General features: G+C 38.8%; 3 protein-coding genes across 5 annotated transcripts; all 3 read right to left on the minus strand.

The window, feature by feature from the left end:
• Window positions 1–7043: 7043 nt before the first annotated feature.
• Window positions 7044–11746, minus strand: LOC105052409 (pentatricopeptide repeat-containing protein At2g40720). Of its 2 annotated transcripts, XM_073244385.1 has the most exons (3): window positions 11626–11746; window positions 7685–10736; window positions 7044–7216 (listed from the first exon to the last, which is right to left on the minus strand). In XM_073244385.1, the coding sequence occupies exon 2, from the start codon at window positions 10492–10494 to the stop codon at window positions 8254–8256; it is 2241 nt and encodes a 746-aa protein (XP_073100486.1). In that variant the 5' UTR covers window positions 10495–10736; window positions 11626–11746; the 3' UTR covers window positions 7044–7216; window positions 7685–8253. The 2 variants fall into 2 exon arrangements, with proteins under 2 accessions (XP_073100486.1, XP_010931509.1); XM_010933207.4 differs by lacking the exon at window positions 11626–11746 and having other exon boundaries at window positions 7685–11102.
• Window positions 11747–11822: 76 nt separating this feature from the next.
• On the minus strand, window positions 11823–18398 carry LOC105052307 (glycerol-3-phosphate dehydrogenase [NAD(+)], chloroplastic). Of its 2 annotated transcripts, none has more exons than XM_010933077.4 (10): window positions 17953–18398; window positions 17665–17801; window positions 15673–15778; window positions 15248–15449; window positions 14899–14986; window positions 14163–14310; window positions 13499–13648; window positions 13267–13416; window positions 12345–12430; window positions 11823–12243 (listed from the first exon to the last, which is right to left on the minus strand). In XM_010933077.4, the coding sequence occupies exons 1-9, from the start codon at window positions 18298–18300 to the stop codon at window positions 12416–12418; spliced, it is 1344 nt and encodes a 447-aa protein (XP_010931379.1). In that variant the 5' UTR covers window positions 18301–18398; the 3' UTR covers window positions 11823–12243; window positions 12345–12415. The 2 variants fall into 2 exon arrangements, with proteins under 2 accessions (XP_010931379.1, XP_019708721.1); XM_019853162.3 differs by having other exon boundaries at window positions 17665–17804; window positions 17953–18218.
• Window positions 18399–26778: 8380 nt separating this feature from the next.
• LOC105052306 (uncharacterized) lies at window positions 26779–45948 on the minus strand. The gene is made up of 19 exons (XM_010933076.4): window positions 45785–45948; window positions 45625–45685; window positions 44616–44652; window positions 42981–43111; window positions 42766–42858; window positions 42585–42663; window positions 41143–41276; window positions 35945–36084; window positions 35202–35252; window positions 35029–35111; window positions 34893–34947; window positions 34705–34816; window positions 31678–32221; window positions 31308–31521; window positions 31149–31219; window positions 30304–30472; window positions 30102–30231; window positions 27648–28120; window positions 26779–27560 (listed from the first exon to the last, which is right to left on the minus strand). The coding sequence occupies exons 1-19, from the start codon at window positions 45896–45898 to the stop codon at window positions 27303–27305; spliced, it is 2949 nt and encodes a 982-aa protein (XP_010931378.1). The 5' UTR covers window positions 45899–45948; the 3' UTR covers window positions 26779–27302.
• Between the last annotated feature and the right edge of the window lie 26141 nt (window positions 45949–72089).

Raw genomic sequence — 72089 nt, forward strand, 5'->3', positions numbered from 1 at the left:
CTTCCCCGATGGTCACGCTATCTTCCATCCCTCGTGAAAAGTATGTTGTGAAGGCAAGCGCATCCTAATGGGCCATGAGGCCGACATCATTGAGTCCCATAATTTCCATGATTTCAACTTGATGGAGGGCCTCGACGGCGGCAGAGCTCATGCTTCTTTTTCTTTCATTGTAACGGACTCCATTCGGTCGAAGCCATCTTGTAATGATATTCTTTCTTCTTAATAAAATGCTTATTTCATTATTTATACCTTGTGTGTTTGTTCCTATGTCATCATGAAGGTCTATTCCAAGGCATCATCCAAATGTGTCCGAAGCCATCTTCGACCTCCACCCCATCTACTAGTGGTGGGTGGTCACATGCAGCTCACGATCTTCAGCGTTACTCCGATGACCATGTGGTTTGGCTAGATCTATGGTCGAGTTTCCTACTAGAAGGAACAATCTCATCGATGATGAGTGTACAAGGGTTCGTATTGCCCACTGATGGCATATCCGAGGTCGTTCGATGTGCCGGGCCTATGGGAACCAGATGTCACCGAGGATTGCTGACATACAGGCTCTAGGTCTATCCATTTCTATCAGTTGACTTGGTATCCCTTGGCTTGGGCTTGCCCATTGTGTTTAACGGACTTTAGTACTCTGGTTCATGCGAGCGCAAGACTTTCAGGCCAAGAGACGTCAAGGACATCGGCCTCTGCGTGAGCTCTATAGTGATCAATTATCTGTAGCTGGTGTGATGCCATTTTGTCCCAAGCTCTCACCTTAACGATCTATGGCAGGAGCTGGGTTCCAGTTCATTCGACGATGTAGCTGACGGCCATAGTTCGGAGTGCCCTTTGTCCCACTGTTATTGGGGATATCTGCGCTCAGTGAACGAAGCTTTCCACACTTTTTCGTACCAAGCAAAAGATAGCTTTGGAACCTCGCCGCTCGACCTTCCACTCCTCCGATTTTAATTTCCACTGATAGGTCTCGAGGTCATGCTCATGGCATCCAAATGCGCGGGCCAAAGACAAAGATGCGGCGATGGAAGCATTGAGGGAGATTCTTCATCCCTCGCTTCTTTCGTAGTTATTTGGGGCAATTCTCTCCTTATCTTGAAGCTCTGCGGTCATCACCGTAGGGCTTTCTTTTGTCACCATTCATCCTCCCTTCTTCTTTCTAAAGTCAGACTTCATCATCCTCGACCCGAGTGTCTCTTTACACTCAGATTATGAGGTCGGCATTGTCTCGTAGAAAGTTCTTATTGAGAGAGAAAACTAGACACTCACCTCTGAGTCCTTGCTTCATTGCCCGCATGGTGGTAGGTTCACTAAGGGCATAGACTTTTGGGGTGGCAGCATCAAAGCGTGTCGGATATTGTTCTTAGTGACATTCTTCCTCTCTTAATGGTAGGGGATGTACTGTTGCTGTCCTTTGTCAGCAGCCTCGAGCTGGCGAGGAACATCACTGGCTGACTTTTTGATCATGTGAGGGAGCGGGTCGACCCCTACGGGAGGCTAAGAGATCGGATTCTTATGTTCTCCTTCAGGGTCATCGACGAGGATCCGTGGAAGAGGATGTCAGGCACCTTCGCAGAGTCACAGAAATCTCATGGCCCTTCATGAAAGAACCAGTGGGTCTTCCCTGCCGCTGTCGATGAGTCCGGCCTACTTGGCACTCGAGTGGTCACTTCTGCAGAGGACATCATGCATTCGATGTGGTTGGCTCCGAGTAATGATGGTGTTGTTGGGGTAGGCGGCCTGGGTCTCTGACCGCCAATTTGGGTAATTTTCGAGACCACTCATTTGGCGACACATATTACCTAATCAGTAGGAGCAATTAGGAGAGTCCAGCCTTGGCCTTCCTTATAAAGGACTCCTCTTCGCCCTTAGGACAAGGTTCGTAGGTTGCCCTCCATGTTGCAGTGATGCTATGCCGCCATCATTGGGAGACAGTGGGTGTCTCCTTTATGGTCGAGGAAGTCTATGTCTCCAATTGGATAGCCATTGGGTGCTCGGATGAGAATCATTATAGAAAAAGCTCTGGCTGAGCATGGGAGGTATTGAAAATCTTTCGCTGCTCCGACAAGGGAGTCGGCATAGCAATCATTGGGGGTTCCTTTCGAGTAGTGCCCAATTAAGAGGTCTTCAACCTCTCCATGGGGCTATTCCTCCCTCCTTGTTGAGATGGCTTCTTCCACAGTCTCTAGTAGGGCATTCGGGAGGTGGACATATCTCTAAGAAAGGCACCTGCCATACTACCAAAGTGCCTTCTAAGGAGGCTGTGACCTTCGCTGATGCAGTGCCTTGCACAAACATCTCTAACGACCCTAGAGGAAGCCTGATCCCATAGCAGGCGGCCAATGATGCCAATGTAACTCTTATTTTGTAGTTCTCCTTTGTTGTTGTTGCCTTTGTAACAATGATGTAGCTTCCAGGAAATGAAAATTCTCTTTTTCATTCTCTTTAGCACTCTGGATGATTGTCATTGAACATTTTGCGTGGCATTGGGGGGACTTTGCCTCGCCTCCTTACAGGCGCATAATGTTCACACGGTGCAGGGATGAGGATTCTCCATGTTATTTTTCATGAGTGGAGGTCGACAATGCGCTCACTATTCTTATTCGTGAACAAGGAGGGGCATTAGACCAAAGCTGGCGATGATCTTTCTGATCCTTCCCATAGATGGAGGTCGACGATGTGCTCACTATCCTTGCTTACAGGTAAGGAGGGGCATCGAACCAAAGCCAGCGATGATCTCTCCAATCCTTCATGTAGGTAGAAGTTGACGATGAGCTCACTATCCTTGCTCATGGGCAAGGAGGGGAATCGGACCAAAGCTAATGGTGATCTTTTCAATTCTTTCCGTAGGTGGAGGTCGAAGATGCACTCACCATCCTTGCTCATGGATAAGGAGGGGCATTGGACCGAAGCTGACGGTGATCTTTTCGATCCTTTCTATAGGTGGAGGTCGATGATATGCTCACTATCCTTACTCGTGGGCAAGAAGAGGCATCGGACCGAAGCTGACAGTAATCTTCCCAATCCTTCCCGCAGACTAAAGTTGGTGGTGATCTTTTCGATCTTTCCCGCAAATGGAGGTCAACGATGTGCTCACTATCCTTACTTATGGGCAATTGGAGGGGCATCGGCCTTGGAATATCGCCGCCGCAATGAAGTCGTTGGGGTGCCGATGCGGGCTTTGGGTCTTAAATGCCTCCATGGTTGAGAGTATTTCGTTCCAGCAGGGGCCATGCGTGTATGTCCCCATGCACTCCCCTGCCTATCAATGAGCCCCATCTCTTTCCTATCAGCATGCCATTCTGCTTGCTCCGATCCTCCTGGTCGTCTAAAAGGTCGATATAGGTGTGCCATGCAGCTTATCCAATGAGATCCTGAATCAACATGGAGTTTACTCACTCTAAATCTCTCTGGAGGGCAGTGGTAGAGTTCTGAGCCTAGGGCCATCATCCTGCTGATGGCTAGCCCCATTCAGAGTCCATCGATTCAACATTCCAGTTCTCGAACTATGCCTTCGAGTCCTCCATTCATCGGAAGTGGCGTTGTTCGGTGTGAGCCTGTGGCGGAGCCAACAGTTGTTGCAGTCGACTGTCTCTTCCCGGGCTTCAAGGGAGGCTGGGATGGACTATGCAGAGCTCTTTCCACCAATTGTGACTATAGGTGGAAGGCTTGAGTCACATTCGGGCATCAATACCTCCGCTTCATCCCATCTGCACAAACCCGACAATCACATCAAGGAAAGCCACCGATGGAGTTTGGGCCTTCATTGCACCTCACTGTTGCTACTGTATGACGGATGTGGGTGTTTGGACCCACTCCATCAAGACGTCAACTGACTATTCCCTCAGGAAAGGCCAGTCCTTATCGCCTCATGCGTCAAGTGCGCTACACCGAAGGGGCCACCAGCATGATGTGACAAGATGGTTCTGCTAGTGTGACGTGGCGGGATGCCGGGCTCTCATTATTTTGTCCCAGAAAATAGGGCATACCCTTTCTTTAGTGCCAATCTGTTGCTACTCCTCAAGGTCAACCGATGTAGCGGGATAACTCTGACTCTCCATGCAATGCTGGAGCGATTGGGTGCTAGCCAAGGCCTCCGAGACCTGCAAAAAAAGTTCTCACATGTCGAAGAAGAAGGTGAGGAGTTCTCTAACAGAGGACCCTTCGATGGCTAAGTCAGTAGAATCTTGAAGAGGAAAGAACAGAAGAGGAAGAGGATAGTGAGAGTTCGAATTGAAATCAAGATAATTCAGAGGCCCTCCTATAGTGTCGATTTGGGCCCCCTTTATGAGAAGAGGCCCGTCAGCTGATTGGTCACCGCCCGTCGGAGAGGTGGCCGTCAGAGGGGTCAGAGTAGTGGGTATCGATCGATTCTAACGGGACCAACCTTCCATAAGTGGCAGAAAGCTGTCAATGCCATCAGCAGTCAGATCAAAACATCCCGTGCCTCAGAGGTCTTTCGGAGCCTCGATGCAGCCCACGGAGGACTGGAGCAAAGGCCAAGTGAGATCGATGGTTTCCTGACGATGTGGAGCTTGCCGAGCTGCCGACCTCCCTTGAGTGGTCGGATGAGAGCTGAGATCCATAGAGATTTTGAGGTTCTGCATAACGTCATTTAGATCACATGATTTAGATTGTCAGATCACGATGTCACGTGCTCACCCCATCTCCGTATGTCGGACATGTCATCAGACAGATAAAAGACAGTCCAACAATTTGTATGAATGTACATTTTGACACATCAACAGATTTAAACTGATTATTAGATTATAAAAAGGTATACATAATATAATCATTAGTTTTTAAACCTAATTTAATATTTAGATTGAAAAATGTACGAATTTTTGTTTATAATCTTTTTTAAAAAAATTATTAGAATTTTCGTTTTGGATTGTTTTTCATTAGTTTTGAGTTCTTGAATTTTTTGTCTAGCATTCTAATAAACTAAGAATGCATCACCCCTAAAAAATTCGACATGGTCTAGATTGCACTCACTAGAAAGATGATGATGAAATTGAGGAAGAAAGATGGTCAAAGATTGTGTGCGTCAATTTTCCTTAGGTGGCCCAAAGAGGAATACAATTCATACCGTGGTGCCTTTTATGTGAGCCCCAGCTCTGCCATATAATCAACAAAACAAAAGACTAAACATCCAAGGCGATGTGAGGCACGATATGATGAGCCTAGAATATTGCAGCCAAAGTTCTAAGGCATGTTTTAAGACTAATTAGGTTAACATAGACCTGGTCAAGTCAGCATCATAGCAATAGTTTTCAGTTTCACACCATACTTGAATCTTTTTAATAAAAAAACACAATACTAGAGATTTTATCTGGGAAAGCTTTGTTGCAATACTTTATTTTCCGCTCGATGCATCAATTATGAAAGTAAATGATTGGTCGTACGGTAAATGGAACCTTGGCTGGCACCCACATTTCTTTCGAGTATCGTGTCACTTTTTGACCGTCACTGAGGACCAATACACCGAGCTAGAAATAAAGTGGCAAGGGATACATAACGGTAAATTTTTATCTTACCAAGTTGAACTAGGAGTTTTACCCAAGAAAAAAAGGAAGAAAACTAGGAGCTTCTCTTCACTGTATGAACTGAAGAGAAAGCGGCTTAACACAGCCCTCAGTGTATCATAAAAAAGATGGCATGGCTTAAAATGTTGATAATCTAATCAAATGACTACAATTAAAAAGCATGCTTAGGTTCCATTTTTTTTTTTTCTTTTTAAGAAAAGGAAGCATGCTTAGGTGGTAACTATGTGAATACTCTTTTAACAGCTATTAAATGAGGATGTCCACAGGACTGTTGCTTCCCTGATTCCTGTGTATTCACTTCTTCGGCTTGCACACCAGGCATAACGGTGCTGTTCTGGCGCAAGGTAAAAAGGAAGGAACATACAAACCAGCAAAAAATATAGGAAACAAAGGATGCCAGGGAAAGATTTTTGCCACTCATTTCCAACGGTAAGGTGACCAAGGTGATGTCACAGGCCGGCACATAATAGAACATGTCACGCTGTAAGACCAAAACCAAATCTTTTTTCCAGACAAAGCAAAGGAGGGATCATGGGAGTTGATTTATTAAATCAATCTAGAAAAAAAAATATATCAATAGGCATCAGCAAATAAAAACATATGACATCTTTGTAACATCCATTCACAATATAGATTCTGTGTGATTAACAACATACGATGCCATCCAGTATTTACGGTTCAAACAGATAAATGATAAATAATTCCAAGAAGCGGAGCAGGCTATTTTAACTTTGTTCTTTGCTTTGTTCTCTTTTGCTAGTTTTGACGTGTGCACTGACATAATGGGTTCTTGGCATATGCAACGTTTCTTTGTTGCCTTGTGTTCGTTGTAATATGTGCATTAATATATGAATATTTAGCAAGTTCATTAGTTTGGGTTCTTGGCATATGCAATGATTCTTTGTTGCCTTGCGTTTGTTTTAACATGTGCATCAATATGAGCATATTTAGCAAGTTCATTTGTTTGGATTCTTGGCATATGCAATGCTTCTTTGTTGCCTTGGTTTGTTTTAATATCATTAATATGAGCATGTTTAGCAAGTTCATTAGTTTGGGTTCTTGGCATATGCAATGCTTGACCATGTTTAGAAGTTCATTAGTTTGGGTTCTTGGCATATGCAATGCTTCTTTGCTGCCTTGTGTTTGTCTTAATATGCGCACTAATATGAGCATACTTAACAAGTTCATTAGTTAGCATCGTTCAAATTCATGGCATATGCAATGCTTCTTTGCTGCCTTGTGTTTGTCTTAATATGCGCACTAATACGAGCATACTTAACAAGTTCATTAGTTAGCACTGTTCAAATTTGTTCAAATTCAAATACATAATTTATTATGATTTTCCATTATATATTGACCAGGTCAGGACCATAAAGAACATTTTATTGACTTATGTGATTTAAATAAGTGTTTATATTAAATTATAATTTTTATTAATAAAATAGTTTAAATTTATGAAAATATATAAATTGAAGAATGCTAGACTTAAAGGTGTGTCGAGGCAGAAAAAACCTTGATATGCAATTGGTTTGACACATGGTAGAGAAATATGTTCAATCTCATATGATGTCTTGTTGCCTCTTTCTCATTCCATCCCCTCAAATCCACTTGCCCTAACGTCCTGCCACACTAGTACCACTGTGCTCTACCAGTTGAATGCCCTCAGCCTGAAATAGCAATCAAAACCATCAGACAATTTAACAGTAGTTTTGAGCTCATGCAAAGTAGATGAGCAAGATTTGGATTTGCTGATTGAAATCCAGTTAAGATTTGAGATAAGAGACTTTTGACCTAGCTCACATATGAACTTAACCATTCCAACCCCGGTCCAACTGTTACTGACCAAATATGTAATATCAAACTAATGACTTTCTTTTTGGGATTTCTGACACATTGAAAACTAAAAAATTTATAATTTCTTTTCAGAAGATAATGATTTCATATAGTGTCACCATGATATTGTTAGCAATGCTATATAAGCAGAAGCAGCCAGCAATATCTGATGCTTTCTATTGGGATTTACATGTTGCTTACAACCATACAAATCTCCACTCCAATATCAAACCATTGATGGTATTGCAATCTAAATTTTCTATTCTGAGTTCTTTGATGTACAGCTTTATAATAATTTTTACCTGCTTCTCGCTGGTGTTAGAATGTCGGATTCCTTTTTGTATAATGCTACAGTGACCTTCCAGCCTTCCATGGCATAAGGCTCCACAATGCCCAGACAGTTGGCCTAATCTTAAATTAGCTCCATGACACACCATTGGTATGACCTCCAGTGACACCATAATTCACAAAAAGTCAAACAAGTTTCCCATGGCAGCCTGAGAATTTGCAGCTCTGCTGGAACACTTGAATAATCTCTGATTCACTCTCCCATACACTGGACTGCATTTCATTCCAATGCCAGCCTATGGAAACTTGCTGAATCTTATTTTTTGGATGGGTCATCAAATATGATAACTGTTGTATTATGAATTGTTCTATAGATCACAAACCCACAGTTTTCCTTTTTCTCACCAATTCAACTAGTGAAAAAAATTATGAGAACCTTCTGTTGGATCTACTTCTAGAACCCATTTACATAATCATGTTCTCCATTGCTGGGGATGAGCTCTGCTTGCTGGCATTACCACATAAGCTCTTCTAACAAAGACAATGTATTAATAACGTTTATTGTGTCTTTGACAAAGCATCATCATCTTGATAATTTGTCCTCCTCTCTCATTGATCTTCTAAGATTTCTTAATGTATCATGGATCTCTATTATCAATGGAGATGAATCACCTGAGAAACATACTTGGACCCTATCTTTGACCTCAATCCAACTGCAACCAGGATTTTTTTTCAAACCCAACTCCTTCATTTGTAACTTTACTTTTGCTGCTTTGTCGTACAACCCCACTTCCCCATAGAAATTTAACAGCTGAGTGAAACTCCCACTCCCTTCAGGCTTTAGCTTTAAAAGGTGATCGGCAGCAATTTCTCCAAATTCCATATGCCTATAAGCTCTGCAAGCACTTAAAAAACACAACCAAACACTCTCATCAGCCTCCATTGGCATAGCTTTGATGAAACAGTAGGCTTCATCCAGTTGCCCTGCACGACCCAAGAGGTCTACCACGTTCAAGTAATGCTCCATCCTAGGGCCGATGCCATAGTCCCTGCTCATGGATTGGAGGAATGCCATGCCTTCTTCAACCAAACCTGAATGACTGCAAGATGATATTAAAGAGAGAAAAGTGGCATCATCTGGTAACACTCTCAGTCTCTTCATCTCTTCAAACAATCCAATTGCTTTCAGACAGTATCCATGATGTCCATATCCTGTGATCATTGTATTCCAGGCCACTATATTCCTTAAATGCATCCTATCAAAAATGGATTGCCCATATTTTAAGCAGCCACACTTCAAGTACATGTCAAGAAGTGCATTTTCTACATGACCATCACAAATCACTTCTTTTCTTATCTGGTAGCCATGGATCATCTTTCCTTTCTCCAATGCAGCTAAAGAGGAGATTGAAGCAAGAAGACTGGTTATGGAGATTGAGTCAGGAACCAAACCATGCTGAGATATTTGGGCAAAAGTACTGATGGATTCATCAAGTAGGCCATTCCTACCATAACCTGAGATCATAGAGTTCCATACCACAATATTCTTATATGGCAATCCAGAAAAGATAATTCCTGCCAACTGTGGCAATCCACACTTTGCATACATATCTATCAGAGCACTAGCCACAAACACATCAAAACTTGTGCCACTCTTGATTGCAAACCCATGAATCTGATACCCAAGTACTAGGAATCCCAATTCAGCACAGGCAGAGGCAACACTTGCAATGACAGCAGAGTCAGGTTTCAAATCTTTCACCCTCAGTTTATTGAATAGATTTAATGCACAATCATATTTCATATTCTGGCAGTACCCTGCAATCATAGAACCCCAAACAATGACATCCCAATCTTTAGTCAAATTAAAGAGCAGCCTGGCATCCTCGGTGCTTCCACACTTCATATACATATTGATTAAGGAACTCTGCACCATCATGTTATTCAGTTCTGGTTGTTTTATCAGCTCTCCATGAACTCCCTTGCCGAAATCCAAGAGATTAATAATGCTACAAGCAGACAGCACATTAGAAATAGTAATGCAGTCTGACCTCATATTACTCAACCTCATTTGCTTATAAACATTAAGAGCATCTAATGCATAACTACTACCAACATATGCTGAGATCATCGAATTCCAAAGTTCAATTCCTTTGCTCGTTGCACTCTCAAGAACTCTACGAGCCTCATCGAGCAATCCACATTTACTGTACATTCCCAGAAGAGAAGTGCAGATATAAGGATCGGGCTCGAATCCCAACTTTATCAAGCAACAATGAACCCCTTCCCCAAAAGTCACCGCCTCGCCAGCTGAGCATGCTACCAGAATGCTCGAGAAGGTGGTGGACTGCAGCTCCAAGCCCCAATTCTTCATGAGCACGAAAAGTTCTAAACTTTCCTCCCACAACCCATTACGGCAAAAGCCCCCGATCATTGCATTCCACAAGGAAGCATTCTTCTTATCGACCATCCCGTGGAACACCCGGTATGCCTCCGTTAGTTGGCGACACTTTGCGTACATGTCGATCAATGCAGTCCCTAAGAATGAATCGCTGTCCAAAGCATTCCTGACAAGAAAAGCGTGCACCTGTCTGCCATGCCAAATAACCAAATTACTACTACAACTGCCGAGGATAATGCTGAGAGAGTGCCCATCGGGTCTCACGCCCGACAACTGCAAGCGGTAGAACAAAGAGAGGGCTTCATGTCGGCAGCCGTGATGGAAGCAGCCGGCAATCATGGCGTTCCACACGGTAGCATCTCTTTGAGGGAGTTGAACAAACACATGATTGGCATCGGTCAGGGAACCACATTTCGCGTACATGTTGATGAGAGAGCTGGCGATGAAGGGATCGAATTGGAGGCCGGTTTGGATGATGGAAGCGTGGAGTTGCTTGCCATGGTGGACGTTCAGCTGGGCTGCGCAGTTCTTGAGGAGGGAAGGGAAGGCGAACCTGCTGAGACCTTGAGCACCTGTGTGGAGTCCTTTCTGGTGGGTAGCTCCTATGAATCTGTTCTTGGCGGAGGGGAGCGTGCGAAACAAGATGTCGAGGACTTTTGGGGTTCCTTTGGCATTAGAAGGCATGTTAGAGCTGGAAGTAGAACCTATACAAGCGCTACCTGAACTGAATCGCACCCGACCCCAGGGACGGTTGAGACACACCAGGTGGGTACACGAAAGCGGATCTGGATCCTGTAGACTAGGATCCGACCCAACTGAAGCTGACAGGATCCAAAAATTTTAGTTCAAAAATCTTGCTCCGGACTATGAACCTAGACAATTCTAATATGTGGGTTCATGGGGCAAAAGTGGATAGGTGACATAACAAGTTGAGATTAAAGATAAATGCCAGTGGGAGACTGAAGAAAAGAGGTATTACTATATTTATAGTAATATATCGGACACACAAGGAAAAGAGGATCTAATCCTAATCTGATAAGACGATCAATTTATTGTGTTTTATACTTGTACCTACAGGATAGCAGCATCAATTTCTTAAATTTTATTTACATATCAATAATACAAAGAGAGAGTTAAAAAAAGAAATGGATAACAATCCAAAATTTCATCTCAAGAAAGCTAGCCGAAAGATTGTTAATTAATATCGTTAAAAGGTTCTTGCCTCCCATTCTTAAATTTTACTTATATATCAATAATACAAAGAGAGAGTTAAAAAAGAAATGGTAACACGCGAGACAAAACATATCTTATAACAATCCAAATTCTCATCCCAAGAAAGCTCGCCGGAAGATTGTTGGTCGACACCGTTAAAAGGTTCTTGCCTCCCTAACACAACATGATATGGAACCAAGCACAGGTCCTTGCACGAACTATTAAGACAACACGTATGTTGTTTTATGCTGGGATGGCACTATCAATTTCTTAAATATTTTTATCTATAAATAAAAAACATAAAAGAAATGGTCATAACTATTAGCGACAAGATATACTCACCTCATCCACAAAAACGAGCAAGAACGTTACTAATTGAGGTCCATAGACCTATTTAAGTACTCAACATGTCTCCAATACCGCATGATGTGGGACTAGACATATATCCATACGGGTCAACTTATCCACCAAAAAAAAAAAAAAAAACAAGCAGCTTTTACGGGCACCTAATCTGCAGAACTGCAAAAAGAATCCGAGAATAAGCTTAAAAGATGAATCATGTTCATTTCAGCAACACCGTGATAAAGTAATTCACCAGTGAGCTTCTCAGGAGAGTTTAATCACCTGATGTGGTATATATTTTAGACAATTTATGCTAGTCATTCAGCTGTAATAGTCAACCAATCACAATCATATAATGGTTTGGCATCAAAAATCACCAAGCTAGTAGCTGAGGCCAAGCAGCACATACAAAAGGTTCAGGCAAAACATCTGATTTCTTGATTTGAATTATGCAATCCACTTTCTCTGCAGTCAATTCAGTCTGTGATTCAGATGTCAACAAATTCCATGCTTGAATATTTCCTTGAAGGAGAGAACAAAATTCCTGCTGACCAAAGAATTATGACTCTGGCTGCAAAGGTTCATGGTGGTGTTGTAAACCACAGGCATTGTAATTAACTGTAGAGGATGTAAAACATCAAGATTACGTAAGTTATCATTTAAAATTTCATATTATATTTCACCATTAAAATATGATCGCAAAGAATGCTGCCTTTCACCTTCAACAGAAAAGTTATCCAGGTTCACCCTCAGAATACTGGGCCCTTGATGCCTAACTTTTTCATACTTTTTATACCTCTTCAACCTACAGATGAAAAATCAAAAGTAAAGTGATTAATAAGGTCAACAAGAATGCCTTGCACAGTATTATATGAACGAGTAAGAACTTTTCATAAACATAAGAAGAAATCACCACCACAATCAGTGCTCATATTTGATGTACATATTCTATGTTACTTTTGAGTTAATAATTAACCAGAGAGATCAAATAGCTGGTGCTCTCTCATCTGTCTTAAAACTTTTTTTTTAAAATGCCACATCTGTCTTAAAATTCAAAGATTAAAATTAACATAACGGTTCCAGTATCTTTTTCCAGTCTAATCTTATAAAAAGTTCCAACTAAACCAACACTACTGAGTCACGAACCGACCATTCTCTATCTTCAAGAAGACTGTCAATAAAAAAAACTTCAATTTCCTCCCTTAATCTTTATCTTTCTTCACTAATCAAGCATTAGACCTGTTGTTTTCCTTTCTTCTAAAGACTCTCCAGTTGTTTCTTTTCTCAAGTTTTTTTTTTTTTTATTCATAAGAGGGAGAAAAGGTACAAATGAAAAGGAAGAACATTTGTTGGTGCCCATTTAGTATCGATCATTTCATCTGCTTCCACTCTTTACACGAAAGAGCCTTTATATTAATTCACAAAACTTCCTTTTGCTGATCCAAAAGGGAAAAAAAGAACAAAGAAAGACACACCCAACAAGTTTCCAAAATAGAATGCGTACAAGGTCATAACAAAACTGGCTTCTATGGTTGACTTAAAGGTGTGAATAATAATCCGCATACTTAAATGATTCTTTTGCAATATCAATTTCATTCCACCATCATGATGCATGCAAAAAATTTAAATGTCAACAATAACCTGTGGAAGGCTCATCAACTCCAAAACAGCCTTTTTTGGAGTCAATTCGTTGTCAATGATGCGGGCAACTGCTGTCAAGACTGGCATTTTTACATGGTATTTCTGAGCCAATGCAATAACAGCCCCAGCTGTTGATACACCTTCAGCTACCTGAAAAAGACATCCCAATCAGATGATACAATGTCATTTTAGTTTTGAAATCAATACAAGTATCAAATAAATTCTCAAGAACCTGATCCATTGAATTCAATATATCATCAAGTTTCTCTCCTGATCCAAGACGCAATCCGACAGTTCTATTTCGTGAAAGATTCACAAAACATGTAAGCATAATGTCACCAGATCCTGATAGGCCAGTAAGCGTCGTTGGCTTTGCTCCCATCTTCACATCCAAAGTGCAATTTTGTAAGATAACAAAAAACAATGGTCCCTAGCCTTTCTTCTTTTCATTTTGAGTGAGAGAGAGAGAGAGAGAGAGAGAGAGAGAGAGAGAGAGATTTCTTTTGGTAAACCTAGCGTGTTAGTTTGATGTGAAAGCTAACACTGACTTTAGGAGCAACTTGACAGAAACAATTTCTTGCCTTCAAATTCCAGAAAAGATAAACATAGATGACTGATAAATAAGAGGCCATGATGCAGCGAAAGATTAGAATTAAAACAAGACAAAAATATAATATATTCTTCAATGTTGAACGGACTATATATTTCCTATTCAAGTCACAACTAAAATAAATAAAGGTGATGTACTGATGTGCAAGAAAAAATTGGAATTCAAAGAACTCATTCTGTGCTATTTAAATTAATGAGTTCGTCATTTTCTCAATTCTAAGCAGAATGAATGGCATTATTGCAGAATAGATGATGTTATCAAGGAAGCAGTAGTTTAAGTTACATACCTTCGTCGCCAACCATCGTATCTCAGAACAACCCTGTGCAACAAGAGCTGCCATACAATTATTTCCAAGATTCATCCCCTCTACAATACCTGCTGCTATGGCAAGTACATTTTTGAGTGCACCAGAAATTTCAACCCCTGTAACATCACTGGAGCATCACCGTTCACAAATTGAAGATCCATCATTAAAATATAGTTACCAGTTGTCTGATCAAATCAGCCACTAATGGAGGTAATGGAAAATTCTGTGGATTTTGTGTGGGAGAAAGACAATCATGTAAATCTTTCCAAGTAGATTATATGATGAACATGGAAAAAGCTAGATTAATATCCATTTATTTCCTTGAATAAAAAATTATTAAAAATTTAGATAGAAAATGCATACCATCTAGCTTGCGAGAATCCACACATTTCGAATAAAAATGAGTCTAATTCATTTTTTCTCACAGTTTATTTATTATGCAGTAAAAACATCAACTATTCTTATGTTAATATAAAGTTGCAATATTAGGTAAGTCACATCAGAGATAATTATGTCCAAAAGTTCTTTTGTCCCAAACAGTGAAATGCTTAGCACAAAAAATAAGTGAACAAACAGTAATTCAGAAAAATAAATAAGAAGAAAAACAAAACATGTTTATCACAACATATGAGTCAATAATTCATATTTAGTGCAAATAAAGCTAATTCCACAATATCAAAAAATGGGGATAAGTGAAATATGAAAACTTAGCTACCTGGATGAGCTTATCCTCAGATGGGGTGAAGCTAATAACTGCTGGATGGCACTTGCCAGCTTCTTATCTTTTGATGCCACAACCATTGCTGCAGGTTTGCAAATTATGCATGAGAACAGCCAATAGAGCTTCCAGAAAAGGAACAAAGTTTTAGCCATTGCTGGCTGGAATATTGAACTCATATCTTATTAGCACATAATAAACATATGTACTTGGCATACTGCGCAATTTGTAGGACAAAAGACCTAAGCTCCACGCCTAGCTGCTTAAGACCCATCATTGCAAATTTAACACACAACTATAACAATAATACATGCACATATACTATTATAATTCAGCTGAAATAAACCTGTTGGCAATTTCTTCATCAACTCCACTGCAAACGAAGGCCCCGATAGCACAGTAAAAGGTTGGCGAGAGTTTCCTAATGCATGTGGAATAATTTGAGACATCGTCCTTAAAGTATTCAGTTCCAAACCTTTGCTAAGAGATATGAATGGCAAGTTCCGGTCAACATGTTGTGAAATTCCTTCAAGAAAGGATGAGCTGAACTGTCACAAAGTCAAGGGAGTTAGCTCACTTGCTTGAGGCTTGTATAAAAAAAATGCACTGGGTTTTCATAAGTTGTTATTCTGTAATGCATCAATAAAATATGATTCAATGAGTATAAAAGAGTATAAATGATAAGGTCATCAAATTAATGGTTGGTGAGAATATCATATATTATCCTGCTAAGACAGAATGATAATCATCAAGAATGAGAATTTGGATTACCTGCACAGGAACAGCATGTAAGCAGAAGTCAGCTCCAAGTAAAGCATCCTTCGCATTTGTTGTTGCAATAATATTTTCTGGCAGTTTGTGTTCTGGGAAGTATTTGCTACAGTAACACATATAGATGATATTAGTTAGAATTGCCTGAAGATTGATGTGGATTATGTTGGGTCATTGCTGATTTTCCTGATATAAGTACATAACAAAGTTCAGACACATCAAAAACAACTAAATAGGGGGAAATCCTTGCAACAGCTGAATAAGCACAATTTCTTTTTTCTTCAAACAATTAGGTGAATGGGGATTCATTTATTCAACGATGTAGTTGGGAAAAGGCTTGATTGTTATGATTATAATTATGATCTTTTTTCAAACACATTAATATTATATATTAAAAAAAACTACAAAGTACCTTCTAGTGACTTTCTTTGCACAATTTCACTTTGATTACAGTGGCCATGCATTTTTGTGCCAAAAGTCCTTTTACTGGTCATATGCTGCTAGCAAGATACTGATCAACAGAATCCAACTAGCAGCTCTGATGGATTGCAAGGATATTTGCAACTTTACCAATCTACTTTTAAGAGAGACTTAGAGAGCATATCATCCTACTAGGTCCCTTCATGCCATGTGCAACAATGATGAGCAGATGCAAACCATCATCTGTGCATTGAAAATCAATTTGGAAATGTTAATAGGAATAGACTGTTTTCTCCTATTAGGTTTTTGGGCAAAATCAATGAGTAGTATAAGAATTTTGGCACAAACTTAAAATGGTATAATGTATAACCAATCAAAGTAGGAGGTCCTTTGATGCTTGAACAAATTTCAGTGAAAGATTGTGGAGAAGAACAAAAGCAATACTTTGCTTAAAAGAAGGATAAAATAAATATCATTTTGTAGTGGCATTCCTCCAACAAAGCAGCGTTAATTTACCATGTACTTGCAGATTGACAGAAGGTCCATGTTCCAGTCCTAAATCTGTAATACTAACTCCTATGGGAACTTGAAGTCCTAATAATTTGTATGTGAAATCTACTGGTAATTAAATCAGAATAATTGCCGATTTTATAGTACCAAACAGTTCTGCCAGATATATGTGGTCCCATCAGCCATTGCAATGGTAAGCTCTAAAAAAGAGAAGGTGAGAATGCTTAAAGAGAAAATCTAAAATATTTAGTTTTCTAATGATGAATTAGGAAAGTTTATTTGAAGATATCATTATCAGGAAACTGACAAAGAACCCCAGCATATCCTTAACCATGACAAAAAGCAACCAGAAAAACATCCGAAACAATGGTTTACTCTCTTTAGAAACCAATGAATCCTTAGCCATCCATCAAGTCCTTATCCCCTAGATCAATCCGAGCATTCCCTATAAACTTCTTCTTAAGTTCTAATTGTAAGTTCCAGCACACCACACTTCTAACTTTTATCATCTTAAAACCCCATCAGTTTCAAGGATTCAAACTCTTGTGCCTTCCAACATCAAAGTTGGAATTAGAACTTATCACCAAGGTAATCAAGAACTAAATTCTTTAGAATAGATTTTTTTTTTCCTAATGAAATCATAAGAAAACTTATGATAATGCCAATCACAGTCATCTTTTTGAAAGAAGCTGATCACATTCCTGTCATACTCGTAAATCTAAAATAATTGGACCATCGGTGTGGTCCTAGGCACGTGCATGTAGATACATTCTTTTATCTCGACTATGATTAATAGAGAAAGCATTGCATAAATTTCTAATGGCAACCCACGTAGAATTTATAAAAAGATTAGTTTTTGACGGGATAAGATTATAAATATCAACAAAGAGATCAACTTTTTACTGACAGCATGTCTAGTTACACGTTGCATTCCTTTTTTTTCTTTATTCACATATAAAAGCACAAGAATTTGATGCAGTGGCATGATCTATCAATAGAATGACACCTAAATCAAATTTAAAAAAAAAAAATTGATACTGTAGGATGATTCTAACGTCTTACCTATTAAAGTGGGTCTCGTTAATATCTCGACAAACATCAACATCCCTAACAAGCATTGCAACTTCCATTTCAGCCTTCTTGCTCGCAACATGAGCTGCCATTGCCGTCCCAAATGATCCACCCCCAAGAACCACAACCTACTAACTCAACATTTTATCACGAAAAAGGAATCCTTCATCAAAATTCTTATCATATATACTTGACAATATATATAAATTCGCCGGTTAAAAGTCCATAATAAAAGAGTGGGAATAGTAATTATAAAACCAAGATTTCAAGATGTCGCACCTTCTTGGTTCGTTCGAGGACGTCGCTCTTGGCCTTGGATCGCCAGGACCGGGACCAGCGGACCAGCTTCTCCCACGCGATCCTCACCGCCCTCCGCCGATCTCTGCCCCCCTCTCTGCCTCCCACCTTAGTGCTAGAGTTCAGAGTAGGGTTCTCCTTTGCCGGCTCGGGGTCTAGGGTACCGGCGGAGCAGGGGCAGGGGTGAGGGACGGGTGGGGAGACAATGGAGAGACGGAAGGGCTTGAGGCGGAACCCTAGGTTTCCCTCCGACGGAGAGAGGTTCCGGCGAGGAGCGGCAGAAGGGAAGAGAGGAGCGACGAGAGAGGGCTCCGCGTGGAGAGCGGCCATGGCTGGCGCTCGGCGTGGTTTCACGGGCGGTGAGTTTATCCGTTCCCGCGCGCGCGCCCCTGGAGGCTTATGATCCGTTGGCGGGTGATTTTGGACCGTGAGATCGGAATCAATATGGAGTACGGTTTGACGGCGAGGCGAAGCAGGGCCAGGTGGCCCAATTCATACGAGACGAGATCGGATTGTGTCCCACGTTTATTAGATTGGTTGGCTGGGACGTCTCTTTATTATTATTATTATTATTATTATTATTATTATTATTATTATTATTATTATTATTATTATAAAATGATGCATTTACACAATCTTAACATAAATATCATAAAAAAGATCGAGATATTTCAGAAAAACATAACATCATTCTCAAAAATCTCTTTTTTTTCGGGTATAAATGGATGGTCACACCAATCTAATGCGAGGACAACCCAAAAGATCAAGATACAAAAAATTTTGCAAGACCAGCAGGCAATCTCCATCCGATTTTCAGATCCAGTCGTCAGAATAGTCAGCGTCAAAAGCCACTACCCAGTCTGCTGCAATATTAGCCTCTCGATAAACATACTAAACTTTTATTGCAGCAGCATGGTAAAGAGAAGTCCAGATATCCCAGATAAGAGGATGATCTCCGACCTGCCTAGCCCCCCCCTGAAGCCAAGTAACGACAATGGTAGAATCACCCTTAAGGAAGATCCTCTCCGCATGAAGCTGCTGCCTTGCAAAAGTGACACCTGCCCAGGCAACATGAAGCTCCACGCCAGAGACAGAAGGCTCAAAAAGATGGAAGCCACCAGCTGCCAAAAATCTACCATTAGAGCTGCGGATAACAAAGCTAGCTCGCCTCTCCTATCCTTGACGCTACTATCAAAGTTTATCTTGACAAACCCCAAGGGTGTAGGCTCCCAAGAGATTGATAGAACACTATGGGTTGTTGCCGGGGCAGCCAGGGAGTTTCAGGGATCGGGAATGTCAGGAGACAAAGTAGCAGTATCAAACTGACAATACTCCTAAGCAAGATAGACAGCTATATCCAAAATCCGACGAGTCGGAATCACATCACCGTCGAAGATGAGGCTGTTCCTAAACAGCCAGATCTAGTAAGTAATGTAAGCCATTCGTCCAACAACAGTGGTCAACCCATCGGTCACCCTCTGACGAATCAAGCCAAGGAAGAAAACCAACTAGGGATCAGTGCTCGTCTCTCAAGAGTAACCGCCCGCCTGTCTTCAAATGATCCTCGCCCTTGTGTAGCGTAGAATAGCATACTCCCAGACTCATCCTCCATCCTACAGATCAGATAGGAGGTCGGAACCTCCATACCCCTATCCCTAAGAAGAGCTCGAGTAGGAAGCCGGTTCCAGACCAGTTTCCAAAAAAAATCCTCACCCTAGGATGGGCGGCAACTTTCCAAATCCATGCAGCATTGAGCCTCCTAGTAAGCGTTGGTCCATACAGCTGGGATAGGTCTCTCAAGGAGACCCTGAGGCAGCAGAAATGCTCCCAAACCTTCGCATCCTGAGTGGGGTGCACTGAAACCAGGATGGCAAGGATCCGCTCCGTCAGTGGGCCCCCAAAGAGTCGAGTGATCTCCTCTCATCTCTAGCTGGAGCCATGAGCAGTAATAAGGTCAGAGATCCTCATGTGGTTGTCCACCTCATTGCTGATAAGGGTCGGCCAGTGGGAGAGAGGAATGCTCGAAATTCAGACATCTTGGGTCACCTCCATCGATTACCCATCTCCAATCAAGCATCTAATTTGGTGCATAACGTCAGGTCCCCGAGCACAAATCTTTCTCCATATGAAAGAGCATCCTCGACGAGCATGGATGGGGGTCCCAAGGCTCTAGCTGCCATAGAGGGTCCTCATCACCTTACTTCACAAACAGTCTGATTGGATCAGAAATCTCGCTGCATGCCTCATGATCAAAACCTTCCTTCCATCAACAAGGGGTGGATCCCTAGACCAACATCCTGCACAGACTGGCATACCACCTCCCAAGAAAGTAGATGAACTCGATGACGATCATAACTAAAATCTCACAAAAAGTTATGAAACTACTGCTCCAGCCCACTAATGCAAGCAACCGATACAATCGTATTGGCCAAGAGGTATACTGGAATAGAGCTCAGCACCGATCTCACCATAGTCATCCTACCCATGAAGGATAGGGCATTAGCCTGTCAACCCAGAAGATGCTCCTGGACCTGCTGCTCCAGAGGTTTGCACTTAGCCCGCAAAGACGACGACCCGTGATCGGAACTCCAAGGTAGGATAATATCCCAGTCTGCTCCCGGATCCCCAGGATCTTCCTGATTGCTGATCTAACCTAGGCCTTCATTCTTGGGCTGAAGATGACCGCAGACTTCTGATTATTGACCAACTGGCCCAACGACCGATAATAGGCCCTCATGATGGAGGCAAAGCGCTCTGCATTTCGGGTCGAGGTGCGATTGATAAGAAGACAGTCATTTGAAAAGAGAAGGTGCGAGAGAGGCTGAGCACCAAGGGCAAGCCAATACAGCTCTAAGGCCTAGCCCTGAATCGTCGCTCTCAAAGTCCTGGATAATGCATCAGCACATAAAATGAACAGGCAGGGAGAAAGAGGATAACCTTGACAAAGACCAATAGAGGAAAGAAAGAACTCCATTAGGGTGTCGTTGATAAGGATGACGAAGCTGGAGCTCTCGATGCAGTCCATAATCCAGTCAATCCACCTATCCCCAAAACCCAGCTTCTAAAGCATCTATCGGAGGAAAAGCCAACACATCCGATTATACGTCTGCTTCATATCCAGCTTGATCGTCATAAAGCTGCGACGACATAGCACTTTCTGGAGGTCGTGCATAAACTCCTGGGCTAGCATAACGTTGTCGATGATAGACCAACTAGCAAGAAAAGTATCCTATTCTGGGCTAATCAGACGAGACATCAATGGCTTCAGCCGCCCCACCAAAATCCTCGCACATACCTTGTAGAGGATGGTATAGAGACTGATAGGTCTGAAGTGCTCTGAGAGAGAAGCATCAGGCTGCTTAGGAATGAGGGTGATCAAGGTCCGCTTCCACGTCGTTGGTACGCCCCTGGACTCAAAGGTCACCTCCACTACCTCCTTTCGAATGATCGACCAGTACCGATGGAAGAACAATGGAGAAAAATTATGAGGCCTCGGGGTCTTATCTTGTCCAAGAGACTAGAGGGCCTCACGCACCTCCTCAAGAGACACTGAACGGGTCAAGATATCATTCTCCTGTATAGAGATACAAGCCACCTGCTGGGCATCCGAGATGGGGTGGTCATCGCCAAACATATCATCTATCGATCCCTAAAGAAGTAGAGGATCTCCGCTCGAATCCCTCCACCATCATCTACAACACTACCATCACTCCTTCGTAGCTGTCTGATACGGTTGGAGGACCTCTGGATCAAGGTGGAGTGATGAAAGAATATAGTATTTCGATCTCCCTCCCGAATCCACTGGACTCAGACTTCTACCTCCATAAGGTCTCATGTTGCCTCAGTAAAGCGTGATGCTCAGAGAGCTTACTGTAGAGCTCCCCCATCTCTTGCTCATGTAAGCCACCGTCATGATCCTCCCATAGCTGCAGCTCCATAATATCCGCCTCAACTTACTCAATCCGATGAAAAATATCGCCCACCTCCAAGCAGTTCCATCTGAGGAACCTGCTACTCAATCTGATGAAAAATATCGCCCACCTCCAAGCGGTTCCATCTGAGGAACCTGCGTCTGACCAGCTCTAGCCTCCCTATACCTCGCATTCCTGCAGATCAGCAACCTCCACAACTCCCGAACCAAGTCCCAAGATCTCGAACAAAAGATCCAAAACTTCTCAAAACTAAAAGGGACCCTAGGCCAGTCCAGGCCATCCGTCGAAACAAGAATTGGGCAATGATCTGAGGCTATCCTCGACAGGTGCTGAATACAATATCCCAGATAACGTTGGATCCAGTCAGCAAAAGCAAATACCTGATCAATCCTCTCCCAAATGCGAGTTGACCCATATCGGTTGTTGCACCAGATGAACCTAAGACCAGTGAATCCGAGATCAATCAACCCAGTGCTACTGATGAACTTCCTAAACTCTCGAGACTCCACACTATCCCCCTACTGCCGTCGCCATGCTTTTCGTAGGAACCCATGATACAATTGAAGTCTCCAGCCACCAAAGAAGGCACACCCTACGTCAGGAGTCTAAAATTTTTTGCCTAGAGCACCCTCCGATCCCTATGCTCGGTGCTCGCATAGACATCGAAAAGAAGCCAGGGCCCCTCGGACTGATCCGTGATGACAAGAACCACCTGCTGCTCACATCTATAAAAAGCATCCACTCTAACCAATCCATGATGCCACATCACCAAAATAGCTCCTGACAGTCTTCGAGACTCCATAGTATAAGAACTCCAGGCTATAAGGATCCTCCATCTGACCCGGGCCAGTCCAACCCCGGAAAGATGAGTCTCGCTCAATACACAGACATCAGAACTATGCTGCTAGATCAATCGATCGAAGGTCGATCAAAAGGAGGACTCCCCCCCTGATAGTTCCAAAGTAAGATCCTCATGGAGAAGACTTATCAGGAAAGGGGCCAGTACTCGTACCCCCCTCAATCTAAGAGTCCACCTCAGCCACATCATCCATCGAGCCCTCCCTCTCGGAGGGCATCCCCTCATCGTGGATGGCCTGCCTGAGTCTAGCCACTGCAATCTCATGAGAGGGGGCCTTCATCTCAATCTCGAGCCTCTGCTCCGACACCCCTGCGACCACCGGGGCACCAAGCTCTCGACTCCCTCCTCCTGGTTCCAGCGGGCCCTTCTCCACCTCCATGGGGGCCCTGGCAGCAAATATGAAGACTCTAGGGCTACGGGTGCCGCTGGTGCCTCCAGATCTACGGACGAAGAGACCATGGCCTTGCCTTTTGCCTTGTTTTTCTTGGTCCCACCTTTTTGGAGCCCTCAAGACCCAAAACATGGCTAGTAAGCTTTGTTGGAGCCCGGCCCCTGTCAGGCTTTTCGGGCTGGGCTCGTTTGGCCTAGCCCGCCAGCCATCCCTCCTAGCCCACATTCAGCTGGGCTGGACCCTCTGCAGCAAAGCCCAGTGCATCCACGCACCCATCCACGCCCGCAAGCCCCAGATTGGCCAATGGGCCGAATGGGTTTGGGTTTGGGTCTGAAACCCTCCCCCCATATCTAGCATGCAAGTCCTCGTTCCCTGCCACCAGATGCGATTGGCCAGGCGATCACCGGTGCGTGACCTTGGTCTGTTGGCTCCATCCATCGGTGCCAAGGTCCGAGTTCGCCTGGACCGAGTTAGCCATAGAATGTCCCAGCTTAGGTTGAGTCATCCCCGTCATCCCCGACGTTCCCGACGTCGGTCTCCTCCCATCCACTCCAGCTTCCTTCCTCAACTTCCACCGTCAGATGGCCAGCAACCAAGGCCCAAGGGGGGCCCCGCTATCCCCTAGCCACCTGTCGCCCCCTTCGTGCAGATTAGGTTGTCAGGGCCCAAACCCACCATCACAGCTCCTTTCTCCGACCGGCACCGCTCCTCCAGCAAGTGGAAGCATCCCCAATAGAGACACACTCTGTCGGCACATTCATATACAAACCGCTACAAGGACAGGCCTGCCGGCCCCTTGACCAAAATCCCCGACCTCAGAGGGCGGTCGAGGGTGATTTTGATGCAAACACGAGCAAACCCCAACATCCGCAGGTCCGTCGTGCAATCATCAAGGGTAACCAGCTTGTTGGCAAGCCGAACGACCTTTCGAAGCACTTCCGAATCCCAATACTCCATCGAAAGTAGTGGAAGATGAACGCAAAGTAACATCGTCGATATTGCTCCTTCCATCGAAAAGAACCCTGACCTCCACGGTTCAAGGGCTAAGGCCTGCCCTGCCACCGACCAAGACTGTCGGAGGACTAGATCACACTCCGTTAACTCCCCAAACCGAAAGAGGAGTAGCCCCCTCTCCAAGTCGTACGCCATAACCTCCCCCTTGACCACTCCCCGGAGTCGAAATTCTCCTGCCACTGACTCCGATGAAACCCGCCGCCCCAGGCTTCGTCCCACCACCGTCGTCGCCTCCCATCGCGTCAAGCGCTCCTGGAGGGCTGCCGCTGGGGCCTCCACCACCTTTGAAAACCAACAAGTAAACTCCATCATCTCCTCCAGTGATGGATTTGGCGAAACCTATACCAACCTCCCTTGCAACGCCCCTTTCCAGCTCATCTCCGATCGATCGTTATCCTTTAAGGCACTTGATCGGTCATGCATCTCTTTTGCCATCATCCACCACCTCGACGGTATTGATAGCTAATTAGAACACCAATGATCATATCCAAAAAACAACAGTCTGAATCTTAAAATACTAACACAACGTATAATTCTTAGTTGTATCAGTTCTCTACTTCTACTCTCATTTTTATCAAAAATCTCTTTTTTTTTTTGTTATTACAAAAAGAAAGGGGGCGACCCGTGTAGCAATCTCCTCCGAGCGTGTCCAAAAATCCCTTTTAAGTGCTCGGCAATTAACTAACCATCTAATCCACGATATATATACGATCCAACACTTATCCTTCATTCATGTATGGAAGGATAGAAATTTATATATATTTATATTCATGTACTTCAAAAATGATTACATCTTTCATACATCTTGATGGAGATCAATCAAATGGCTTAGCAAGCATTCAAATCAACTCACTTTTCATAACTCTTTTCATTTGAAAAAAAAATGAAAAATGCATTGATACGTTAAGGTCTTGGTAACACTGCCCATGTGACATAATCTTTGTTTTTTTAAAAGTTTAGAAATTTCTTGCCCTTACCTTTCCCACCCTTTGTTCTATTTGGTTAAACAGAATGTTGAAGAGAAAAAAAATTAATTAGAGATTTTTTTTTCGATTTGAGAAAAAATAAATAGAAAAATAATGAATTTTTTTTCTAAAGGATCTCAATCTTTTTCATTATTAGTAAATTTGAGACGACTTAACAAAAAGATAAATTATTTAAGTCTTTGGAATAGCTTAATTTCATAAAAATATCATTTTGGACTCGTTTGGTTTACGGGAAGAACTTTTCCTCTCGAAAATCAACTTCTTAGAAAGTAACTTCTTGAAAAGTTACTTTTTAAAAATATGATTTCGAAATATTTGATTGATCATGAGAAAGTGATTTATTATAAAATAATTATTATATTTTTAATAAATATAATATCATATTTTTTTACTTACAAATTTTATATAAATAATAATATTATATTATATTAATATAAATATAATAATATTATATTATATTATATTATTAGCTCATAATAATTTATTATATTAATATAATATTAACATATGTGTATTAATATTATATTAATATTTTAATATAATAAATTTATTAATATAGATATAAATATAATATGAAATATAATATTATATTAATATAACGTTAATATATTAATGTAAATACTATGTTAATATTAATAAAAATATTATATTAGTATAAATATCAAAATAATATTAATATATTATAAATAATATAATATATATTAAAATAAATATTATAATATATTAATATAAATATTAGGATAATATTAATATTATATTATATTCATTTTGTAAGGAGAAAATGGAGACCTTGGCATATATCATTTTTCAGTATTTTATCTTAACCATCTATTGATATTTTATAGAATTTCAGTCATAGATCTTAAAAAAATATTTTTTTTTAAAAAAATCATCAATTCTTATTTTATGAGAAGTCTCAAAACTCATCTTTTCTATGAATTTTACTTTCTATTAAACATGAGAAATATCTTCTCACGGAAAGAACTTTTTCCATTCCTTATCCAAAAATTTTCAATGAAAAAACTTCTCCAAAATTTTCTTTGTTTTTCTTTTTTCTTTCATTTTCTTGAGGTGGGGACTTGTCAGAGAATCTAGTGGACTAACAAAGTAGCCAATATACATTGGACATGCAATTCAAGCTTAGAATTATGTGTAAATTTCTAGGAATCTCATGATCTACCATTGCCTACTTGTATCTCCATTTGATTCTACCTCAATCAACCGTAGCCAGAAGCAGAGTCCCGGTCACCTAATTTAAGGTCCACGTTGGTTCGATGATGCTTGCACTCGTTGAAAGTTGCATTAATTTCTAGGTCCTTTGCTTCATTACACCTATCTTCTTTCTAAAAGGTAATTCCATATTTTGAAAAACTCGGGGGTAATTAATCTTAGGGGACAAATGAGTCACCCACCAAAGTCCAACTACAAACCCAGCTAAACCTGTACCCTCTTTAATCCTAGTCAACCAGAATACCAAGCTTCCTGTCCTGATACGTAGCCTGAACATTGAAAATGACCTTATAAGGTAGACTACAATGTCCCGATAAAATCAGAGTTGGAGAGAGGACCAGCAATATCCTCTTCTAGCCAAGTCATTAGTCAGTTATTACTTGCAAACTCATAGACTACTATTTACAAAGTGTACATATAATCCGAATAATCATTCAACCAATCAAACATGAATGCACCAAGGTTTAGTTTATACAGTAGTTTGGGCAATTTTGTCGGTGCACAAACAAACAATCTGGATCATAGTGCTCAATTTGACAGCAAAGTTGGAACTGAAAGAGCATTGCAATTTTGCAGCACCGAGTTTCTGATTGGATAACCTCATCAGCAGGGTTACAACCATTTCACCAGTTACCTAATGAAGCATTATCAGCAAGCAAAACCACTGACCTACATGAGCCAACGTACTGAATGGGCTCTTCTTTTTGCAAGTAGTCATTTTTGACATGAAAATACAATGCTTGCATCATAGATGGCCAATGATTTCAGTCCCACATTGCAGAAGATCCTTCAAAGATGACTCTTGACGACTTGGTTGTGCCAAATCCCCAACAAAAAACTGATCAAAGGAATGCAACATATTTTACCACTGAACAGACTGCCACTAAGATGTACATACAAAATCTGACAAGTGATGCCTATTAAGAATCTGACTCGAACCATCTTCTCACTTCTTTATGGCCAGAATTTGGAGCATCTTTGGCTTTGTTTGAATTGCGCTGAGAAAATTTGGAGCGGTACTGCTCTATTAACTTATCCAGCTTGTCTACTACATCTCCTGATGATTCCTTTATTTTCTTCAGATTTTTATGTGCCTTCTGTTGTTCCGAACCACCAGAAGTTTTGATCTTCCTTTTCTTTGAAACTGTTATTGTTTCCTTTCCAGCAGATATATCCTTCTGCACATGGGGGGGAGAGTAATTTTATCATGTTGGTTCAAACCATAAAAGTGAATAATATTTGGAGTACCAAGATGCAACACTTACCTTTTCTCCTGCATTTGACGGCTTTCCTTTAACTTTTATGCCTCCCTGAAGGGAGTTTGGCTTTGCAGTTGACTTTCCATGTTTCAATTTAGCAGCCAATGTAACTTTCCTACCTCTTACAAGACCTGTCTTTTGTTTTTTATCTTCAAAACTTTCCCTTGCACTCTCATCTGTATTTCTTCCCTTGCCACTTACACCTGGCTCCACTTTGCGCCCTTCAGTAGATTCAGGTATGTTAGATGATCTGTCATCGTCTCTCTCGCTCTTTGCCTTTCTAAATTTCCTTTTGCCCCTTCTGTTCAAGTCAGTGTCCATCATCTCAGGTGAAGAGCTTTGTTGCGGATCTTCTATTCTATCTTCAGAGTTGCCATGATTCTGCTTTATAGTCTCTAATTTAGCTTTCTGCAGCCTTAATTTCTGCATGTTATCAAGAGCAAACTCCACAATAGGGCGATGTTCTGGACCAAAGGTTTCTAAAACAGAAAATGCACAATTAAATAAATGTTGATAAAGCTTTTCTGTTCCATGGTATAGAGATTTAAAAAGAACGTGTCAAAAGGCATTCACAATTGGTAGTTGACCAATGAACAAGCAAAAAGAACATGAATAAGAATAATTTAACAGCAAAAATCACTAAAGGAAAATTAAAAGCAACATGCCAATTTCAATAAGAGCTGTTCAAAAAAAAAATTTAACATTTTTAATCATCAGTCAGTGTTCAGAATCCTATTCAACAGTTTGCCCTACTGAACAGAAAAGCCGAGTGGAATCTTTGCATTGTTAAAGCTTTTTGCCAGTGGGTTCCATTATCACAAAGTTGCCCCAAAATTGGCTTGGTTCGAAGATATAGAATCTATGTTGAATCACCACATACCAGAGTTACTATGACATGGGTCTCTCTCTTAGGGGGGACACCAAATCCATGTATCTTTACCAACTAATTTCTCAATGCTAGAGTTGATCCTAAAGAGACACCACTTCCTCATCAATCTCTTGAATCGAAACCTTTTGGGCACAACTTTATCCCAGTTTTACTAAGGCAGCAACCCCTCTTTCACCTGGGTCAAAATACGTGGAATTCCCGAGTTTTCGTGGAGGATTAGATCCTATAACAGGGGGCTTAAGGCTAGGCAATATTGCATACAATCAACTAGCTGTTGCAATTCTTGTCCTGATTGATGATCATATGTACAGGACCAACTGGGGCATTGGTTGTGGCATTAAAAACATTTTAGAGGCTCATAAAAGTCCATTTACAGGCATGGGTTCCTCTGCATTTCTAATTTATTTCTTAGTAATGTCAGGTTCCTAAATTATGGACATATCCACCTCTTGCATCTCACCTAAATTTCTACTACTGCTAAAGCTTGCTCCCAATGTTGCAAAACCATAGCTATCTCTTCAAATCAGTTACAAGGTTCTTCACAGTAATTTCTCAAGGCAACTCTTCCAAAAGGAAGAACACCTATCAAGGCCCACTACAGTCCAAGTTGCATACTGCCCGCTACAGTTCACTCTTAATAGCTAGAATCTTCTACATAGGATGATGCACACACTTCCAAGCAAGGTTCGCCGTACCGGTAAAATTCTGTTTAATGTCAGTACGCAGTTCGGTATGGTACGGTAATGTCGGTATGCTTTGGTATGGCATACCGGTACGAGATCGGTACGGTACGGTACGGTATGGGGCGGTACTGCATTTCATGCTTCCAAGTCCTCCAGAGATCTCGAACCTGCACCTGCTCTCTAAATGCTTCATTACTAAAAGTGGCGTACACACTTCGAAGTCTTCTTCAAATCTCAAACCTGCACCTGCTTTCTAACCACTTCCTTGCCCCTGCTTCTGCACCAACACTCAATTCTGACAACTAGGGTTCGGCTTGAAAAGATAACATCGAAACAAGTCTATTGTCTCAAGAACATGCTAGTTCAGGGAAAGCAAAACCCACCAGGTGAATATATTGAAAATTAAAAATTTTCACTTGTGTTATATATCACAGGACACTATCTCAGTGATAAAGTCCATCTCCATTTCCTATCACAAATTTCATGAATTCTCCTTTATATGTTGTTATCTTGAGTTTAACATCTGAAATGGATGTCCCAAAAAGTGAATCAATGAGCTGTATGATATAAGATGACATATTCTATGATTCCGATCAGAGAGATTCCAAAATATATACAATCAAGAAGAGAAACAAAGTGAGAGTTTTTAATCAAATGCCATTATAACACCAACCAAGCCAAATCCAGCAGATAAGACATATCTGTAGGTAAAATAAGGTTCCCATGTTCACAACTTGTTGGTAAACATAGGATAAGGAAGAGCTGGCATGCTCCAGAGTCCAGAGCAACTATAACATAGAAAGTTAGAAACCATGCAGTCAACATTCATTATTTCCTCGTTAGGACCACACCTTTCAAGGGCCATATGTAAAAGACATCCTATCGTACCTGGATTGTTATTAAGAACCCTTAGGGCCACAAGTGCATGCTCATGTTCTTCAAAATCAACAAAAGCAACACCACGTGAATGTTTCTGGACAGAAACCTTTCCTTTCTTCACATCCTTCAAGATTTTTACCTGGATATAGGGTAACAAAGTCAGGAGACCAAAACAACATACAAATACATTGAGAATCCAAATGCATCAAACCTGTTTAATATTAGGTTTTTGCTTGCGAGCACGAGAAAGGACAGCATCCCTACAAAGCCTCTTCACTTCCTCAGATGTCATTGTCTTTGGCACATTATAGATAATAAGTTTAGTTCTCGATACATGAAATTTAGGAGAACGAAGCATTTCCATCTTTTTCTTAGATAACCTGTATCAAATTTTGATTTGTAAATAACTTTAAGACAACAAGATTATCTACCGGTTGATCTAACAATTATACTTTCAAAGACAAGTTGCTATATTAGTGTGAGACTACTACTTCTAAACACAACCCACTAGGTCCAAAGGGATCAGCTGGGAAAGGGCAGATAGAGAAGAGTCGGTGCCCGAGAAAGCTATCATGGGCGTCACAGCACCCGATCCCAGCAGAATTGGGGGGAGAAAAAAAAAAAAAACCTCCTGGGCATCAGGCCCCACAATGTTTTTTTTAATCCTACTGGAAATCAAGCCCCACAAGCCCTATGAAGGCTCTCTAGTGAACCGCCTCTTCTTCTCTGGTCCCCTTCCTCAGCCGATCCTGCTAGATCCGGTGGGGTTTCTCCTAGAAGGTCCTAAGCATATCATAAAATGTCATCATCTTAATCGACAAATTATTATTGAAAATCGAAGCCAGCACTGAATTTAAGGCAGAGACTTAGAGTTCAGATGCTAATTTGCACAAGCAACATCTAAAAAAGAAAAAGTCACTGAGCTTGCCAGGATCTCCAGTTATAATTGCATAAGCATCAAGAAAAAGAATTCAACCAATAAATGAAATGTACATAAGTTCCATATTGAATACAAGGTCTTACATGAATTAAAAAAATTAAACATCATTAACTTACATCTCACGCTTTTGCATATCAGCCTCTGAGACCCCTTCGGCAGCTGGTGTTCCAGCAAGAATCTCCCCCTCCTGTTCCAACATAGAAATTAAAAAAATTTCTTCTGCACCACAGAGCATGATATAAGAGCATATCATTAGGTGAAGAGGGTGAAATTACCTTGGCCAGATATAAATTGCGTCGATCATGAACCTCATTCTTCATCTTTTCAAGCTCTTTTCTGTGAGCTGATTCCTTGTCCAGAGCCTTTAAAACTGTCAGTGGTCTCCCCTTCATAATGATGCCTAAACCAGGTGCAGCACTTGCTGCAGTAACTGCTGCATCTGCTGCAGCTGCTGTACTGAATTTCAGGAAAGCAGTACCTCTAGGTCGCCTGCACAAGAAACCAAAGAGAAACTCATAATATTCTGTTACAAAATTCCAGAAGTAGACTCTCACCAATTATTAGTATACAAAAAATGATTTCTTTGAATCTGAAGGCGCTTATAGTTGGGAGAAGAATCAAACTGGAATGTGAAATCTGACGTACTTAGTGAGTTGATGAAGGACAGGTAGAAAAGATTGAACCTCCCCAAAAACAGAGAATCTCTGCTTCACCTCCTCATTATCAATATCAAATGGAAGGTTGCTGATGAAAATGGTTGTATCCAAGTCAGTGTCTCTTTTCTTCAATTCTTGAACACTATGATCTGATCCTTTGGCAACTTTAGACTCAGCTATGCCAGGTTCTTTTACAGGCAAAAGAGATTCCTTACTTTCAGTTTGAAATTTATCTATACTTTCATCTGTCTTGGAATTATCACCATGTGATGGATCAGATACATGTGCCGAGGATTTTATCAAGGCTTCAAGAACCTTTCTAGCAACTTCTGCCTCTCTCTCAAAATCTACTTCCACGGGGAGAATGTCACTCTTGAAAGGACTGGAAACTTCTTGAACTGCATCATTTTCACCATTATGATGCTGGGGTTCTCCAGCAGTCTCAAGTTCAACATCTTCTCCGACCATACTATCTTCACTGATTTCATCTTGCTCATCACCATCTTTGTCATCATCCCCGTCGCTAAGGTTTCCTGCAAAAAGAGACTGTTGACAGAAACAAGGAAACAAACATCTGCATATCATGCTGTCTCTACAAGTATGAAGCAACTATTGGAATGGTGAGGAGAAAACAATGGTGGACTCCCCTAATCAACAAGCACTGTTTTACCACAGAAGACAAACTACCCTATGAGTATGGAACAAAGAAGTTAGCAATAAATGACCCCCATCTAGGATATCTGGATCATGATGCACATATTTAAGCAGAAAAAAGCCAAGAAACCAACAAACATATCTGACTCTACCTAGAAGACAGGTCACTTCCAGATTTTTATTTAAGTAATATATATTGGCAAGTTTTGGTCACGATATCCTAAACCCTTGATGCAACTATAATATGTAGCATGTAACTTGAAGGCATGATACAAAGTTGATAACAGCCTAAACCTACTGCCTGTTTTGAACATCATGGCAACTCAATTTCTGTTTTTGACATCCGACGCTATAGTTCCATTGATAGAGAGCCATGAAATTAAAATCAGGGGCCATTACTTTCTTACAAAGGCCCTATGACAATATGATCGTGAAAAAGATTTATGGGTAAGAAATTGTATCATGGGGAAAGAGCTGGAGAAGTTGGCTTGCATCAGATAAATTTATTACTTACAGTAAATAGATTAAGAAATCTATTAGGGTTGAAAGGTTGGAGAATAGGTCTGATAAGGAGGCCATTGTATTGGCACAGAGAACATTGACACTGGACCCCACAATCATCTCTTGTGTGTCCTTGTCACTCTTTAATTATTCCTCTTCTTAACATCAAGAAGGAATAATAGCATACTGTTGGGCTTTTGACCAATGAGTAGAATAGCCAAAGATGAGGTGGAGAAAACTAAAGTGCTTGGTGTTAGTTAAGAGTGTTAGCAAGTATAACCAACTAATTATGGTGTTTGGCAAGGGATCTCAACTTAACATTACTTTCTTTCAATCTGCAGGGAAGGGCTTTTCATTGAAAAGATTGTACTCTGCCAGTAGTTACATAATGGAGTTTAAGTCATGTAACAAAGTAGATTTGAGAAATTTCATTGATCAAATATGCAGGATACTTTGTCTATAAACCTAAGCAAATTTCTAGCCTCCTTACATAACCTTACAGTCCAACAAAATCATGACTTATCATATAAAAGTGATGATTAAAGTCAGAAAGCGGACCTATTGAATGATTGAAGATCTATATATGGATGAGCTTTTCTTACAAAACTTCATCAGATCAATCACAAATGAATTGCTACTTTAATGGATCCTCAAAGATAAGTGCTTTAATGATGGAATAGCAAGACCTCATTAATGAAGAAGAAATCAAGTGGCCGTGGTCAAAGGTAAAGCAATAAAAGAAGGTGCGTCAAATACTTCTTTTCCTTGTCTGTGCCAAAAGAAAAAATTAAACCTAAATAAAAGCTTTTGCTTGGCATCAAAGATATTAAAATTGAAGCTGTCAATAATTTCTGCTTGCTTTCTACAACATAATTTTTAGTTTGACCAGTGCCAGGTGTTCTAGCTTACCACTACTTAGAGAAAGTCCTTACAAGCCATGGTCAAGAGCATGAAAGAAGAGGTTTCAAAGGTATCAAAAGCTATGGAGACCTGTATAACCTTAAGATTTAATTTGTTGTCTTCTTATCTGTACAACTTTCAATTTGTTTCAAGTAGCGGCAAATGTGGTCTAGGGTAATTCAGTCACTGCAAAAGACAAGTCCCAAGGAACTGATAACCTTGACCTATACCTGGTAGAAGGTTTGCTAGTTAAAGTAATGTTTATTATCAAATGTATGAGAAGTAACATGACTAACACAAACAACACTTAAAAGATGAATAAAAAAGGGATGTTTCAAGCATATGTTCAGTCGTAAGTTGGTGTTATGTGAGTCATGACAATGATGTATGTGTCTGAACATTAATTAATAAGCAGAAAGAAAGCAACATATACATACACATGGATACATATACATGTATGTGTACAAATGCATCTGTATGAGTATGTGTGTGTATAAAACAAAGCAGCAGATGTTAAAGCCTTGAGTGGATGTTTGGCAATGAAATGCATGCAAGGAAGCTTAACATTGCACAACAGAATGATAAAATGATAATAATTTCTCAAGATGGTAAGCAAAGAAGGAATGGTGCACATGTGAGAGGTTCAGATATTTAAAAGAAGGCACAACGAAATGTTTAAGAGACTCAGAACCAAAAAGCAGATACAAGAGAACCTAGACAAAGTTGATGAAGATTTCCAAATAGTTGTAATCAAGATCTAGATCTAAACTTCACAGGCCCCAAAAACGGAACAAACCAACCTGTAATTATTGGTTAATTTCCTTTATTCAGCTATTACTCCATCAGTAATGTTTCAGTTGGCAATAAAAAACATCAAAATTAATGCACTAGCATGTTCACAAAACTAGAAAATAGCACAAAGAATTAACAAACAAAATAAGATGAAGGCTCCAGAAGTTACCATCTTTTGTAGCAGAAGATTTTGTGGCAACGTCATATACTCTCTTTGGAACAGCCCAATCAACAGCAATAGGTCGCTTTGCAATCACTCGTCCATTGACATTTTTTATGGCCTAGAAAGGAAAGCATCATTACAACTTTAATAGTCACAGAATTCTTGTAGTATGACAGAATCATAACTAACCATACATTTTCTGCATCCTGCTTGCATGTAAACGAGACAAAAGCAAAGCCTTTTGAGATTCTGAAAAAATTAGAAAAACCAATATGATATTTCATTGTAAATTTAATAACTGAATAAAGAAATATAACATCAAGCAAATACCCTTCTTCTGATTTTTGTGGAATTGACACATCCCACACAAAACCTTCTGAGCTAAAGATATCTTTTATCTGGCCAATTGTAACCTGCATTCAAATTCTATATCAGCTTGACGAGTGTTCCTTAAACAACAAGCCAGTATAAGTGATTTCAGTATGTTATACTGCATTAAGCACCTTGAATGGCAGATTCCTGACTATCACTCTCCATTTCCTAGTTTTTGAACCCTGAACCAGAATAATATAAGGAGATAATTTTGTAAAAATTTGGACAAAGAAACGAAGAGTATTATAACAGTTGACATCCAACAGGTGATCTATAAAGTAAATTATTGGCAAACGATACATCAACATAGAGCAGAGCTGCACCTTACTATTACAACTACATAGTTAACTTCTTTACTGGAACCAATTGTATCTATCATCAAAACAATGACATTCTGTAATTCACCATGCAGTACAGTGAAATTTGCAGATTGTTTAAGCTAAGCAAAATCAAAATGCTTGTCATATATCGATAATGTGTGGAAACCATTCGTAACTTGCATAACAGCAGTGCACCCCCCCCCCTCCCCACCACACACACACACACACACACGAAAAAAATGGGGCATAACACAATCACTGCATCCAAGAAACATAATCTAAGCTTAACTTATTTTGAACAACGGGTGTTGATCTTACAAAACCTGTCTTCTTACGTAATGTGGTAAAAAACTAAAGTGCAACTTTTATGCTACCATTCAACTAAAGCTATGCTTTCTAAGCCACTCAATAATAACCGAAAATGAGTGATCCTGTCAAAATAAAATTATATACCCCATGCAATTCATAAGCCAAGTTAATAAAAAGGGTGGAACATTCCATAAATCTATTATTTTTAGATTGCACATTGTATATGTAGCATTGGAAAAGCATACCTCCCCACCCAATTGCCGAGCCCAAACACATGCACCCTTTATCTCATTCTGGTGCAACTTTTTAACAGCATCACATGCAGACTTGACACTAGTATAAAGTACTGCTGAAGCTTCTAGTTTGCATCCATCTCGAGCAAGCCCTGGAAAAATATTGCAAATTATTGTTAATGTTCACCATAAACTGCAATGGAATGATATTTCAAATTAGAGTCTCAAACAATATTCATTATTTTGTAAGGAGGGACCGTTGTTTTAACTAAGGCAGGTAATGCAAAAGAAACTTCTCCATAAAATTAAGTGGACTAGCTACAAAAACAATTGCACAGATTAGTTGGGTCAAGTAGTTTATGAACTGGCCCAAGTTGCATCTGAAAGACTGAAATTAACAACAAATTCTGCATTGCTAGTATAATTGTGCCCCTACTTCCATCTATATATTTTACTTTACTAAGTTATGATTTGCAAGATTCATCTAATGTTTGCTACAAGCCTCAGTTGAAGTTCATTTTCTATTATGTTCATCATTTAAACTTTCTGATTCTGAGTACAACATTTGTGATAGACACAATGATAGCATGTCAGTGCAGATTAGGCAACATGAGTCAATGATGTACACTAATGACAAATTGGGACACCGTGTTTCCAACTTGTCTATCACTGATCTGGTAAGTATAGGCAACACATTAAGGGGTTGTTTGATGCTGGAAGATTTTATTGGTGAGGTAATATCTTCTGGCAGGAGTCGTCGTCTTTGAAAAATACATAGGAGATCCCTGGCTCAAGGAGATGGCAGGCACCAGGCAAAAACTAATCCCCATTTTCTAGGGATAACCGATACCTCCTGCAAGGTGTTTTATCCTATCCCTAAAAAGAAAGGATTAGCTGTCACTTGTCTTCCCCAATCTCCTCAAACTACCTGACCTCTGCTGAATTTTTAAAACCGAAACTTCAGAACTGAAAATACGTCATCCAATAAAATACTATGTACCTCTGCTCTCTGAGACACATAAACACATGCACACACATACGCTGCGTGCAAAACTTTTTGCTTTTGAAGAAAGATATATCTTTGACCCCTCAATGACTAATCATCGAGTAAGACATAAATTGTTGGATACTTCTACCAAATCTCGTCTCAATCATCATTTGTCAAGATTTTTTGGAGTAAGTTCCTTGGCTTGGACAAAATATATAGTTCATATTGCTATTCCCGGATCCAAGGGAGAGTACGTCAGATGGAATAATTTCTTAGACAAAAAAAAAGGAAAAAAAAGAAATGAGAGAGAGAAGCTAGACAAGATTTTCTGCTACATACAAGAAGATGGGCAATGCCTGTCTCATAAAACTATGTACCAAGCCTATTAAAAAAATTTAAAAAAAATGGTTGAATGACTTCTAATATCTAAGAGAGAATCTTTCATCACTTGCATCAATTAGATTACCGAGGAAAAATTATCCAATTGCATAAAATAAGCAAAAACAAATTAAATAAAGGGCTCCTATTAGCTCCAAATTGAAATAAATGATGGAAAACTAAACTAGCTCAACAAAGTAAAATGAAAGATAATTCCCACCACATGCATTAATTTACCTCAGGTACAATATAGAGAGGCCTTTTCATGTCTCTTCTAATAAATACTTAGACAATGTATTAATAATCGGTCACAGCAGATCATGCATGATATAGTCAATACTTAGCAACGAACCTGACCATCATAAGCTCCAACTGCACCAACTCTAACCATGCCGAAAAAGGACCATGAAAATCTAATAAGATCTCTCTATAAAGAGACCCAAATAAACTTTCAGACTTCTTATTCAAAGCTTCATTGCTAACTTGCTGTAAAAAAATAAATATAAAAGCTCTCACCGTAGATCCTTCATATTGACCAAATGATAGTTTTCCCTCATCTCTTTTAAGACAATTTCCTTAAAATGCACCCAGCAAATTTCTGGAAAACATTAAAAGGGTTCTCTGGTAGGTGTTTTCCTTCAAGTATGGTAGGTCAATGGATAATGAAACAGTGCTTCAACTTCATTTAACCTCACATCTAATATATATATAAAAACGGAAGCCTCTCAAAGAAGAAGCCTCCATTTGCCACGTGGATGTTGGGAGAGAGAGGAGGAAGCCATGTGGTTAAAAAAAAAAAAAAAAAAAATTCAGGAGGCAAGGCGGGTCTTTCTTTCTTCCATTCCCAATCGCCGATTTCTTCGATTTCATTTGGGCTTCCGATAGATTTCTGGAACAAAGCTTGGATTTTTTTCCAGGTCCTTCTCCTACTCTTCCTCTCCCTCCCGAAGCATGAGCTCTCGAAGCCAATCCCCTCCACCACAGAGAAGAAGGTGAGGTTGTACCCCACGAAATAGTGTCTTGGTACAGTTCGTGAGCAAATAAAGCAGGTTGACTGGTTTTTATCCCATAAAAGTAGGTACTTGATTTAGTTCTCATCATATTTCTACCTAAAAATCTGTATATTTTGTCGGACACAGCATCTCCACACTTGAATCTTGGGTTCTTTCCCTTCTTTATTTACTCCCCATGCATCCTGCATTTCACAACAAAGCAATTCCTTCAATTTCCTTTGCTGTTTTGTTTGAATATACCTTATGGACGCTGCTGCCATTGTAATAGCTCTAACTTGGCAAGAGTAGGAGCATCGTTTTCTACTAATGAAGGGGAACGATCTGAGTTAGGGAGCTGCATTATAGTGAGGTAATTTTCAGATATAAAATAAAGCTCAAAATTGACTGACTCTGGGAAACAATACTCTATGAAATGCCAGTACATGTGCAGTGGACCTCATATTCAACTTATTACAGAGACTTGAGGCAGCTGGGGACTGGTGATTGTTTTTCCCTTTATCACAGTCACTGCATTTTCTATATCTTGAGGGTAAACGTTGGCATAGTCATGGCATAACTCATTTAGATCTGAATTTGTTGCCACGTTCCTGAATTTGTTTCTCATGTCCAACCATTATTGGTTGTCCTTTTCTTCCCACAGTTACTGCATTTTTGATACACCTAATCCACTAATTTTCTCTTAGTACCTGTAGATTTGACCTTTGTAGACAATTATTTTACTGTAACTCCAACTCCAGTGATGCTGACACATAGAATTGAGTTTAAGAGAGTTGAAATTCTGATGTTGTCTAGAGATTTCTTGCCCAACATATTACATAAGAGTCAATTAATTCCTATAAAATTGATTCTTTGTTTAGTGGAAATAAGTGTAGAATCCCCCAAGTATTTGTCTCTTTGCAGTTGTCAATGCATTTTTGAAACTCAACTTTTGCCAAGTAGAGGTATCCTGGTAACAAGGCATGCATAATACAACTGCAAACAACAAATAGATAAACATGTGCTGGCTTGATTATTATCTGTTTGTACAGATGTCCAAGTGTTTTTCACTTTATTTATATTAAAAAGATATATCAGACTGCTCAATACCATAATTGTTATTCACAATAGCTGCTAACATGTCTTTTTGTCATTCCAGACATGAAGGTACTTGATGCTAATTACTATCCTCAGTTGTCTTACAGAAAAAATAGAAACTCTCTAAATACTCTAGAACATTCTCACTATCAAGTAACCATCAATCATACCATCATTCCAGGACATCTTTAAGGTGTCTCTTATATTCTCTTCTACATAGGTGTCACTATCAACATGCATGAATTCATTCACATCTTACTATGGCAAAATCTTAATGTCATTTGTAGGCCACGCAGCAAAGGTAGTGGATTATCTTCTTTATTATCTTTATATATTTTATCTTAATAATCGATAACTAAATTTTTTTTTTGCAGATTAAAGTAGATGAAGATGAAATTCCTGGTATTGATACGACTATGAAGAAAAGAGATGTGCGTGGGATGCGAATAAATGGTCATGCTTTGCTTAATGATGAGAATTTCGAAACAACTAATGCTAAAAATACTAATTCAAGGAATGATTTCTCTATCAGCAAAAGATAAAAATAATTATGTTACTTCTTACTATCAAGTTATTTAAACAATCTGACTTTATATTTTCATTTAGAACATTTGATATCATTTACGATGTCTTTTATATTATGTTTAATTTTTAATTTATAAAAATATTATTTCAAGAAAAAATAAATATATGCCGTGCATCGCACGGGATTCTAAGCTAGTTCATAATTAAAAGTCAAGACCTGAAATCGCTGACATGGTATGTAGGCTTGTTAGAATGTTGCTGCGACCAAGAGAAAGAAGAGATTGATGAAAACTTACAAAAATAGTTTGAGTAACCATCATATCTAACAAACGAGAATCAATATACTACCGTACCATCCGGTATGGGATATACTATACCATACTGGTCTTGCGCTTGTATGTTGTCTCGTACCATATCGACATGTGGCTCATACCATACCGAACCGTGTACTAACACTATAATAGGATAGTACTAATATAGGGTTCAGATACACATCATCCTTCTATTTGTTGCATATGTGCTTTGCAACATCCATATTTGCAGGTGGTGGTTCTAAAATTATAAAACCTATACACAACCAAATATTGAGCAATCCTAAAGACACCCAAAGAGGAGATGTGGTGAAAATATCCAGAATGTAGTCTAGTAGGACTCTGACAAGGGAAGTGGAGTCACAGAAAAGTGTCAGAGTTTATGTAGCTTGGGCCCTCCTGAAGGATTCTTTATTGAGCATTTGGAGCATACTCTAAACTAAGGTAAAAAACTGCTAACAGGAAATGCCTAACCATTATTGTATAAACAGACCATTAATCTGAAATGCATGAGCTTGCTGCTGGAAATATCATAGCCTTTTCAAAGATGCCGAGAGAAGCAAATGTTTGAGATTTGTTTCACCCCCTGTTCAACATAGAGTGGCACCACTAGTAGGTTGGGACCACGTTTCCAATACTCTCCATTAAAAGGGTACTTGAGACCAAGCTAACCTAAATTGGAAGTTTGTGAACCAACACCATATAAAGATGAGATGAAGTCATTGAAGTGTGTTATACAGCATACCTTTGCCTTCATACATGGTATCTTATAACTTGAGAATTGTACTACAATCAATTATGCAAACAATTTTGGCATATCATCTACAAGACACTTCGGATATGTTCAATAAAAAAGAAATATCATAAAAAAATTAACCAAACACAATTGAGCTATGAATGTTCAATTGAATAGATACAAACCATGGAGCTCTAGCTCTTCCTTTGGTAGAGGATAATTTATAGAACATATGGTGCCAATTTTTGCAGCCAGATGGAACACTTCATCTGCCATCTCATTGTTAATAAGACCACCAAATATAACAGTTCTTGCAACCCTACATGATACAAAAGAGAAGACAATTAATTTGAGGACATTCTGTAAAAGATCTGAAAGAAGAAAGGCATTACATGGTCAGGAAGGTTAAAGAGAGCTAATAGTGTTTGGCATAATAGAAGATCTCCTGGGTTCTTGATAAACAATATATTTCATTCTCCCTTGAAAGTTTGCTGATAGCAATTTATATTTGCATGTCACTGAATTTATCTCATTTCCTTCATGAAAACACTACAATACCAAATTAGATTATAACAATGTCATAAAATAGGAAACTAATGCAACCTTCTGCTTTAACACATGTTATATACAAAGTACAAACAGTAGACAACATCCCGAAATGGGGTGCTTGAGGCCTGCCCCACCTAAAGCAGCCACTTAGGAGGAGACCCAGCTGATTCTAAAACTGTGACAATTGTGCAACAATTTAGCCAATATCATTTCACACATATGTATTGACCAAACAGATAGTGAATATCCATCTACATTAACTGAAATGAATTATCAAACCCTTAGATAGCCAGGTCCAAATATATTATTGGGTAAGCACATCAGCAGGCCTATTAAAAAAAAAGACATCTGCTTGTTGTTTGACATTCGAAAATTCTTTATCAGCAGGCCTATTAGAAAAAAAACATTTGCTTGTTGTTTAACATTAGAAAATTCTTTCTACTGTTCCTGAAAATTTCAATACAATCATTAAACATTGAAGCAGTTATTGGATAGGTTATTAATGGCAAAAGAGGTGTATTCTTCGTAAGATCTGCTACAACATCAAAAAAGAAAATTTTTGGGGGAAGAAAACCAGACAAAAGTAGCCAAAAGAAAATAAAAATGTAACAGATTTAGATAAATGAAGAAGAATTAACTGTATTTAAATTGCCAAAAGAAGTATATCATCATGCTGTGAACTTCTAGCATACCTTATTCTTGCTAGATATTTACAATAGCAAGCATGCTTTGATCTAAAGGGTCCGAAACAAAATAGAAACAATTATTTTCTTTTTTTTCTCAGCATTTTATGATATCTCATCACGAATAACTCCATGAGTCATACGAAAAGTTAACAAGGAGCTGAAAGTACATCAATTTAGCTGCTTTGGACAAGAAGTTTAACAAGCAGAGAGAAAAAGGATAACAAAGGCATTTGCAGAATAATAGAATTTCCTCAAAAAGGAAAAATTTCAAAAATTACCCCATGTCAATTGTTATTAATAAAACTGCTTCCAGAGTTTGTTTAGAACTTTAGATTGTAATTTTTGGAAGGCATATATAATGATATAATCAAGATTGATATTCCCATTCATACCTCTGCTTTTCTGAGCCATCCACCTTATCAGGTGGGTGACTGCCTGGTACCATGACATTCCTTGCATCCTTGGTAACTCCTGCAGTTTCCAAATTGTCAACATAATCAATTTTTACAGCCAATGCAACGGGAACATAGTGGAAAGATATATAAGAGAAAAGGTCAAAAATTAGTTAAAAACCTGAGCCTTGTGCTTGTGAAGCTTCTTTATGTTTACTGACACTGCATGCATCAATCGTCTCATTTATTGAACCAGTGTCCCCTGACTGGACTTCTGCAGAATATGAAGACTTATAAAGATGTATTGGTGGTCTTTAGCACAAAAAACTGATGTAAACTGTTGCGCTAAAGATAGCCTGGGCATAATAAACAACAAGCTTGGATGAGGGGTACAACCATTCTTTGCCTTTTTCTTGCGTTGCTCGAGAGAAAGACGATGCATCGCAAGTTTCACTTTGATTTTTCTACCACCTATAGCGGAACCATTTTTAAGTTGAATGGCATGCTCGGCGTCTTCAACAGAGGCACTGAAAAATTGGAAACCCACTTAATCATGCAAATGCACTAAAAGACTACTTGGTGTTCAATAACATTGGTACCTACCAAGATTTTAATTACTAGTATCGAATCCTGTACTATTTTTCTATCAAGACAGCGTGGTACTGATAAAGTACCATGCTGTCCAAGTACATGCTGAAACTGATAGCATCAAAATAATGAAAAACCATCAATACCAACTGGTCCCTGCACACCAGCATGGACCAGTATAGACCAGTATGCTTGCATGTAACTGATTTCAGCATCACAGTACCCATACCAGTGCCAGAGTCACGTCAGAATGGTACAATACCAATGGTACCATCCTATTCTGGCTGGTTTTGAATCCAAAAGTGACAATAACTCTTTTAACTATTTTAGCAAAAAAAATATTGAACAAAAAAGTAGTTGCTTTTCAATAAAGATCCTGAATAAATAGAAACTCATTGGATAATTGAAGAACCATTCACTAACTTATAAGTGTAATGCATAAAAGGTAATCCAATAAGAATGTCATTCAAAAAAAATTTAAGTCAACATGTCATTTTATTTGAATGGCAAAGTCCATAATACATTACCTCTAAAAGACACTAGCTTGTGTCACAAAGGTATTATGCACAAAGAAGGCCTAAAGAAACACAAGAAACTAATTGAGAGGAAGATTTGTTATTAGAAGACAAATTTTTGATGTTCTTCCCTTGCAAAACTGTATTCTAGAAGTTAATATTCTGATTATAGTTGAAAAGGGAGCTGCCAGTATTTTTCATGGTACACAAACATGCAGAAAACCATGACACGCCAATGTTGAGTTCATTCTACATGTTATCAAGAAAAAAGGAAAATTAAAACATTTAAAATGAACGAGAAGATATAAATTTTATTACATAATGTATATATATAAACATCCAGACATCCAATGGCAGTTTTATCAAACCTGAGACCAGATTGAGATTTGATGTATCTAAAAAAAGTGGACTAGATCCAACCTACTGGACTTGAAATATCTACCTAGACCTGCCCAATTATTGAGCCTGTGAGCCAACACCTTCAGGCTTGGCAGGCTATGTGGCCAATGCCTAAATCAGATGAGTGGAAACGTTTGTAATCAATAAAGAACAAGGCAAAAAGAAAGCTTGGCACTTGTAGTGACAACAAAGATGGGCATAATGCCCTAACAAACATCATAATTCCTTGAATTATATTTCATTAGTATCATTTTACTTATTTCAAAAGAAGATTCTCGTAAATCTAGGAAATTTTGGAGTACAAGAAACACGTCCAAGGAATTTTCAGAGCTTATAAGGAACAAATGGGATAAGTCTTGTCACATGGCACGCATTAAACAATAAAGTAATGAACCACCAAATGGACTTCAAAATGATTTAATTCCATCAACCCTAAATGTTTTTTAAAAACCTTCCTATTACAAAGTATTATAGATGATTGCATCAGAAGATACCAACAAAATCCAGGCCATAGAATCATCATACTTACAATTGGACAAACCCAAAACCGCGGCTTACTTCAGAACCTGTTAAAAAGAAAAGGTTAGAATAACTGTTCTATTATGAAATGTATAAAAAATTTGTAGCATGAGAAGCTAAATAACAAATTATTAAACAAGGGAGAATTAGAAAAAATTCTAACAAGCTAATGAAGTGCAAGAAAACAAGACTACTACCACAAAACAGAAATTCAATAATTGTTCCATTCATCTGGGACACACTTGGAACCAACGTTCCAAATAGAACAGAAGTTATTAGCAAAAAAAATTTGACGACCATATACTAAAACAGTTTTTGTAGTATGCTTTGAAACTGAGATAATGAAACTTGTTAAACTTCATTCTTTTCCTCTCTCAAACTCTTTTTCCTAAGCCTAATCAGTGAATCAGTGAACCAGTGAACCAGCATAGCAGCAACATGTCCTTAATCATAAAATCATCCTTCCATAATATTAGAAAAAATAAATAGCTGCACATAAAAATGTTCTCGATCAGAGCTTCAATCATTGATTTATTGAAGAAGTGGAAAATGTGACAGAAAAGAAGACAATGTCATGATTTCTTGCAATAATTGGTTTTTGATGCAATTCTATACTATTATATATAATTAGTTTATTTTTTTATTTAGAACTCAAAAAACTAATTTCCTATGGGTACAAAAATCAGGTCATGCATAGACAGCAACTGACACAGATGTATCAAAAACAGTTTGAATCAAAAAGATACTCAAAAAAAGAAAAAACATAATTTCTTGAGTAATTGGTCTCAGAAAAATCATGGTTTCTTATATCATTTGTTTCAGATGTAACTTTTACGATTATATACACTTAAATTACTTTTTCTTCAGAATTCGAACTATTAATCGCCTATCAGTACGAAAATGATGTTCGGACCATAAACAATAATTGCTACAGATGTATCAAGTTCCCAAGCAAAAAGATTGTGAAAAGCCAGATTTTCCAAGAACTCAAGCTACACTAAGCTTCTTTGGCCTCTTACCCTTTTCAGTGACCATAAAGCAACGTCTCACCGGACCGACATCGCTGAACACTTCTTCCAGCTATAACCAAGGAAAGAAAATAAAAACAGAGGAGAGTCAAGCAGTGCTCCAAAACCTGTCAACGAGAACCAGCCAACAAGTTGGGATGATGGATAGTACCTCAGAGGATTTGAACGAATACGGGAGATTTGAAACGAAGAGGGTCGCAGGGCAGTGCTCCTTCGTGTCCCCCTTCTCGGGGTCGCAGTTCCTGTTCCTCTTCCTCTTCCCCATGGCCGTCCAACGCGAGACAGGTGGCTGTTGGAAGGAAGAGAGGTTTCTAGGGTTTTAACAAGGTCGTCAAGAAGCCGGCGGGCTTGATGCCTTCAACCCGCGGGCTGATGCGATGATGGGCCCATAGCCGTTAGCACCGCGGAGCCTTAGCTAATCAGAGCCCTTAAATTTAGGGCTCAGCCCATCACAAAGATATGACTAAGGTTGGAAATGGGCTCGGACTGACCCGAGATCCATTGGGCCAGACTTCGGTCTCAGCCCAAAACTATTCGGGCCGGACTGCGATCCAAAAAATTAGGCCTAATTTACTTTCGGGCCAGGCTCGAGCAGACCTTTGGCCCTGTCCAAGTCTGGTCTGATCCGAGCCCCAAGTCAGGCCCAACCGTCTAACACCATAGCACCTATCTACAGATCTTATGGCCTCGCTAGCTTGACTCGATGACCCTTCGTTCATTAGTTTCGCGTGCACCCCGAGTTCTAAAGGAGACCTTGATTCATCCCCGTAAGGAGGCGGGGCCAAGCTCCCTTGCCTTTCTTGTCGCACCCTTGCAAATAGCAAATAACCAAGAACGATTTCAAACTCTAACCGATCGGTCCCACGCCCTCCATTATTCCTTCCACCCTCCAGCCCCTCCTCCGCCTTTGCCTGGACTCCAATAAAATCAAGTCGGAGTAGGAAGTCTCCCTCTTGATCGGAGGGAGCCACTGTCGGGAAAAGATGACGCATCGATGCCGGAGGTGGAGGCGACAACGGATTTGGCTGTGGGAGATGGCGACTGCGATTGAGGAGAGTCAAAGACGTTGATGGTGGCGGAGCTCTTCGATTATCAACCCTAGAAGTCCCAATCCTGGAGCGCCTTGCCCGGATCCTCCCAGAAGGGGTTCGAAAAGACGATCAACTTCAGATTACTTGTGATCTGCAACAGATCCCGCCGGACGATGTCCCAGATAGGCTCCGTCAGAGTGTTGGGCGGCAATCCAAAATTGTCGGCCGTGATGCCGCCGCAGGAGCTCTCGATGAAGGAGATGCTCGGCGGTACGACAGTGGGAGCCTTCTAGTAGGCAACGTTTCTCCGATACTCCTCCATTCCCCCCACCAACCTCCCTCTTCCGCTCCTCCCTCCTCTCCCTTGCCTCCAATCGTCCCCTCCCCCGCTTATCCCCTCCCTCCGCAACGCCCAGGCCCGATTGGATTCGGACCTGATACGGATTTGGATGCGGGCCAGCCCGATTGGGTTCAGGTCAGTCTCAGGCCTGGATTTGGGCCTATATTTTTCCAAAAAAATCGAGCCAAAGCCCGATCCGAAGTCCGAAAAATAATTTCGAGCCGAGCTTGGGTAGGAGTAGAACCCAGCCCGGTTCGGCCCAGTTCCAGCCCTAAATATGGCAGTAAATCTTATTATATTGATGTTAACGTACCGTGGTTATAATCTACACATTAAAATCTCAAATCCTATAAAATATCAAAATTAAGTACTCAAAACCTCAAATTGAACCGGAGAAACCAATTTAATCTCTCTCAAGTGCTCTCCTTTCCCACAGATCTCTCAAAAAGATAATGAAATGAAGAGAAAAAGAAGCGGAAAGAAAAAAAAAGATCATCTAAGTGGGGAAAGCTCTTATCCTTAAATTTTTTCCATCTTTCTTTTGTTTTTGTTGATTTTTCTTATGTTTTCCCCCTTTTTCCATCCTCAGGAGTCCCGACTGAGTGGGAGGCCTGCAATGGCCAAATAGGGAAGCTTAGACGACGACTGGGGTTTTGTGTTGGGTATTTCCTTACCTTTTTTCTATACTCGAATGTCTCAACCAGGTAGGATCTGAGAGATAAAATTCTAATCAAGATAAATTTTAATTTTAAATTTCAAATCAATCTTCCATCTTATAGAATATTATTTAATATATTTTATTAAGATTTGAAATATATCAAATATTTCGATAAAACCATCTGACTGCCAAACCAATTATAATATCAGATGTAAGATTGGCCCATTATTATATTTTTAGAACTATGTGTTATATTTTAATATAATTTTTTAAAATAAATTTTAAAAATCTATATGCAAATATGTAAAATATCTTGATTTATTATATGCAAATAAAAAAATTAAAAAAATAAAATGGATTGTATTAATTAGATGATCCTAATTCATCAAAAAATTGATTTTTAAAATTAAATTTAGGATTCTATATTGAAATATGTAGAAATATTTAAATTTATTATATATGATCCGAAAAATATTCGAAGATCAATATAAATAAAGTTGGTCGTTTTGATTGTATAAAATTAAAACATATATACATATTTATTTTAAAAAATAATAATTAAAAAAATAAATTTAAAATTATGAATTACAATTGCTGATTAATTTTAATATTTAACAATAAATAATTTATTTATAGACTTGGATCTAGTCAAGACATGTTGAGCCAAATCAGTTTAGTATTATCCTATAGATTGAGCTTGAAAAATCAATAACCAAAGCTCATTTATTTTTGTCGAATTCAATTTAGATATATTGTTGGTTTAACTAAGGGTCAGTTTAGGACTAGACTTGCATTGAAAAAATTAAAGTACAGTGATTTTGCATATCATGTTCATATGAAAAAAAATTATTGTAAGTATTTCATTTTTTTTTTATCTTTATTGAATACTTTTTTATAGTATTGATATATTTATGTTGTTCCTATATTTGTATTCTATAATTTTTATATATTTTGTGCTTGGTACTTTTATTCTAGCTTCGATTTGAAAAGAATGCTATTAGATTTTATTGTAATATAGATTCAAAATGATAGAATAAGAATAAAAAGATTACACTAGAAGTAATTTAATTTCAAATGTTACCATTTATTTTTTCAATTTTTTTTTGTTAAAGGAACCTTCTAAATTCAGTAATACTCTATAAAAATTTTTTATGTTCGTATTTTTAGTTTAAATGAAGAGGTTATTGAAGATAAAAACTAGTATAGATATAGATTTCATAAGTTCATGACAATACTATATGTTATATTATACAAAAAAATTATATGTTGATAAAATATTTTAGGATTAATTACCTAAAAATCCTATACTTTTTGAAGATTTTTAATTTTAGCATAATCTTTTAATTTTTCAATCAAATATATGTACTATCCAATTTATTATAATATTGGTCTACCATCAACCGGTGTTGAAGTTTGTCATTAAGATATTGACGTGTCACACACGGTATCAACCTGCTAGCTGATGTGTTATGTTATATGGATGATGTGTCATCCATATCATTAAGCACAAGAGAATGGCATGGAAATTTAGGGCAGAAAGAAGATAGAGAGATAGCGGTGGAGAAAGAGGTTTTGAGGAGAAAAGTTGAAAAGGGCAAGAGATGAGGTTAGGATTTCATTGATTCTCTTTTCTCTTTGTGGTCCTCAACCATATATGATAGATTAGGGTAAAGGGCTAATTTTGGATGTAGAATCAAAAAATCACAGGTTCGAAAGTTATAGAAGCTTCGATATAATGGCGTGGGCAACTACCTCAGCAATAGAGCACTGATTTTCTTCTCCCTCAATAATCCTTCGTTGAGCCTCTATCTCGATGGTCTTTTATTGAGCCTCTCCCTCGTGGTCCCTCATTGATCCCTCTATCAGTGGTCCCTCATCAAGCTATTTAAAGAAAAATCTGAAAAACTTTTTGCAACAAAAAAATAAAGATGAGTTTGATATTATATTTTGTTAACCATTTATTTCATTAATTAATTATAGTTTTATACCAGATTTGGATGACAAATGAGTAGAAATTATTAGGTTAATGCTCAATATTATATGCATCACACAGCATATGTCACATATGCTATTTGAAATTCTTAATTATTTTAATGAATGGTATATTATTTTAATGAATGTTATAATATTATATTTACTAACAATAGGTAACAATATAATTTTATCTTATAGAATGGAAGATAGGTTCAATATACAGATGCATCTGAGGGTACTTCGCAAAGATATTCGAAAGTGATATATGTAGGAGAGAAGGTTGATACATAGGATAATTATTATATAGATTTTATTTTATACTTCAAGTTGGTAGACATAGTCAAGGAGTTAAGATATGAAAAGGTATCAAGAATTTGGTATAGAGTTTCAAATATGAATGTAAGTGAGGGTATTAGAGAAATTAAGAGGGACGGTAAAGTAATGAAAATGATATCTATTGCACTTTAACATGGGACCATTGTGATGTATGTAGAAGCTGTGGCTATTTAGGACTTAAAGGATAAAAATATAATTAAAGTTATGGAGTCTGATGCTGAGATTGTGGTTACTAATATTATAAATGCAGCTGATAGAAGCAGTCAAGTTCAGCACTTGTAGATGGTGAGAAGTCTGTAAATGAAGATGATGATCTTGAGTACATGCCAATGGAGCTAAATGAATCTAATGAGATTTTGAGCGATGATGAGCTCATGACAAATGATGAAGAGTATGTACAAGCTAGGAATAGAAAGAATGATGTGAGGCAAAAAGGTAGTACTAGATTTTATGATCTCGAATTTTCTATAGGTGAAATTGGAAGTAGAGCAGATGATGTTAGTTTAGGTGCTATTGGAGTAGATGTACTTCAACCAGATGCTGTTAGCCCAGATGCAAGTATACCAAATGGACAGGGGACCAGATGCACTACAGCTAAATTTTGTAATGGCTAACAGTAATAAAGCTTTTCATTCTGTATAAATTCATGATTACCATAGTGACTATGAAGCTTCGGACGTTAAAGTTGTAACTCCAAATAATAGTGAGAATGATCGGTTTGAATCTAGGGGTGAGAGGAGGGTAAGGCACACTTGCTACAATCCAAAATGTGATAGTGGGCACGTGAAGTTTGAAGTAGGAATGAAGTTTAAGGGTCTTAAGATATTTAAGAATGCTATTCGGAGATATGCTATAGTAAATTAATACAATATTAAATGAAAAAAAATGGTGGAAAAAAAATAGAGGCCAAATATATAGACAAGTATCTTTGGAAGATATATACAAGCTAGATACATATTAAGAAGATATTTATTGTAAAAACTCTTCGTAATGAATATAAATATTGTTGGAGTTTGAGAAATAGACAACCTAATTTTGAATGATTTGCCAAAGAATATGTTAACAAATTTAGGGTTAATCCTAATTGGACTGTAAAAGAAGTGGAAGCAGATGTGAAAGCAAAATATGCCTTGACTGTAACTATGATATAATATTATAGAGTTAAGTGGAGAACATTGACAATGATTACAGATTTTTTAAAAGATCATTACAGTAAGCTATGGTCCTATGTTGCAGAGCTGAGAAGGACAAATAAGAATAGGACTTTTAAGATTGAAGTTGATAGGCCAACTACTGGGGATAAGTCATATTAGCATATTTTCATAGGTTTTATATGGGATTTGATGTACTGAAGAGGGTTTGGCTAGTATGATATAGGCCAATCATAGAATTGGATGGTTATTTCTTAAAGATATTTTTAAGAAGCCAATTTCTTTATGTTATAGGAAGAGATGGGAATAACCAAATATTTCTAATAGCTTGGATAGTTGTTGAGAGTGAGTGTGAGAGTACTTGGACTTGATTCCTAGAACTACTACTTGATGATCTTGAAATTCATGATGGCTATAGCTATACAATATTTAGTGGCCAACAGAAGGTACTTATCTTAGTACTTTTATTTTTTTATTTTTTTTATGTTATATTACTAATCTAACTTGTAATGTTTGTTTGCCATAGGACCTTCTTAATACAGTTAAAAAGTTGATTCCACATGCAGAGCATAGAAAGTATGCCAGGCATATATATGCCAATTGGAAGAATCTAATCTTAGTTATGCACTTAAAAAATGATTTTGGATAGCTGTACGGATCATAAATCAAGTGGATTTTAATGATGCCATCAAGGAGATGCAAGAAATATCAGGGAAAGCCATTGAAGACTTCATGAACCAAGGTCCACCCCACTTTTATAAGGCATTCATTAGTACCTTTCCAAGATATGACATAGTTGATAATAACCTATCAGAGATTTTTAATGATTATATTGTTTAAGTAAAGCATAAATATATAATAGACATGTTGGAAGATGTAAGGGTTGCATTGATGGAGAGAATGTTTGATAAAAATAGATGATGATAAACTCAGATGACAACAAATGTTCAAGAATAAAAAAAATTGAAAGGGGTTTGCACTCTGAGGCATAAAGAAGAGTTAAAATTTGAAGTTAGACTTCTAGATGATAGATATATTGTGGATCTTAATGAGAAGTCTTGCTCATGCAGACAGTGGGACTTAACTGGCATACCATGCATCCATGCAATCTCATGGATGATCAATTGGATGAAAAAGGATATAAATATATATATTGATGACTGCAATAAAAAGAAAGCATACTTGATGGCTTCTCAGTATGCACTGTAGCCATTGAATGGTCAAAGGATGTGGCCCTGAGAGAACATTGAGACTATCTTGCCCCTTCTCATCAAAACAATCCCTGAAAAGCCTAAGAAGAATAGAAGGAAGGATAAGGATAAATCTGCCAACAGTAGTAACAAGAGAACATGCAAGCACAATGATGACTCTAGAGGATCTAAACCTTCAAAGTTTCTAATATATGTAATATATAATCCAATACGACTTATATTCGTACATGAGTTATCATGACTATATCAACTTCTCTGTGCTACTTATAGATTAGAAAAAGAGAGAAACCATGAAAGGATCAAGCTGCAGGAGTCACTTCTCAAACACCAGTGCATGCAAAGAGACTAAGAGTCTTACAAAGACAAGGAGAACAAAATTCAATTGCAACCGATAGACAAAGGATAACATTATTTGAAGTTTAGTCCAAAATAAATGTTGCTTTTTTTTAATTTGAATTCTATACACTACAATGCTAAAATTTGATATTTTCATCATCACAGGTCATGCAAGGTTGTAGTGTCTATCATTCTCTCGAAATTTGATTAAATTATCTTAGGATAATGTCATTCATCATTACTATGTACTAAGTTTATATGTCAATATTAATCCTAATCATTATAAATGTTTATAATGTAAAAATACCTGAAAGTACCACCATTTAAATTCTTGGAGGTTTTGAAGACGGTAGACCTATAGCTAGAGGTGCTTCAATCACATAGAGAGGTTCTGAAGGTTTTAGACCTATAGCTAGAGGTGTTTTAATTATAAAAAGCTTTTAGGGCAGTCAAAGCTCTTCATTAATTCAAACTCAGCCAAGCTAGAAAAAAAAGAATGAAGTTGTACTATTTTAGAATAGTTTGATTTGCCGGTAGTAGGTTGTTCCAGTTGATTTGGATATTTTGTAATCAATTTTTTTTTATTTTGGAATATGTAATTATACTATTTTCTATAGTGTCTTTTCAAACAAGGATGAAATGAAATTTTGTTCGTTACAAATTTGTTTAGGTTTGCAAATTTGATGTTTCTATATTATAGTGGTTCAGTTTCAATATCATTATGTCTTGTCCTATCTTGAACAAGGACTATTATTTGTGCTACTTCCAATTGATCTAGATTTATATGGGTAAATTTCTTAGTTTGCAAATTATTTCAAAATAGTTTCCACCTCACACTTGGTATTAGGAGTTAGAATAACATCTTTATCTTCTCAGTAAAATCTTTAATACTTTGGTCAGAAACATCAAAATGGGAGCCAAGTGGACATCTTTCTTACACCGCGAATTGGTCTCTCAGTTTCATTCTCTAGATAATCTGAAATTGATTTATCACAAATATTTAAAATTGTAATAGGATCAACACCTCCATAATAGAATTGAAAATGAAAACATTACTATGCTAGTCTGAAACAATTAAAGTTGGTGGAATACATGACTATATAAGTTGCTAAAATAGTCTTAAATAACCTAAAATATGATATTGGGATATATATGTATATAAAAAGATAACACAATACAATTCATCATTATTCTCACATTTTTGTCCTCACATAAAACATCAATACAAGCAAGGATTGAAATATAAAATATGTACTTCAATCACTACTTTTACATAAAAAATCACAAACTAAGATAAATAATGTTGAGGTTGTTTCCAATCCATCGTCAGCAACAGCCAGTACAATAATAGCATTGTTATCTATGAGAATATAAGGGCCGTAATATATTTTTTTTTCCTTCCTTTCTACCCTAAAATCTCGAGCTTTAAATATTTGTTCTCCTCCTACAGCTTTGCATGCTCAACTTTTATTTTTTCAAGCTCATCCTCTATTTTTGTCTTCAAAATCTTTAGTTTAACAGTTTTCTCCTCCAGCATTTCATCTTTTCTCTAACTATTTTTTTCATCTTCTCCACCAGTCGAAGCTTCTCTTTAAGCCCCTCTCTTTGGTTATTCAATATGATAGCCACCTCCTTCCCACAATCATAGATTTCGAGGTCAACCCATTGAAAAACATTATATTCATTATCGTATAAAAAGAACAGCTCAATCAACAAATACTAGCTTCCAATTTTAGCTAATCATTTAGAAAATAAATACTTTCTATTGCTCCTAATCTCCCCGTCTGAGGTCGGCTATCGAGGTGGAGATAACCGAGGAAGAGACTGCCGCTGGAGCACTGCTCGAGTACCTGCAAAAGTTCTCACTGGGGTATTCTTTGAAGAAGACTCTTTAATGCTCAAGTTAGGAGATAGAGAATAATGAGAAAGAGAGAGTGAGGAGTGAAGAATTTACTTTGAGGGTCCTGGATGTTGGAGATGTCTGGCCAGGACACTACCACCACTATAGGATCTTTTTGATACCATACATCGCAGCAAGAAAAAAGAAGAAATAAAATAAAAATATAATTAAATACGTAGATCAGTCAAAAGACTCATCTTCATAGAGCATGCAAGCTTTACTATAAGAAAAGAAAAAATTACAAGAAAAGATCACACCCACAATCCTCGTACACTCAATCTTTCTCTCACAAGAAGCTCCCTCTCACAAAAGTTTTCTCTCTAGAAAGACCTTCTAAATCTCTAAAACGATCGCTGTCCACTATCTGACAGTCTGTCTGAAGCACACCTATCTCTGCTCTCTATTAGCACCCCTCTAGGGTCTGTTGCCTGCTGTCGGACTCTGCCCATGGCTACTACTCATCTGGGTTCACTACCGACTGTGCACACACCATGATCTCTGTTCATCCATAGATGTCTTTAAAGGCCTTAGATCGATTCCTACGTGAACTCGGACTCCTAATAGCACACAGCAAGCCATTTTACTATTTGATTGCGATCGCTCGCTCATTGGGCCATTCGATCACACCTCAGCATGTGCTGTACATCTCTGATCAGTATCTAGATTGCTCAATCAAGCCTAGAGTCATGCTCGTGCCATCCGATCGTGCATCCGATCCATGAAACCTTCATAGACTGTGAGAAACGATTGAGAATTGATCCGCAGGTCCACAGAGCACCCCATAGATCGTGGTCCACACTGGACCACAATACACCATGCTCCATGCGCTCACCAATGCGCATCGCACTGGGCCGGCCCACACATGCCTATGCACTGGGCCTGAGCTGCATGCCCGCCAGCCTCCGTTGGCCCGTCGCCAGCCTTTGTCGTCCCATGGGCTGTGCTACCTACTTCGAGCTTCTTTCATGTGTATCTCCTCTATTTGGACTCTGTTAGGGCTGATCTTAGACTCGTTGGACTTTGTTCGTTGTCCTGGACCTCACTGTCAGCTCAATATGGATCGAATCTTAAGGTATCGAATCCTAATAATCTCCATCTCAACTTGATATTCGATCTTCTTCTAACTCTGAGAGCTTTTGGATCTCCTTATCCTCATATCTTGGGACAATGTCTGCTGATCATGGATGGACAAATATGGGAGTCGAACCAGGCCTCTCGATCCCATCTCCATCATATACTATACTTCTCCTGATCTGAGATCTGCTCAGGATATCCTCCTGTGATAATAAAAACTTCACCATGTGATATCGCCTCTCATTCTCTCAAGTCTCACATCTCATGCCCGATCCACCTCCACTTGGAGCTCTATCTCGCTCTAGACTCCCTCTGGCTCCTGAAGCTCTACCTCGCATTGGACTCTCCACTAGATAGTAATGTTCTCTCATCATTTTTTTTTCCTCCAGAATAATCCTATCGCTATGCAAAACTTTCAGGATTCCTCCATCAGCTACCATCCTGTAGCCTTTCGAATCCAGTCTGCTCAGTGAGATAAAATTTTATCTGAAATTAGGTATGTATCGGACATCTCTCAATCTTCTCACTGCATCATCATGTATCCTCCAACTGACCATCTTGATGCCTCTGATGCATAGCTCGATCCATCCGACAGATGAACAGTGTCCTCACTGCTCTCCAAAGAGTCAAACTGCTCCTCTCGACAACATACATGATGGATGCATATAGAATCTAAAATCTACTACTAGGAAGAAAAAGATACCTCATCAAATATTTTCAAGACATCATCCTCTGACTCGCTACTGCCGGTCGCTGCAGTTGTCCTCGTCCGATCTTTGAGTTGAAAATAATTTTTAGCTAGATGCCTCAACTCGTCACACCGGTTATCTGATCTTGCTCAAATCCCTTGTCCTGGACTTGAACTGTCCTCATCGTGATCTCCTATTACTCCGTCTACCACCTCCTACTCCTTCAAAAATCATCAAAGCTAAGTTGCCGTCTGAGCTCGAAGTCGGGTTCTCCCATCTAAGAACTTCATTTTGAAAAATCACTACGGTGATCTCGTTCATCTTGATGGTGCTCTTTTCCACTAGAAAAGCAGTCATCAAGGACTCATACGAAGGGAGAAGCTATGCTAGCAAGACCAGCATCCTGATCTTCTCCTCAACATTCTCGTTAATATTGAGGAGGTCGGTGAGGATCTTCTAAAAGTAGCTGAGATGCTCCTACACGCTGTCTTTTGTCCATCCATAGTTGGTAAAACTATCTTCAAAGGAAGAGAGTATTGATGAGAGACTTCGTCATGTACAACTCTTCGAGATTTGACCATAGCACCATTGGAGAAGTCTCGCCAAGTACATGGATCACCATCTCATCTGCTAGGTACAAGCAGATGATACTTACCGCCTGTATCTATAGTCGCCTCCAATCCTGCACCTCCATAGTAGTCGGTTTTTCCTCATATAAGAGAGCATTGATCAATCTTTGTCTGCCTGAAGCACCTCTATCTCTGCTCTCTGTCGATGCCCCTCCAGGGTCTGCTACTTGTTGTCAGACTCTGCTCACAACTGTTGCTTGTCTGGGTTTACTGCCGACTGCGCACACACCATGGTCTTTGTTCATCCACAGGTGTCTTTAAATGCCTCAGATCGATTTCTATGTAAATCCAGACTCCTAATAGCACACAGCAAACTATTTCACCATTGGATTGCGACCGCTCGCTCACTGGACTGTTCGATCATGCCTCAGCACGTGCTATACGCCCCTGATCAGCATCTAGATCACTCAATCAAGCCCAGAATCATGCCTGTGCCATTCGATCATGCGTCCGATCCACAAAAACCCCCATAGACCATGAGAAACAGCTGATAATTGATCAGTCGATCCATGGAGTGCCCCATAAACTATGGTACACTGTGTGCATCATGCTTGGCCGGCACGCACGCCCGCGTGCGCTTGCGCGCTGGGCCTGGGCCGCATGCCCGCTGGCCTCCATCACCCCATGGGCCATGCCACATGCTTCAGGCTTCTCTCTCATGTATCTCCTCCGTCTGGATTCTATTTGGGTTGATCTTGAGCTCGTTCGACTACGTTCGTTGTTCTGGATCTTACTATGGATTCAATATAGATCAAATCTCGAGGAGTCAAATTCTAATACTAGAGCCCCTTTATTTATATGGGAGGAGTTAGAGTCGTATCCGTTTTAAAGTCTCGATGATCTTTCAGATTTGTCACATAAATTGATTCGGATAAGATATATATATATTTTTTTACAGAAGATTCAATCATGGAGGAATTTCACTTTATCTAGACTTTTTCAATTTAGAAGAAGAGGCAGATATATCAATAAAAAATATAACTCGATCATGGATGAGCTACTATAGGTCATCCAAAGCTGAGGTCATGGAGACTGTAAAATGCATGTTGATCTTAGGTGATTTGAAATAGATCGGCTGAGGACAATCTAAAATAAATCGTCCAATGTCAAGGGGTAGCAAACCTATGCTGTTGGAGTATATTCGATGACCTTCACCCTTATCATCTATGCATATATACAGGGGACACTTATGTTCTATAACTTGATTGGAGCCGAGAATGTTGGGTTCCGATGGCGCAGCAGAAGAACTGGTGTTTAAAATATTTCATTCAAAACACCTAACACACCGAAACCCTAATACCCAGGACACCTTGATAATAGCAATCAAAGCATAATCCTATAAGAAGTAATAGGAAGCATACCTATTAAATTTTGATTTGGTGAAGAATTATTTTTACTAAGTGCCCAAGTGTTCACCCTCCAACAATGATTCATATAGAAATCGATCCAAGGACAGCGCTCCTCCTTCACCTTGCTTCAAGAGTTAGAACCCTTAGAACTTAACCAGCCACCAATCGATTAGACCATCCTCCAAAATTGAGTCTGGATCTTTCAGAACTTCCTATTAGACTTGATCACCTTCTTCTGGATCTCTTAAACTCTTAAAGCTATTAGGAATAGGCTTATCTTAAAAGAACAAATCTTGTCCTAAATCCTAGAGTTGTAAGAGAAGAAGAGAGGGAGTGGATAGGATGTAGGAATTGAATGATCAACCCAATCTGCCGCCTCCTATTTATAGAACCAGAGGGGGCACTAAATGGGAAGACACGCCTCAATTCAAATGCCATATCAAGTTTCTGTATCAGTTATCAAAGAGCTTTCAAGCAGAAGGACTCATCAGAAAATTATACGTCGATTGACTCCTTCTCATGCACGCACGCCCAGTGAAGAGATACATCAGTGTCAATTTTTCTTTTAGAATAGCCTGAAACATGCTAGTATATCTCCATTTGAATTTGAATTCAAATGACAAAGATATTTGCAAGGGATGCCCCATTAGAGTTGGAATTCAAATGACAGAAAGACTCTCCAACGTGAAGAGTCGCGTGAGTCCTTTCTCTGTCGCGCACGCGCATGCCCAATAAAGGGTGTCATAATTTTTCAAACTTATCACATGAATCAGCAATTAAATCTGATCCAAATGAGGAAAGAAATCAAATAAACATGGCGCCTATAACTCCTTAAAATAGGAGTCTTTGCATCTCTTTGCACGATAAAAAACATCATGCGCGCGCACCTCTCTTCCAGATGAGTTTCCATGTCAATTTAAAAATCTTTTTTATACTTTAAAAGATGTGCCAAGGAGATCAAGGATCTGATCATGCTGCCATATGGGTCAGAGACCCAAAGCAGGAGGACTCTTGGTCCTTTTGCATGCCAAAAGGAGAAAGCACATGCGCTCCTCTTATTTTTGCACTAAGTCCTTAACTAAATGGCTCTTGGTTTTTGGCGTTAACAAGACTTGAAGCACCCCTCTTTGGGCTACCTCCAAGCGGCTCAATCTAACCCAAATACTTAATAAATTGGGCTAGCCAATTAGCAAGGATTGAGATCAAATTTGATCTCCCAAGGAGCTAGGGTTAGCCACACGTGCTATCATGTTTACCGACTATCTGATTGGATCCAAAATTTTAATCAATCTTATCAAAAGAGTTCTTGGCTAATTTTTTTATGTGTATAATCCATTAGGTTCCACATTTAGCTAGTAGTAGATCTGAATGTAAGTTGATCTAATTTGATTAGATTTTTTCTAATCGATTAAGGTTCAAAACAAGCTAACCCAAGTTCAGCAATTAGAATCCTTCCTAATTGGTGATCAAATTAAACTCTTTAATTCGATCAAATCTATAAATCAAGATTGATATCTAGTAACATATCATGACTATCTAGAAGATATAAAATTTGATAAAAATATCAAATATATCTTTTAGTGATAAGTTATCGTGCAATTCAATCTTTCAATCATCCCTGTATTTCGAATATGTTCATGAGTATAGAACTATGTCAAACTTAAACACATATTTATATCGATTCTCCATCAACCAATGATAACTCTAATGATGAAGCATTAGAACCTCTTTCTAATTTTTATCTTGCTTTTGGTCAAAAGATTTTTCTGAGTCATCTAGAGATGAGAATTCATAGGATGCCATCTTCTCTTACTAGAAGTGATTGATTCCTTGTTGACCGACTCATAACCTTCATATACACTATACCATATCCAGAACATCATGTACATATCTTAATACCATGCTTGAGTATGAACTAAAATATGAATTTATATGCATAAAATTTCATGGTGATCTCAGGTCTGAGGATCATTTGTACAACTCTCACTTAAAAAATTATCTTTTGATATACAAATAAGGTTCCATAAGATGTTCTCTGTCAGCGAGTCAATTTAGTTAACTTATTTTCTAATGAGCACCCACATCCTTGTATTAATATCTTATACAGGTGGCCTGTGAAATCAGCCATCCTCTCCATCGAGCATACATAGAATATGTCAGTCTATCCGGAATATTGATCTCTGACTCAATATTCCTATGATTAAAAATATTTAAGATTAGAATTTTAAGATTTTAAGTTTCACAGGCATGACCCATTCATGTCTTCTAAAATTATTATCCTAATCTTTAGAGTTCATCATAATCTTAATCATAGTAAGATGTAGCTAAAATGATAAATCAATACCTCATTTTATTATCAAATAAAAAGATGTCATTACATGAGTTAGAAGTTTACAAAGAAAAATCATATCGTATTACTTTTGCAATTGACTTATAGGACACTCTTCTTTCAGAGGATGTTGTAGCCGAGGTCAAGGTGTAGATCCACAATAGTTGCCCCCTACTCTCGAGATATAGATCCACAATAGTTGCCTCCCACTCTCGAGGTCGAACTTTAGATAGATCGGCCGAAGAAAGTACCAATCGAGGTTGAGGCTGATCTCATTGAGCTATCCTCTATTGACACATATCGAAGATCGATATCCTAAGGCAAATAATCACCAAATCTAGATCGTTGGTTTGTCGGATCCGTGGGAGCCACATCCTGACCAATCACGGATGACCATTTATCAAGCATCGATCGGGGGAGGTAAATTGATAATAGATCAGAGCTGTCCAGGCCTTCTATAAATAGAATTGTGGTAACTTCATTTTCATTGCTTCCACTATTTACAGGGGAAACTCTGGCACTTGGAGACTTCACTTGGTTACTCAGTTAAAGTTGAGCTATAGTCGATTTCTTCTCTGTCCCTTGCTTGGTCGACTGCATCATTTTATAGGTCAGCTTCTTGTCCCTCCATTATGAGTGTGTCTAGTTCATCTCCATCCACCTGGAGCTCGAGTGATGATGCTAGAGGTGCGGACTCTGAGTCTGATGTCGTTTGTTCTTCGAGTAGGCCTGAAGTTTCGAATTTTGGCCTGTTTAGAGTGAACTCTGTCCTCACCCCTAAGGATTTAGAGATTTTTAAGCTGAAGTACCAAATCCCAGCTGAGTTTAGGCTGGAGGCCGTCGTTCCTGGAGATTGGATAGCTCTTCCTCATGAAGATCGAGTAGGTCTTTACGAGGAAGCTCTGAAGGCTGATCTTCGACTGTGTTTTCACTTTTCAATCATAGAATTTTTGAACTTATATAGAATAAGCCCTTGTAGCGTAGCACCGAACTCATGGCATCAAATGTTGGCCTTTTCCATCCACTGCCTTCTCCTCGGGGTCGAAATGACCTCCTACCTCTTTCGAGCTTGCTCATAATAAAGGAGCATCTTACAGAGATTGGGTGGTGGTATGCCTCTCCTCGAAAGAGATATCGTCTCTTTCGAGGTGCTCCTTCCTCGATGCATAACTGGAAGGAGCATTTTCTCTTTATCTCGACTGAGCAATCCTGAGATTTCAATACGTTGTAGGGTTGATCTAATAGGTCGACGGTCAGAGCTCCCATATTATCAGATACTGAGGAGGAGGTATTGACGCAGATCTTCGATCTTACTCCTCCTTCATTGTCCAAGCTCCTTATCGAGGAGATGTTATTCAAAGTTGGGTTGAGTCCAGCCGACCCTAAGTGTAAGTATTTATTATTACTTCTTTAGTTCGGCACTTCTTTCTCTTTAGCTAACCTTGTCTTTTGTGTAGAGATGAATCCCGAAGACATTGAAGCTCTTCGTCAAGCCATGAAGAGGAAGAAAGCAAGCATGGCCCATGCTCCCAAACACAGCCAAACTGAGATCATCCTTGCCCAGCCCGTAGCTGGTGCTTCCTTAGGGCCAAGCAGTGCTCCGAGGAACAAATCTTTGATGCCAGCAAAGGCGGTGGCATAGCTCCAATCTATCGTGCCATGAGGGGCTGCCCCCCAGCCTTCTATATCCTTGTCACAATGAAGTTTGGATGCCCCCCAAATTTCGGTGCGCATATCTTCTCGTCTGGCCAACCTACCGACTGAGGTATCTCCTCTGGTGGAAGTTCTATCGGATGCCGAAGCCCAAGATACTAGGAAGGGCATCGGCGATTATCGAGTCACTTGGCCTTTAGTTCGATCAATTTTTCTGTCGACCGACATTAAGACCTGCAATGTCGAAGGTGGCGCATTTCGAGTCCATGACTCGTATGATTCTGTACTCTGGGTAAGTGACAACCTCCCACCATTCCTCGACTTTTCTTGATCTTAACATTTAGTAATGACCTTTCTCTTTTCTCTTTTTTTTTTGTAGCTCGCCCACGACATAGATCATTTTGCGGAGGGGATGCAGGAAGCTCGGCAAATCTCCAGAGAAGCCAAGGATAAGGCCGCTCAGGCCACTCGAAGGGCGAATGACGTCCAACTATTGAAGCTGAAGGCCAAGGATGAGGCCAGGTCGCTGAAAAGAGAAGTGAAGTGACTGGAGTCCTAGCTCTCCAAAGCCCGGGCTGACTCTGAAGCTCGACTATCGATCGAGAAGAAGAAGTATGAGAAAAAGCTGAAGGCCGCTAAGGTCACCGAAGTTGAAGCTTTCCGATCTTCGATCGAGTTTTGAGACCTCAAGATAGAGTATGGCTCGGCCTAGTACTTACAGGGGATCCAGGACTGTAAGGAGAAGGTCAGGAATCACTTTTCTGATCTCAACCTCAAACCCTTAGAATTGGACGGTAAGGTTGGTGATGAAGGACTGTAGGTTGAGGGGCTCTTCAGCCTGGTTCATGAAGATCGGGCAGCCAAAGACACTGCATCGGCTCCGCCTCCAGCTATCATCATCCTCTCTGACCATGTTGAGGTCGGCGAGTCCGGTGCTCCTAAAGGAGCTTAAGTTTATACCTTAGCTCGGGCATGTCCAAGCTTAGTCACAGGTCAGTCCTGTTTTTGTGAATCTCGACATTTGCTGAGGTATTTTTGTATCGAACCGATCGATCTTTTAAATTTTTTTTTTTAATGAAATCACCTTTTTCTTTATTATTGTATTGACAAGTTGATAAACACTTAAATTAAATCACTAGAGGTACTAAATATTGTAATAATTGATGTTATTTTATTGAAATTTGATACTTTCTAGTTTATTTTATAGGTAATCAGGAGTTTGGACTCATGCAACTCAAAATGGACTCAATTTGGCTCAGATTTGAGTAAACTAGATAGTCAGCTCCCATTGAAGTATGAACACGACTAACTCATGAAAGGATCAGATGCGAACTCTCAAGATCAAAGATCAAGAAACAACTTTTCTAATCAAGAGCTCAGATTAGAAGATAACTTTTCATTTAGATCCAAGTGTGAACATAAATAATCAATCAATAGAGGATGAGCAGAGCACTCCATTCAATGGCTCACATTGAAGACATCACTCCAAAAATCCTAGAAGCAACTTGGCACCACATCCAAAGTCCTCATATGCTGCCCCAACTTAATTTCAGCATGGATTTCATCATGTGAAAGAAAGAAAGAAGGATGCGCCACAAATCCTTTCTCATGCGCCTTCCATTTAATGCCACCCCAACCAAAACTTCATGCAAATCCTTCTCTCAATCAAACTCCTCCACACCTCCATGCTATCAAAGACTCTTCACGCCACTTCAAAGACTCCCTCTCTTAATCAAACACTTCCTCATGCATGCCCTCCTTCATGCTAATCCACTCCCACGTGCACAAAATCTTCATGCTCCCTCACGCAATAAAACCTCCTCTCTTTTATTTCGTATGCCAATTCAATTCCTCACGCCACCCTTTCTTTTCTTAACTCACATCTCCAAACCCTAGAGCCTCACTTTCGACTCTATAAATATGCCTCAAAGCCTCCATAGACATATGCACCCCTTTTGGGTGATCATCTCCTAAGCCTCCATAAGTAGCCATCTAAGCCTCCCTTTCCACGCCTATAGCAGCCCTTTTCTCCACAAAATCTCTTCCTCCAACTTCGAAGTTCTTCTCTAAGCCCATGGAAAGAAGTCTACAGAGTTCCACGATGAAGATTTCGGCGAGAAGCTTCTCAATGGCCGGCTAGTCATCACATTCTTAAGAGATTTCTGTAATCTCCAGATCTTTTGTATTTCTTCTTTAATATGCAATAAAGACTGATTTTACTTGCTTATATTCTTATATTCTTATATCTTTATTTTTTTTGCATGAGTCTTTAATCTAGAATAGTCATTACTCTTGGGACGAGCCATGATCTATGGGTAGGGTTTGTGCTCTTGAGATAGATTATCTTTAGGTTACAATTCTTCTTTTGTATCTAGATAGTTTAGACTAGCCTATAACTTTCAAGAATAGGCTATGATCTAACAGATATGAACCGTACTCTCTAAAATAAGTTATATCTTTATTGTTTATATATCCAACTAAAGACATGTTAAAGAAGGATACCGGCTATCTAACAAGAAAGCAGTTGAGATCCTAAGAATTCCTTTCATACTTACATTCCACTTTTACTTAAGTTTATTTACTTGCTTTATTCTCAATCTAAGTAGTCTTTTAATCACTATTTATTTTACTTTTTAACCTAAAATAGAACGACTCAATCGGACTAAGATCTCTGTGGATACGATCTCGACTCAACCTATCTACATAATAGTGAGTTGGGTTAATTTTGGTGCATTACGACATGCATCAAATTTTGGCACTATTGTCGGGATCTTTTGAAAAAAAATCAAAAAAAATCTACAAAATATAAGAGAAAAAAATTTATATTTTACTGCTATCTAAGTCTTTATTTCTTACTTTAGATTGCTTTACTATCATTTTAGTAAAATAATTTTCTACCTTTTATATAGATTTGACTTTCTGCCTTTTAATTGACTATCTTAAATAGTAGATTTAATTTTTTACTTTAATTGTAAGATATCTAGTTGCCTTATATTCCAAACTTAATTTAGTTTTTTTTTTTAGATTAGACTTTCTAGATCTTCTCATACCTAATTAACCTAATTTAAAACATACCTTTTATTCCTTCTAGCTTAAAAATAACATAACATAAAAAGAAAATAAAGACATCATATAACACTTAACTAAAATAGAGAAACTAATTAAACTTTAAAAGCTCTTACTTGTATTGGATATCCTTTCTTTTTGTATTGCATATTTTCATAAAATATCTTAAGGGCATAACCCATAAATAATATAAAGTAGGGATTTCATCATCCTCTCTTGGCCCACAAACCACCATCTTGTATTTGTATTAATCCAAACCTCTAAATTAAAATTAACTAAGTATCAGTCCTTAAGGAATTCGAACTCAATAGGACAAGTGACCTCGAAAGTTAAATCGGATCCGGCTTAATTGATCAGTTGGTGTCTAAGAAAGTAGTTCAGAAATTACATCCTGAAGGAAGGTGATTATTTAATTAATTTTGTTCGCTAATCTGACTAACTTAATTGGTATCTAAGAAAAGTAATGGGGGGATCCCTACCAACCTTACACTTGATCAGTTGATTGGTTAGGGTCACACTTGGAGTACTTGATGGTATACTTGAAACAGTTAGAAGCTGTCTAGATCTAAGATAACCTCAGGATAGAAAGTCCACTTTGTGCTAATTGATTGTAATCAACATCTAATCGCAACTAATTCTTCTCTCTCTTCTTCAATCTAGAACTCTCTTAGGGTTCTCATCTTTAGAATTTTTCTCTTTCTTCCTCTTTTTTTTTTCTTCTCTCTCTCTTCCTTTACAAAAAAAATACATAAAAAAAATCAGAAGAAGATTGTTCTGATCTAGTCCCCTTGATTGCATATCAAAATAATTAGAATAATCCGATAAATTAGATTTGTGCTGAGAATATGGATCTCTATAGTAGAATGGATGAGTTGTCCCATAATTAGATCGCCCATTAGCTATCAGATATTTTTTCTCTCCATCTTTTCTTCCTGCACAACAAGTTAAATGCTCAGTCATGCATCAATTTTTTAAGTTTATATATGAGCAAGTTCATTAAGATCAAATCCAAATAGCCTACAAATCAAAAAATAACTCATACTTTAATGCCTACAATCCAGGCTAGGGGGTTCAACCAAATTTTTCATAGAAACCACAACCAGTGGTTACCTCGATACTATAAGGATCTATGTTCGTAGGTATACTTTATTATGATATGCCCTATTCATAATATCAACCTTTTCCAACTACCTATAGTCCATCATTTGAAGAGAAGATTCTGCAAGCATTAGACAGGATAGAAAGCACCAATCAAATCCTTCATTCCTTTATGCAATCCTTAACCAAATTAGAAATCCAAATCGATCAATCAGTAATTGCATTCAGTAGGGAGTAGGAAGAAGAGCTGTCTAGTCAATCTGAAAGTAACCCAGAGGGACACTACCTGACTAAAAGTTTTAATATTTCTATAACTCTTCCTGAATAATCAATTATGACTCTCAAAAATGAAATGATCATAGAACAACTTTGCATAACCAAAAAGATCAGTACAGATAATTCGACTGAGGCAGAAACATATAGAGAAGAATCAGAATGGTGGATCGAATCAATTCCATCATCACCCTACCTACCTATGGTCCCATTTTCAAGTGCCGTAGAATCATCCATTCCTTTTAATGAAAAGGGAGGACAAATTGATGAAATAATGAAATTAGTTAAGACTTCCCAAGGATCACAAATGAATAACATAATAAAGAAAGCTACACCCATAGTTCTTCCCAAGGATTCATTAAATCCCTATCTAGCTCATTTTGGGGTGGATGGTTTTGATGTAGATGAGTATATCATAGAAATAAATGATCTAGTAGAAACATCCACTACTATAGGAAAGGGCTACGGCAGCGGTTAGTCGTTGCCACTATCACTGTCACCGTAGGTCTATGACAGCGATTATTATAGCGGTTGATATAACCATTGTCATATTCTAGATATAGCAACGATTATTCAACCACTACTATATCTTATAATATAGTAGCGATTTTTCAACCACTGCTATAGAGGCTATCGCAGTGGTTAGACAATCACTGCTATAGCATCTATAGCAGCGATTATTCAACTGCTGCTATAGCTTCTAAAGCAGCGGTTGGGCAATCGCTGTTTTAAAATATATAATGGTGATTAAGAAATCATTGCCATAGACTATGACAGTGATTGTACAATCGCTGCTACAGATCTATAGAAGTGGTTTGTCAACCGCTGTCATAGATCTATGGCAGCAGTTGGCACGAAACTACAGTAGCGGTTGGTACTGATACAGCAGTGATTGTGCAACCACTGCCTAGGCTATGACAATGATTTTTTGCTATGGTAGCGGTTGTGAATTGCTGGCGTAACCCTTTTCCTATAGTTACTAACTTTCTAGCTGCTTAAATTTATTATTTTTTATTTGATAGATATAGTTCAATATATAATTACTCAAACTAAAACTTGCAAGAACCAAAAATTTTTACATAAAACTCAATAATAATGCAAAAATATATCTCAAATACTCAAATTATATTATTGATCAAATTATATTACAATACTTTTTAAATAAAAATAAAATATATCAAAAATTTCTTAAATCAAAATTCTCCTCTCCAAGCATCTTGTCATCATCGGGAAGGGCTGAAACATGAGCTAGAGTAGGAGGGACTAGAGCTATAGGGGCTGGAGCAGGAGCAGGAGGGGCTGGAGCAGGAGCTGGAGGGGTTAGTGCTGAAATGCTAGCCAATATGTCCTAAATGCTCAAAAAATCAGCTCCAAGATGAGCGAAGAGCTGTGTCACTATAGCGGACATGATGCTCTGTAGCTGAGATGCATGCTTTTTAACCTGAGATGCGTGCTCCGGAGCCTAAGCTGCCTGTGCCAAGGTCTCGTCAAGCTACTCCCGATTGACGATCTCAAAAGCATGTGAGGAGATGCTCGCCTCAGATCAGTAGCTCTTTGGCATATGTCCAGGTCTACAATGAATCTTTTTAGAGTGCTCAGGTCCTAAGACCCGAGACAAATGGTCATGAGGGCCAGAGGTGTCTGGGTGCTCACTCGCAAGCATGTCTAACTGCTCCTATAATTACAAATTCAAATAAAATCTCATAAGAAATGCTATAATACTAATCATACTGTTGCCCAGCTATGCAACCTAAGAGGGGGGGTGAATTGGGTTTCTAAAAAATTTTAAGCCCAACAGATTACTTATGAAGATCAAAACAAAGACTTTAATTCAATATTAATTACCTAAAGCAGGAATGCAAGAATATAATAAAGAAATAAAGTGAAGCGATAAAGCACACCACAAACACAAGAATTTATAGTGGTTCGGTGCTAACCTTGCACCTACATCCACTCCCCAAGATCCTACTTGGGAATTTCAATCCACTATCCTTTGTATTCAACCCGAATACAAAACGTCGGAAACTTCGACACTAGCTATCCCAAGCTAGATCACTTGTTTCCCGGGTACAAGTAAACCCAAAATACTCCGATTTCAGGTTCGGATCAACATTTCCTTGTTTTGAAAATCCTCCAAAAATAAGAACAAAAACTCACAAAGAGTTAGAAAATTTAGAGCATAAATTAATACAATAACAGCTCCTTAAATGAGCGAATATAACAATAAAAGCTTTACTCAAATGAAGAACCCCTTTTTCAGATTTTCTCAAAGTGGATGAACGCTTGAATGCTTGAGAAGAGGTTGATTGTTGATTGAAGATCTCTTGAAAGCTTTGAAACGATCTCTAGATCAAGGTTGAAACAATAGGCGCGAAGAATTCTCTCCTTGAAAGATCTTGCTTTTCTCTTTCACAATCTCTCTGGTATATTGTGGATCCTCTCTCTTTTTCTTTTTGGATTTTTCGTTGATCTCAGGCTTTTTCTTGCAAATTTTGGATCCTCTCTTCTGTTCTTCTCTTTTTTGATTTTACGTTTGATCCGCTATTTAATCTGCAATTTCTTTCATCATTTTAAGCATTTTGTAGCATTAGAAGCAAGAGAAAATAATTTAGGTAGATAAAGAGCCGTTAGAGGATTTTTAGGAAGCATAAATGGCAATTAAAATGGGCAAAAAAATAGCCGTTGCTGATATTTCCCGTCGTAGGGGTCGACTCATGAGTCGACTCATGCTTCAGGGGTCGACTCATGATTCGACCTCTGTTGAAAAAATCAGAGAATGTGTTTCTGAAAATTTTTGGCTCAAATTAGCAGGGGTCGACTCATGAGTCGACTCATGCCTTGTGGGTCGACTCATGGGTCGACTCACAGGTCGTGCCAAGCCAGAAAACTAGCGTGCCAAGGAGAATTTTTGCGTGCCAATCAGCTCACAGTGCCATGAGTTGACTCATGAGTCGACTCATGCACTTCAAACCTTCATAACATCAAAAATATAAGTCCAAACACAATGAAATTTTCATCAATAGATTTCAAATCATTTGTTCTACCAAATGGTACTATCAAAATATAAGTAAGTTATGCTTTAAACTTTTAACTAATAAAACATTCTCAATGTATTTGGAGGGAGTGATACCAATGTTACCTATCCCGATGATCTTTCCTTTGTCATTATCTCCAAAGGTGACCATCCCTCCATCCTTAGCATCAAGCGTGATGAATTATGATTCATCACCAGTCATGTGTCTCGAGCATCCGCTGTCAAGATACCATTTTCTGTTTCCTTCTTGGGATGCTAGACACACCTGCAAGCAAAGGTCACGTTTCTGTCTTAGGTACCCAAGCTTTCTTGGGTCCTTTCAGGTTAGTCAGAATGATTCCTTTTGGAACCCATATTTTCTTTGTGTTTGCATATTTGTTAATAAGACATGTGTATGATTTATGTCCTATTCTTCCACATTTAAAATAAGTAATATTTGTAGACTTGTTACTTGAATAATTTACATAAATATCCTTCAGAAATTTTTGTTTCTTCAGGGGTTTATAACCAAGTCCAGCCTTATCATATATAGCTTTCTGATTTTCAAGGATCATATTTAGTTTGTTTGAACTTAAGGTGAACTTATCTACTATAGATTTCAGCTTGTTCATTTCATCCTTTAAGTTTTGATTTTCTTGAATCAAGGTGAATTTTTCAATTGAAAGATTTTCAGCTTGTTTCACTAAGGACTGATTTTCCAATTTCAGCTCTTTGTTTTTCTTCCCTAGTTTCTTTAATTCATCAATTGAATCATAGAATGCTTCATGCAATTCTTCAAAAGTAAATTCACTAGTGGATTCAGAAGTTACCTCATTTTCGTGTGCCATCAGGCACAGGTTGGCTTGTTCTGTTGAGGTTTCCTCGTCGGAGCTTGAGTCATCACTCGCACTCCAGGTCGCCATCATTGCTTTCTTTTTGAACTTCTTTGGACCTTTCTTCAATTGTGGACATTCGGATCTGAAATGTCCTGGCTTCTTGCACTCATAGCATATAGGGGGTTGATCTTTCTCCTTTTCTTTGCTTTGATCTCCTTTTGTGAATTTCTTTCTCATCCCCTGTTTCCTTTTTCTTAGAAACTTCTTAAATTTTCGGGTGATGAGAGCCATCTCTTCATCCTGTTCTTCATCTTCAGATTCATCTGTTTCATAATCAGGCGAAGTTGTGGATTTGAGGGCAATGGTTCTTTTCTTTTTGACTTCATCCTCTTGATGTTGCTTCATGCTAAGTTCATGAGTCATCAAGGATCCAAGAAGCTCTTCTAGAGGTAGAGTGTTCAAGTCCTTTGCTTCTTGGATGGCAGTCACCTTGGCTTCCCAAGTTCTTGGCAGTGACCTGAGAATCTTTCTTACAAGTTCACTGTTAGTATAAGATTTGCCAAGACTCTTTAAACCATTGATTATATCAGTAAAACGAGTAAACATAGCAGTTATGGACTCATCATGCTCTATTTTGAACAATTCATATTTATGTACAAGCATGTTTATTTTAGACTCTTTTACTTGATTTGTTCCCTCATGGGTTACTTCTAACCTATTCCATATTTCTTTAGCAGATGCACAAGTAGAAATGCGATTAAATTCACTTGCATCTAGTGCACAATAAAGAACATTCATGGCTTTGGCATTTAATTGTGCCAATTTCTTATCAACCTCATCCCATTCTTTCTCGGGTTTGGTTGACTCCTCACCATCTATAATCTTGGTGGGTGTGTGAGGACCATTCACTATAATACTCCACATATCATAGTCGAGTGCTTGTATGAAAATCTTCATCCGAGCTTTCCAATAGGTGTAATTAGACCCATTGAAAAGTGGAGGTCGGTTTGTTGATTGCCCCTCGGCTAGAGAAGTACCAACATGGGTTGCCATAGATCTTTGGCTCTTTGATTATTAGATCAAAGAAGGGCTAGAGCACCGGCTCTGATACCACTTGTTGCCCAGCTATGCAACCCAAGAGGGGGGGTGAATTGGGTTTCTAAAAAATTTTAAGCCCAACAGATTACTTATGAAGATCAAAATAAAGACTTTAATTCAATATTAATTACCTAAAGCAGGAATGCAAGAATATAATAAAGAAATAAAGTGAAGCGATAAAGCACACCACAAACACAAGAATTTATAGTGGTTCGGTGCTAACCTTGCACCTACATCCACTCCCCAAGATCCTACTTGAGAATTTCAATCCACTATCCTTTGTATTCAACCCGAATACAAAACGTCAAAAACTCCGACACTAGCTATCCCAAGCTAGATCACTTGTTTCCCGGGTACAAGTAAACCCAAAACACTCCGATTTCAGGTTCGGATCAACCTTTCCTTGTTTTGA

Source organism: Elaeis guineensis, chromosome 10, assembly GCF_000442705.2.
Source record: "Elaeis guineensis isolate ETL-2024a chromosome 10, EG11, whole genome shotgun sequence".
Taxonomy (NCBI): Eukaryota; Viridiplantae; Streptophyta; class Magnoliopsida; order Arecales; family Arecaceae; genus Elaeis; species Elaeis guineensis.

Coding starts and splice junctions, on each gene's coding strand:
- LOC105052409 (XM_010933207.4), bottom strand. CDS start 10,755: ATGCCTTCTAATGCCAAAGGAACCCCAAAAGTCCTCGACATCTTGTTT.
- LOC105052307 (XM_010933077.4), bottom strand. CDS start 18,300: ATGGCCGCTCTCCACGCGGAGCCCTCTCTCGTCGCTCCTCTCTTCCCT. Junction 14,311..14,898: donor CTGAGGATAAGCTCATCCAG/GTAGCTAAGTTT, acceptor GTGATGCTCCAG/TGATGTTACAGGGGTTGAAA. Junction 13,649..14,162: donor TACGATGGTTGGCGACGAAG/GTATGTAACTTA, acceptor TTGGATGTGAAG/ATGGGAGCAAAGCCAACGAC.
- LOC105052306 (XM_010933076.4), bottom strand. CDS start 45,898: ATGGGGAAGAGGAAGAGGAACAGGAACTGCGACCCCGAGAAGGGGGAC. Junction 41,277..42,584: donor GATGGCTCAGAAAAGCAGAG/GTATGAATGGGA, acceptor TGTATCATGTAG/GGTTGCAAGAACTGTTATAT. Junction 30,232..30,303: donor AAAAACCTAATATTAAACAG/GTTTGATGCATT, acceptor CCCTATATCCAG/GTAAAAATCTTGAAGGATGT.